General features: G+C 39.9%; 3 protein-coding genes across 4 annotated transcripts in view; all 3 read left to right on the top strand.

The window, feature by feature from the left end:
* The window catches only part of LOC117719859 (interferon-inducible GTPase 1-like), a 12,814-nt gene extending 2,974 nt beyond the window's left edge, over positions 1 to 9,840 (top strand). The window contains exons 2-3 of one of the 2 annotated variants that reach the window (XR_013103685.1): positions 5,103 to 7,234; positions 7,673 to 9,840. Coding sequence is in view for 1 of the 2 variants with exons in the window: in XM_076912611.1 (XP_076768726.1) it covers positions 5,124 to 6,383 (1,260 nt within the window). In the remaining variant the exon portion in view is untranslated. Of the gene's footprint in view, positions 1 to 5,102 lie in introns of both variants that reach the window. The other variant, XM_076912611.1, reaches the window with a different exon arrangement.
* Positions 9,841 to 33,280: 23,440 nt separating this feature from the next.
* On the top strand, positions 33,281 to 38,952 carry LOC117719501 (interferon-inducible GTPase 1-like). Its single transcript, XM_076912610.1, has 2 exons — positions 33,281 to 33,438; positions 35,620 to 38,952. The coding sequence occupies exon 2, from the start codon at positions 35,643 to 35,645 to the stop codon at positions 36,885 to 36,887; it is 1,245 nt and encodes a 414-aa protein (XP_076768725.1). The 5' UTR covers positions 33,281 to 33,438; positions 35,620 to 35,642; the 3' UTR covers positions 36,888 to 38,952.
* A 23,688-nt stretch (positions 38,953 to 62,640) lies between these two features.
* On the top strand, positions 62,641 to 71,889 carry LOC117719517 (interferon-inducible GTPase 1-like). Its single transcript, XM_076912609.1, has 2 exons — positions 62,641 to 62,863; positions 66,949 to 71,889. Exon 2 carries the CDS (start codon positions 66,969 to 66,971, stop codon positions 68,211 to 68,213), a length of 1,245 nt encoding a protein of 414 aa, XP_076768724.1. The 5' UTR covers positions 62,641 to 62,863; positions 66,949 to 66,968; the 3' UTR covers positions 68,214 to 71,889.
* The last annotated feature ends 200 nt before the right edge of the window (positions 71,890 to 72,089 follow it).

The following is a 72,089-nucleotide window of genomic DNA, read 5'->3' as shown; positions in this document are numbered from 1 at the left end:
GAAATGCCAGACATTCTTTAGGTTCCTGGGACCTGAGACCTGTGAATGTCCTTTCTTAACCTTGTACTGACTAGACTTTCTAAAACAGCAGGTAATTTCCTGAGTTTGGCTCCCAGCACAATATATTAAAGGAACCTCGTTGAGATAAACCAGACTAGATTTTTAGATTTGTTTCAGTGTAGTGAACTTTGACCTTGGGAATTTTTAAAACCCTTTAACTTAGTCATACCCATGAACTTTTTTTTACCTTTTGAAAGACCCCCACAAGGGGACCCTCACCCAAGTCTGGGCCTGCACACCCCAAGGACACACGAGAGACCTTCTTGATGCAATTGCAGAGGAGGTTTAATGACGAGGGCCCTCGGGCCGGAACATATCTCACGCAAGAGATAGAGGTTCTGACCCAGAACCCAGGAAACTTGGGATATTTATGGGTGGGGGTTGGGGAGAGTGGGAAAATTTGGCATGGTTACATATGATTGGATATTTCAAACATCAGCAACTTGCAGAACTGGCAGAACTTGCAGAACCTCAGACCTCCCAGAAAGGGAGGGAGAGAAAAGTAAACACCAGATAGTCCATTACTCACTTGGGCTTGTTTGAACTTGTCTGGGTACGCCCTTGCATGCCTTTATTTTTGGTCACCCTGCCCCTGCAGGAACTTAATATTTTATTATGACTATATTTAACAAATTGTTGGTGGTCTTTGCTGACCATGAATTTTTTGTTATTGTGTCAATACTGCTTTCAAATTTTATTTTCACACTTTTACAAAATATTTATGGCAGATTATACTTTGGGATTTTAGTTTGTTTCACCCCTCACCCTGGAGCCATCCTCTTAGAAAAAAACCAATTTACAAGATAAAATTCCTTTCCTTCAACATTTTCTTTAAAAATGTATCCACATACTTATGACCTTTTAAGAATGTTTTTTCCTACTTATTAGATTCTGTTTTTAATTTTAATATTGTAAAGCATAATGATATAAATAAACAACTAAGGTATTTGTTGCTCCAAAGACCTGGCAAGGTTGAAATGATTGCTTTATCATAGGGTCATAACTATAATTAGACAAATTTATGAGAACAGTTCCCATAAAGTTATTATCAAAAATGAGACTATGTCCCCTATTGCAACAGTCAGAGCTCTCTGGAAGGAAGCAGAAAACAAAACACAGAGATACTTTAAACCAGAAGCCATGCAGCTCTTATCCTCTGAGTACAAAACAGAATAGATGTGTGCATTTAAATTAGAAGTCAGATAAGTTTTAACTTGAAACATTTATAAATCTTAAGAAACATAAATAAATCTGTGGATGCCGGTTCTGGGCAGTATCTGTGTTCAGTTTTATTGGTTGTGCTATTGTCCTGGGGCAGGGCAGGCTCAGAGATAAGCCTCCATTGTCTCTGGGTAGGAATTTTATCTTATAGTCCTAGCTGCAATCTGTCCCAGGGAAGCAAAGAGCTTTATAACATTTAAGAGACAATTATTAACCCAAACAGACGACAGCCCAGGAAGAATACACATTAGCAATTCTGAAGGCAGCCTCAACTTTTACCAACAAATCTATGTTATTTCTCAAAGATTTATTTAACTTATGTGGACAAAAAGGCATTTAGGATAATCTACCAGTTATAATTTAGCTTAATGCCCACTACAAGGCAATTTGGTGCCACATAAGCAGTATATGAACATAAGTATACATGTAGACATGACACAACATACACATGCATGAAACATACATCAGACACCTTTTAAGAAAACCACAAGAATTATTTTGTTATGCCGGGCAGTGGTGGCACACGCCTTTAATCCCAGCACTTGGGAGACAGAGGCAAGTGGAATTCTGAGTTCGAGGCCAGCCTGGTCTACAGAGTGAGCTCCAGGACAGCCAGGGCTACACAGAGAAACCCTGGGGGCAGGGGGGAGGGGGGGAGAGAAAAAAAAGAAAGAAAGTAAATTTATCATGTCAGAATTTTTTAAATTCTTTTTCTCCTTTTACTCTAATGATTTTTTCCATATCTCTAAGTAAGCTTCAATCTTAAATCTGTTCTTTAAAGGTTCTAACTTTCAGATGAAAAAAATTAGAAAGCTTATATCATAGTATGTAGCCCTTACCATAAATGAATTAACTAACCGGGAAGTGGTGTGACTCTGAGGGTTTGTGGGAGGGAAAGACTAGTCAACATGCAAACTCTTTTCTTTACTCAGTTGAAGTTTGACTTTGGTGTTTACAGGACTCAGTTGCAAAATCACATATCTGGATGATCTGGAACATGAAAAGGAAACCATCCAATCAATAAGACAAAACAAAGTACACACACACAAATACGTTTACCTTTATGCAGATCTATAGGATGAGAAATTCTACCTCATTACCATCAGGAAAGATCCCAGGTCTGGGGTTCAAGAAGAACACTGGGGCAGATAAGGACTTGTGAATGCCATTGACAGGCAGACAGAAGCACAGCAGGGGCTCTGAGATCAAGTGGCAGAGTGGGAAATCCCTTCTTAGGGTCCCAGAGGGAGACAGGAGGTTCTGTGCCATGTGACTGATGAAAAGCCTGTAGCCTGTGCTTGCACTCAAGCAGTCTATGAGAGTGTGGAGAGCAAGACTTAAAGGTGATTTAGTCATGGAAACCTATCTTTCCTGAAACCATCACAATGCAACCTAAATGTGGTTACTTTATAAAATGATGTGGTCCTGACTAACACTTTAAAGTGCTAGAAGTTAAATCCAGAATTGCTTCCAAACTCCTCAGACCTCCTTTGAGGCTTTTATAGTCAAGTTTCCCTGACTAGACTCCCATTCCAGATAAAGCAGACTCCTGTTAGTCTCCCTGGAGCCTGTATGGACAAGAATGCCTCTCAGTTCTCCAGAGCTCAGGGTCAGGATGCAGTCTCAAACCTGTGGCTGAGCCTTTGCATGCTTCCTTGATCCATCTGGTTTTTCTCCCTCTATCACAGAACTATTAGGTGGTTCAAGGGTCCAGCAGCATTGGCAAGGATGGAACAACTTCTGAAGATTCCCAGAGGCAACAAAGCATTCTCAGGACCACCTGGCTGTGCACAGGTCCCTGAGATGCTTCCCTTCCCTGTTTTATTTCTGGCAGTGGAGAGGGGTCTTTCCCAAAACAGGGCTCTTTAATTTAATCAGCAATTTAAAGCTTTCATCTGGGTAACACCAATGTGTAATCTGATCCACTAAGTGGGCACAGAGCCAAAATAAACAAGCTAAATAGGACACCTTGGAAAAATACTTAGTACCTGAATCAGGCAAAGCTCTAACTCACTCCCCCAACAAAGGAAGCATAGGAATTTTGGATAGGAGGTCCATACATCTTCCTATAGAGAGAGGTGTGTGAGCTTTCAGGCAGGAGCATTTTAGGGTTACATTCCCTGAGCATGCTCCTTTTAAAGTGATGTACAGAACTGCCTCTCAGAATCCTCAGCTTTTACAGTAACATTTTAGCTGACAATAAAGAAAAGAATAGCTTGAAGGTGCTGAATATGAAGGCATCTGTACTAAAGGTGCCTGCCTTGTTTAGTCAGTAACAGGTTGACACTTGTTCTTGTCCTTTCTTAACATCCACACATGGAGGCCGACTTCACATGACTGCACAGCAGTCAGGATACACAAATCTTTTACAGGAATGCCAACAGCTTTATGTACTCTCCATCTCATGTTAACTTCTTGTGTCCAAATTCTGGGGTGTCATTTTTGTTTTTTAAAACAGGGTTTCTCTGCTTCTGTTGTTCTGACTGTCCTGGAACTCACTCTGTAGACTAGGCTACCCTCAAACTCACAGAGATCTGCCTACCTCTGCCTCTGAAGTGTTGGGATTAAAAGCACGCCATCACTGCCTGGCTTCTATTCAGATTTTGTATGAACCCTAGGAACAGGGTCTAGTGGCACCTGAGGATAGATAGTGCATACTTTACTGATGACATCTGCTTCCTGGTTGCCAGAACTCTGTTGGCCATGGAATGCTACCTAAAATACTACGCGCGGTTCTGACTGCTGTAGAACTCAGTTATACATGTGCTCCTACATCTGTTGTCCCCATAGTAGCTGATCCAGTACCTACCAGTCCTCCTTTCCCCACTGGGATATTCATAATGTCAGGCCTCTGGATACAACCCAAATATCAATACAGATTGTCAAATCCAAGTTTCAGAAGTCACTACTATCTAAATTAACTCAGGCTTGACTACTCTTTCTCCTGCCTCCTGCATATGTTGCCTTTGTTTATTTGTAATGCTTGTGCCATCTGTGAACCAAGCATCCGCTGGCATGGGTGATATCCCTTACAGTACTTTCTCTGGCTTGGCTGTTGTTATTCAGGGAAACTAGGTGTCTTTAAAGGAAACCAAATATATCATTGTGGCATTGGTGATTGGGCGGGCAGACACTACACCCCATATAAATATGCATTACATTTTGCAAAAATTGGTCCCATTCTACCTTAGAAAGAAGCTTGGCCATTGGCCTTAAATTCAATTCTATTTGGAAAGTGCTGTATATTACACATCAGGTAGGAATAAGAACTGTAAAGAAGTATCCTCCTTTAAAATATCATAAGAACGGAACAGTTCACAAAGGCCAAACAGCATAGATTATAAAGAATGATGGGTGCAGTTACAGACATGCAGCCCAAGGAGGGCAATGGAGAGCCCATGACCAGATACAGTGGAAGGGAGGGACCTCTGCTGCTGTGGTCTACATGTCCCAGAGGCACAGAAGAGGCTGAAAGGTCAAATGGACCTGTGAAGAGACAGTGGAGAATAAACCATTAAAGTCTCATGTGATGCTCTCAACTACCTGCAGAAAGAATGACCCTATTCTGTCACTCTTAAGTGAAATCTAGAGTAGCCAACCTCATAGAAATGGAAAGCAGAATGCTGGTCCCCCAGACTGTGGGAAGAGTAAAATTAAATAATGTTAGTCAAAGTCCCAACTGTGCAAAATGAACACAGAGGAGTTTGAATGAATAATTACAACCACTAAGGATGGTGAATGTAACAATGTGCTTGAAATTTGCTACAGTGAAGATCTTGAATTTCATATACACCCTTTTTGCTCTCCCTTCTTCCTTTCAGTGCCTTTATTTGCTTGAAGTCATGGGTCAGCTGTTCTCCTCTCCGAAGAATGAACAGAAGAACCAAGATTTGGCCTCCAGCTTTACTGAGTATTTTAAGAAGTTTAAGACAGGAAACAAAATCATTCCTCAGGAAATCATTGCTTCGATTGAATTAAGCATGACAAAAGGGAACATACAGGAGGCAAACTCTGCAATCAGTGATGCATTAAAAGAAATTGATAATAAGCCTCTCAACGTTGCCATCACCGGGGAGTCTGGATCAGGGAAGTCCAGCTTCATCAATGCCCTGAGAGGCATTGGGCATGAAGAGAAAGGTGCAGCTAAAATTGGGGTGGTGGAGACAACCATGGAGAGATATCCATACAAACACCCCAATATGCCCAATGTGGTTTTCTGGGACCTGCCTGGGATTGGAACCACAGAATTCCCAACAAGTACTTATCTGGAGAAAATGAAGTTCTATGAGTATGACTTCTTCATTATTATTTCAGCCACACGCTTTAAGAAAAATGATATAGACCTCGCCAAAGCAATCAGCATGATGAAGAAGGAATTCTACTTCGTGAGAACCAAGGTGGACTCTGACTTAAGAAATGAAGAGGAGTTCAAACCTCGAACTTTTGACAGAGAAAAAGTCCTGCAGGCCATCCGCCTTAACTGTGTGAAGCACTTTCAGGAGAATAACATTGCTGAGCCACCGATCTTCTTGATCTCTAACAGAAATTTTTGCGAATATGATTTCCCAAACCTGATGGACAAAGTGATAAGTGATCTCTCTGTATACAAGCGACACAATTTTATGCTCTCCTTACCCAATATTACAGATTCAGCCATTGAAAAGAAGCAACAATTTTTGAAGCAGAGGATTTGGCTCGAGGCCTTTGCAGCTGACCTACTGGGTATCATCCCTTCACTGACCTTCTTCTTGGAAAGTGATTTGAAGACTCTGGAGAAAAGCATGAAGTTCTATCGCACTGTGTTTGGAGTGGATGATGCATCTTTGCAGAGTTTGGCTAGGGACTGGCAAATGCCGGTGGATCAGGTGGAGGCCATGGTGAAATCTCCTAACGTGTTCAAACCTACAGATGAAGAAACAGTACATGAAAGGCTTACAAGATATTATCAGGAGTTCTGTTTGGCTAATGGGTATTTAGTTACTAAAAATCATTATCTTAGAGAAGTATTTTACCTGAAATTTTATTTCCTTGACATAGTGACTGAGGACTCTAAAACTCTTCTCAAAGAGATATGTTTAAGAAACAAGCTGATTTCTGATTAGGCTGAAGTCCTGTGTCTGTCAAAAAATCAGAATCAATGACAGAAAAATAGGACACTGATACAGTAAAACAATATACTGGGTTTATTCAGGCCATTCAGGTGTTATCCACATTAAGTGATTATATATCCACATTAGCAAGAGGATCACATATGTATAAATAAGCTGATAGCTAAAAACTATCTCCTCACTTTGAGTAAACTCTCAGATCAAGTAATTTTACTTATATGTAAATTTGTTTAATATAAATCGACATTCATATTCAGGGTTAGCATTGTGATGGTTAGTATTGTCAACTCAACAGACTCTAGAGTCACATGAAAGATGAGTCTGTAGGCTTGCATTTGGGAAATTGTTTTGCTTATGTTAACTGAGGTAGGAAGCTCTTCCCACTGTGGGTGGTACCATTCTCTAGGTGGCAATCACTGACTATATGTATAAAAAAGAGGAACTAAGCAGTAGCATGCTTCCAATTTTTCATAGCTCTCTGGTTGTTTTGTTTTGTTTTAACTGTGGATTTAGTGGCACTAGCTTACCTCAAGCTACTGCTGTGACTTCTTGATAATGACCTAAATAACTTTGAACTTGATACTGTAGACTCTCTTGATAAAGATATTAAAGGAAAAAGCATAACTGGGCTGGAGAGATGGCCCCATAGATAAAGTAGACCTTGCAAGTTTGAAGACCTGAGTTCAGACTCCTAGAACCCACATAAAGCCAGCTAAGCATCTATAATTCATGCACTTCTGTGGTGAGATGAGAAGCAGAAAGAGGAAAACTTTAGAAGATCATGGGGCCAACTATCCTGCCACATGCAGCAATGAATAAGAGGCCCGGACTCAAGCAAGTGGAAGGTAAAAGCCAACATGCAAGCTTGTTCTCTGATCTCTGCATACATGCCATGTCATGTTTATGCCTGCTATCACACATGGAAATGCACACACACACACACACATTTTAAAAATGCACACATACTTTTTTCATTTAAAAAAAGATAGATTTGGGGCAGTAGCTCAGTGATAATATTTGCCTCATATTCATGAGGCCTCAAGTTCAATCCCTAGCACTCCTAGCAGGTGGAAATGGGAGAATGGTGGGAGCACACCTTCATAGTAATGAGAGAAGGGGGGGATGCAGTAAGGGTTTGGGGGGAGAATCGGAGAGGGAATAACATTGAAAGGTAAATAAATAAAATATTCAATTATAAAAACAGATAATAGGTCTGGCAATTATAGTTGAACAGTTGAGACTTTTTGTCAACAATTATTACGGGGTTTTCTTATAATCCTCAGGGACAAGGTATTGTGGAAGAGGCCCATGGATCTTTAAAAAGATTGGTGAGACAAACAATGATGCTGACATGTGATCTTGCTAAGTGCCCTGACAAGGGTGACTGGGGAGCTGTATTGGACATATGTTCCTGACCAACCTTTGTTTGACTATATCCCAGATGGGACAAGCTGCCTTGCCTCAAGTTTTTAGACCTTATGGGATAGAGAATCGAAAAGAGAAACTATGTCTCTTGTATTCTTCTTAAAGGTGCCCAGCTATTAGGACTCAATCATGTACTGGTCTAGAAATCAATCCATTATGGGAAATAACGCTCTACTTTGGGAAGACTGGATCTGGACTTTGTCAGGAACATATTTGGAAGCTAGCTGTAGCTCCCTATAATGTTAGAATAGCAAGAGATAATGTTGGGCCAGGATCTGGATTTCAAACAAGGGTTAGTGCATGTTTTAAGGCTCTTTTCATTGTCAAGCTAAAATTGGTTTTGTCTCTTCTACAGCATTTATTGTAAGTTGCATTGACTGTATAATTTCCAATTATGTTAGTGTGTTGAAACCTGGCATGTCTGTTATGGGAGTCTATCAACCAGCTTTTGTCTCACTGCCCTGAGTATTAGAAACCTTGATTCTCTGAAAAAAGCTTGAAAGTGCTGGAAGAAGTGAGCTAGGCTTTAAACAGAAGCAATAGGGTAGAAGGCTTGATTATTGCTGGTATAACAGTTTTAATTTCATAAATTGCTTGCACCACTGCTTCTGCAATAGCATTGACACAATGAATTAAGACAACTATTTTTGTTAACCAGCTAGCAAAAAAAAATGTTACTAATGTATTCAGTATACAAAAAGATTTATATATTTATCTAGAACAACGAATGATGTTCTATTACTCATTCAAATGATCTGAAGGAGGTTCAGGGTTCAAGAGTTAGGAGCCATCCCAAGTGTAATGACAAATATTATTAGAGTAGTATTACTTTTGAAATTCACAATGATTGTCATTATACTTAGAAAAAAAGTTTAAAGACACCTGTAGGATATTTAGCATAATCCTAATGCCTCTCTGGGTGTGTTAACTTTGCATAGTGAGATTATGAATTTAAAGAATGCTGCTCTGTTGACCTTTGACGCTGCAGATAATACCAATAAAATTATCCATGGCCTGTGCTCAGTATTTCCATTTTGGAAAAACCTCTTGAATGGCATATATAGCTTGATCAGGATAGCCCTTCTTGTACTGGGAATACTTTTATTCCTGCCCATTGTGTTAAAGATTATCTTTAACAACATCAACATGTTGGCAGCCAAAGTACATGGCTTAAACCTGAAAATGGACCCCCATACAAAGCTATTAAATTAACAGGCTGGCAAGCCAAGGACGGGTAAGATTCTGCACAGAGCCTTACCAACTGAAGACAGAAGTGCATTGCCTTTTATAATGCGTATTCCATGACAGGTAAGGAAGGCATTCTTGTCAGAATGACCTAAGACAGGCTCAGTCTTATTAACAAATAAAAAAAGGAGAGAGGTGGAGAGCCTTTGGGTCTGCTTGGCAAGAAGCTGACATGGGTCAAGGACAAGGAAAGGGGTTGCTTAACAGGAATATGACATGGGCCAAGGACAAGGAAGTAGGCTTCAAGCAGAAATCTGACATTAGACTAGAACAAAGAAGCAATTTCAGGTAGGAGTCTAAATCATAGGCTACAGCAAAGAAGTAATCTCAGGCAGAAATCTAAATATTAGGCCAGAACAATGAAGTAATTTCAGACAGGAATCTAAATTTTAGGCTAGAACAAGGAAGTAGGCTTCAGACATGAAAATGATCTTGGGCTAGGATAGGGAAGTAGGCTCAGATACTTTGGTCATCCTGATAAGCCTTTAGAAACAGTGATCACAAGTTTTCACATAACTGTGTTTAATGCCTTGCTTTTTCTTTGACTATTTGTGTTTATTGTATTGCTTGTTCCTTGACTATTTGCATCTATTGTATTGCTAGTTCCTCAACCTAGAACTGACCTTATTACATGAATGTAATCAAAATTGTATAAAAGCATAAAGGAAGAGGGGGTATAGGATAGGGGATTCTAGGGAGGGAAAATGGGGAAAAGGATAACATCTGTACTGTAAATAAATAAAATATTCAATAAAAAAAAGAATAGAATTTTGTTCTCAAACTTCTAATGGCTGATGTCTGAGATCTGGGTACCAATATGGCCAAATCCTCAGTGAAAGCATCCTTCCTGGTAATGACTTCACTTTGTCTTCCACAGTATGTGTGTGCAGAGGATGATTCCCTGTCTCTTCTTCCTATGATCACATCATTTGGGCTCCATTTTCATGACCTAGTTCAAGCATAGATGCCTCCCAAAAACTTTCCTCCAAACATGATCCTACTGAAGGGTTGTGTTATTAACATAAGATTAACATATTAACATTAGGAAGGAAGAACAACCAGTCCCTAACAAGCTATGCAAATTATGCTGGTGGTTCAGTTGCTTTCTTATTAGAATCTATGCCACTCAGAAACAGCAATTACTCCAAAGTATTTTTGCCATAAATTGAGATACAGACTTGTCAAAAAGATAGCTAATGAAAATCACCAGACAGCTCTTGCTTCATTTGAAAAATAAAACCAAAAAAAACAAGCAGATGTTTGCTGATAATATTTAGAGAACACTGTATTATCATACTATAAACCAAGAAGCCTTGTGTTAGTTAACTTACTGTTACTTTAACAAATATCAGAGATAATCATCATACACAGAAAAAATGTGTTTCCATTTGGTTTATAGTTTCAGTGTGGTCTATGATTAGATAGCCCCATTGCTATGAACCTGCAGTAAAACTTCAGAGTAGAGAACACATAAAATCAGATCATGGGTGAGGAGCAGTCCCAATGTCCGCTCAACAGTGTACCCCTAATAACCACAAGTTTCCTAAATAGGCCCCATTACTTAAAGGCTCTACCATGTCCCAATCACACCATGCTGGAGACCAGTGGACCTTGCTTTGGGATCATTTTAAACCCAAATTTAGCATTCCCTTCCTTTCAGAAGAGGCAAACAGAAGGAGGGATCTTAGTAGGACTTGAATGCTAAATAATGATTCTGTAGTTACAGCACTCACAGTTTGAAGATGATGGAAGAACCACCATTGTGAAACCATGGTGAAATCTGAAAGATGGTAAAGCAAGCAAATGCACTCTCCCAAAAGAGAATCTGCCTAACACTTGACTTTAGAGACCCTTGATTCAGACCTTTTTTTCATATATTTTTTTACTTTACATCCCAATATCTGGCCCCTCTGCTCCTAGGCCTTCCCCTCACAGGGTTCCTCCCCTACCCTTCTTTTTTTCCCCTCTGAGAAGTAGGAAGGCCCCCTCCCCTGGTATCACCCCACTCTGGCACATCAAGTCACTTCAGGATTAGGAGCATCCTCTCTCACTGAGGCCAAACAAGGCAGCCCTGTTAGGGGAACAGGATCTACAGGCAGATAGGCAATGTGTTCAGGGACAGCCCCCACTCCAATTGTTGGGGGATACATATGAAGATCAAGTTGCACATCTGCTCCATATGTGCAAGGAGCCTAGGTTCAACCCATGATAGCTTTTTGGTTCATGGTTCAGTCCCTGGGAGCCCCAAGGATCCAGGTTAGTTGACTTGGTCTTCCTGTAGAGTCCCTATACCCTTCAAGACCCTTAATCCTCCCCTCACAAGTCTTCCATAAGGCTCATGGAGCTCCATTTAATATTTGATTGTGGGTCTCTGCATCTTTTTCCATTGGCTGCTGGGTAGAGCCTTTCAGAGGACAGTTATGCTGGCCCCCTGTCTGCAAGCATAACAGAGTATTATTAATAGTATCAGAGATGGGTTCTTGCCCATGGGATGGGTCTCTATTTGGACCAGTCATTTGTTAGCCATTTCCTCCATCTCTGTTCCATCTTTGTCCCTGCACATTTTGTAGACAGGACACATTTTGAGTTAAAGGTTTTGTGGGCGGGTTGGTATCCTTAACCCTCCACTGGGAGTCCTGCCTGGCTACAGGTGGTGGCCACTTCAGGTGCCATATAACCCAGTGCTAGAAATCTCAGCTAGAGCTACCCCCATAGACTCCCTGGGGCCTCCCCCAACCCCATCCCAGGTCTCTGGCACATCCTAGAGATGTCCCCACTTCCCACCACCTATTACTATTCTCTCTTCCCTGCTCTCCCTACACCTGATACTCCCACCCCATTCCCCTCCCCATCCCATCTCCCACTAAATTCCCTCCCTCCACCAACCTCCAATATCTACATTATTTCCCCTTCTGAAAAAGATTCAACCATCCTCCCTTGGGCCTTCCTTGTTACACGGCTTCTATGGATCTGTGGATTGTAGCATGTTTATCTTGTAGTTTATAGCTAATATCCACTTATAAGTGAGTATATGCCATATATATCTTTTGGGGTCTGGGTTAACTCACTTGGGATAATATTTTCTAGTTCTATCTTTTTGCCTGTAAAATTCATGATGTCCTTGTTTTTAATAGCTGAGTAGTAGTATCTTGTTGTGTAAGTCGATCACATTTTCTTTATTCATTCTTCAGATGAGAGACATATGGGTTGTTTCCAGTTTCTGGCTATTACAAATAAAACTGCTATGAACATAGTTAAGCAAGTGTCCTTGTGGGATGCTGAAGAATATTTTGGGTATATGCCCTGGAGTGGTACAGCTGTATCTTGAGGTAGAACTATTCCCAGTTTTGTGAGAAACCACCAAATTGATTTCCAAAGTGGTTGTATAAGTTTGCAGTCCCACCAGCAAAAGAGGAGTGTTCCTTTTACTCCACATTTTTGCCAGAACATGCTATCCCTTGAGTGTTTGATCTGAGTCATTCTGATGGGTGTAAGGTGGAATCTCAGAGTCATTCAAAACTGATTTTTTTCTTTACTATATTTCAGTAAAATTGACATTTTTATTGGGCCTCTTAAAACATTTACATTTTATAGATGTACTGATATGGTCATACTTATGTCTGCCAATTTGCTGGGGGTTTTTTCTTGCCTGTTCTTTTTTGGCATATTTTTAATTAAATATGGGGATACACTATTCTCAATTTCTGGCTTATTATTTCTTACTTATGTGTTTTCAAAAGAGTCCTCAGGTTTGCAATACACACTCATTGCTCACCATAGTCTGTGGATTAAAAAAATGCAAAACAAGTTAGATCTCTGCTTTCACATGTAGGCTCTGGGATAAGGTTCAGGATGTCAGGCAGAGAGGCAAGTGTTTTTTTCAACTGAGCTTTCCTCTCCTCCTTCCTGTCGTAACTACATCTCAGCATCCTTCCCATTTTTCTCTCTCTCAACATTTTTGCTACTGTAGTAATTTTTCTCTCAATAACTCTTATGGTTGAGATAATAATAACATAATAATAACATTTTGTTGTTGTTGTTGTTGTTGTTGTTGTTGTTGTTGTTGTTACATCCTTCAGATATCTCAGAAGCTGGGCTGGAGAAATGACTTAAGAGAGCTTGACACAAAACAATGAGGATCTGAGTGCAAAGAAAATGTGCAATAAGGTAAAACTGGCATGCCACCCTGGGGAGAGGGTAAAGACAGGGGCAATGCCAAGGCTTTCTGGCCTGCCACGAGTATAGCACCAGACTCAGTGAGAGACCCTCTCTCAAATGAATAAGATGGATCATGAACTAATAGGATACCTAGGATTTTCCTCTGACTTGTAGGCACCCACACTTAACAAACACACACATACACCATACACACATACACATAGGTACACAAGCACACAGGCACACACACCACACAGAACAGGGACCATCTCAAACTTACTTGTAGATTTTGGCTAAAAAGCAATGCCTTAAAACTACTACTTCATAGATACAGTTCTCCTTTTCAACTAATATGGGGAGAATCCATTACTTCTTAGACCACACGCCTGACAGATTTCCACTGTGCATTTTAACAATTGTGGCTAACATTTCTGTAATTTATATTGTTTCACCAAGTCTTTAAGATCCTCTATCTTCATCTGTATTATAACACTGCAACAGGCCCCCAGACCTTAGCACAACTGACATCAGATGATGGAAATGTCATTCATCCCATAAAAGTACAGACATGGACACTATTGAAAACAAACAGCTAATTCACCAAAATCCATAATGCTAGGAAAGTCCCTAAATGTACTAACCTTGTTTTTCTGGCTTCTGTGGTTCCACTTGTGTTAATTGTTGTTGTTAACTGAAGTATGTCGACTCAGGATGTGGGTTTTGTGCTTAAAAACTCACCCTGAGACCTGAACACCCAGTGCAGTTGCCAGCCAGCTAATAAAGACTTTCTATTGGCTTCAATCCACATAATCGTCTCTGGTGAATATCCCACAACAACATGAATGTCATCTATTTTTAAAAAGATTTCTAAGTTGATACACTAACATTGGCTCTTCTTGCATGCTTGGAGTTCCACCTCAACCTACCTTCAATCCAGAAACACTCGGGCAATGGCAGACTTTTCTATGGTTTGGATAATCTTTGGTTACTGAGGCAAGTTTAAGGGAATGTATGGGTACCAGGTTACCTAACTGAGTGAAGTCTTCCTTCCAAGTCTTCTACTTTTGAAGATAGTGAGGCTTTGGGGAGATGTCGAACTCCAGAACCAATGAGGCAATGAGTGAAGCATTGGGCTACAAATGGAGTTTTCAGCTCAGTCTTCTTTCATTGTCCCTTCTCTGAGGAACAACATTCACATCATGTTTCTCTGATATTCAGGTGATTGTGTTTTCAACACATGGCTTGTGCAGTCCAAAGCAGGCTGGGATCACTGCTGGAGGTTCTCCCCCTGTTCAGACCCAGAAATGCAAACATTACAATTTTTTCCCAAAAGATGGTGGAATTTGCCAAACACTGGTTCACTGGCTTCTGAGTCAGCTTCTGTCTGATCTGGACTGTTGGGTCTGTGTGATGAGTTCTCAAAAGTATCATGGGGGATGTTCGGGAGTCTTTACTCACTTACCACATCAGAGATACAGGATGTTCTAGCCTGGCTTCATGCTGACTTTCTGTTTCCCTTCCTTTAAATGACTATTTGTAGAAGGCCGGTCATCTGTGGTGGCTATTCTTGGTTGTCAACCTGATTGCATCTGGAATTAACTATAACCCAAGTAACTGAGTACACTTGTGAGGGATTTGGTTTTTAATTAATTAAAGCATTTGAAGTGTGAAGGCCAACTTTTAATTTGGATTTTATGAAGTGGAAAGATAATGGGCCATGCCTTCTGCTGCCAGCCTATATAAAGAACATGGAAGAAGAAAGTTTCCGCTCTTTCTCTTCTTACTCTCATTCCCACTGGCTAGACCATTTCTTCATTGCATTTAGAGCCTACTTCTTATGGATTCCAGTATATAAGAAAAACCAGCTGAGATTCTTGGACCTTCCACTGGAAGTCAGCCATTGTTGGACTAGCTAGACTACAGCCTGTAAGCCATTCTAATAATCCCATAGAGACATCCATGTCTGATGAATGCCATCAAAAGGACAAGTGATTTGGGTAAGGATATAACCCAATGCTTCGAACCTTGAAGACCCAGGCACCCTAGATTGATAAAAAACCCACTATGCTAGTCAATCCTGAACCTGAACTAAGGGAGGATAGAAAGGAAAGGAGCAGCAGCAAGAACTGGTAAAGACATAAAGAAGCACTGATTTACAAGTTACAAGGTATTCATTCTCCAACTGAACACAGAGAAATGGCATAGTGTAACAGCTTATTCATAGAGTTACTATCATCTGCCCCAGTGGTAATACAAAATAACAGCACTTCTAAAAGTAATTAGTTCAGAGGAAGGAGCACCATTTCCACTTTAAGTTACTGATGCTGTTCTAAAGAAACACCTGGGGAAACAGAAAAACATATACCTGTGGGGAATGGGTTTGCCATTCAGCAATATAATCTTTTTTAAAGAAAATGAGTTGGGTGGTCTAACCCACTGTAAAGGCAAAATGGTCAGCCTGTACTAACGTGGCTTGGAGCACCTCCATCCTGACAGTAACATAGTTCAGCTTGCCAAGGGTGAAGGGGAGGAGCTAGAGACTTCTTTCATAAGCAGTTGGAACTTTGACAGAGCTCTCTTGGGAGCTAGCATTCTCTCCTTCTCTCCTTCTTTCCCTTCCTCCCTCCCTTTTGCTCTTTTGATCTGGAAGACCCCATATGGAAGGAACTTCAGTAAGAGAGGGATTTTCTCTTTGGGCTTGCAGGAACAACCAAGAAGCAGCTGGCAGGAGACAGGTAGAATAGTATGCTAGGAAAGATCTCTAAGAAGCTCTCTTTGGTTTGAAAGAGCTCAAGAGGAAGGTGGACTAGCTTGGGAGAATGACACAGATAGAAAGAGTTTTCTAAAGAGCTAGCAGTTTATTTGTAGAATCAGGCTTGTAAATAGATACTTTGTATATAGTTACCTTGCAAAGCTAGCAGGTTTTTAGCTCAGTTTATGCTTCCCATGTCTTTTTTGCTATAAATATTAGATCATTAAAATATAGCAGGCCAATAAAATGACTCCTAGTGACATTCTGCTATACTCAAAGATTAGTGCCTTACTCAGCCAGCATCAGAGGACCTTCCTCCTGCAGCAGATTGGAACAAATACAGAGACCCACAAGTGGACTGGCAGAACATTCAGTCCTAAATCAACATCTCCATCAAACCTTCCAATCTGGGCTCAGAGAACTCTGTGGAAGAGGAGACAGGAAGATGATAAGATAAGAGCCAGTGGGGACAAAAGACACCGAGAAAACAGTGCCTTCAAGACTGGCACATATATGAACTTACAGAGACTGGCAGCATGCACAGGGCTTGAATAGATCTAAGCCAGATAGGGTCCCAGTACTGAGAAAGGGAGTGGACATAAGCCCCGTCCCTAACCCAGAAGCTGTCTTCAACTGCAGCTGCTCACAAATAAGATATTAATTTTCCTTTTCTCCAACAGAATCTCACTGGGTATGCATATATCACTTAAGAGAATGCCCAGCAGAAGATGGCCAACACAAAAATTAACTCAATGCTATTTGTGGAGTTTGTTGTTGTGGTGGTGGTGGTGGTTGGTTGTTTGATTGGTTGGTTGGTTGGTTGGTTGGTTGGTTGGTTGGTTGGTTGGTTTTTTATGTCTCATAATACTTTGACCATTTTTTAACCTTACTTGTTTTTGCTTATCTAATTGTGGTTTCCAGTTTTGTGTCTTTATGAGACTTCTATGTGTGTAAATGTATGTGTATGTGTGTGTATCTGTATGTATATTCTGTGCTTCTCCTTTGGTTCTTTTGCTCATTTGTTTGTTTTGTCCTGTTCTTTTTGCTGTTGCCTGTTTGTTTTCTAGTGAGAGAAAGAAAGGGTTTGGATTTGGATTTGGGTGCGTGGGGAAGCGGGGATGTGAGAGGAGTTGAGGCAGAGGAAACAGTGATCAGAATACATTGTATGAAAAAATAGATTTTCAATAAAGAAAACAAAATGAAAATGAAAAAATACTGATAAAGTAAAAAGAGAACAAAGAAACCTCATGGTGAAGAAAGAAAAATTGTATTTACTTTCAGACATGCATAAAGCTTTTATAGCTACAAATGCATTTTAACAAACAGTTGTGTATAAATGGGCATGAATGTTCAATTATCATGTGCTGTGATTTGGGGCACACATAAGTAGCATTTTACCATTTGGAGTTATGCTTCTCACACTAAAAACAAAGCCAGCCTTCAAAGGAGGAGTTTCACTCAGGTGGGTCTGCCAGAACTAACATTTAGTCTCAGATCTGCAAACACTGCAACAATCAACCACAAAAAGATCTGTTTACATAACGTAAGAAGGGTCAGCAGGAATGTTATGAAGGAGGAGGTGTGTGCATGTGAGAGTGTGCACGAGCGTGTGTCTGATGGGGATTCGGGGAATGTGAGATGTACAGATGCAGAAAGTATGGCATCTATTTCTCCAGGAATTGTTTCTATGATCCTGGGATTCTGAGAATAAAATGTGAAGAAGGATTTTATGCATCCTAGTGACTCGGTGCATATTTCACTTTGGAGGTTTAAGGAGGATGTCATGGTTAACATTGCATTTTCAGTTTAAACTCACTAGGATTGAGAGACCAAAGTCTAAAAAGCATCTAACATGTAAGCCCCTAGCTTGTACAGGCTGTACTCCAGCAGCCCACTTCCCTTTTTCCTAGACACTGAAGACTATTCTTGAATAGACCGGCCCTGTAAAATTTGCTGTTCTTGCAAGTGAGTGGGTTCTAAACTTAACTTCACTTTGTACTTTGGAAATCAAATTTGCTTTCTTGTCTCAAGTGATGAGTAGGACAACAAGTTATATATGTTAACATATATGTTATATATGTTAATATATATCTTATTAACTATTATAACTTATTAACATATATAAGTTATATATGTTGAAATAAGAGCCTGCCTACACACAGGCAGGATGCATGTAATATTGTGATTTTTGCCATTATAAGACCAGGGCTAGTATGACTCTCTGCTACATCTGGGGAGCTCTCTCGGGTGCAGACCTGGCCCTAATTCGTTAAAGTGGTAGTATTTAATAAAAAGCCTCTTCTTGTTAAATTTTGTAATTTAATAAGGTGGATTTAATCATGACGGATCTCTGAGTGACCCCTCATCCATAACAAAGAACAGGAGACTGACTAAAATAGAGCCAAATCAGAACTGAGGGCCAGAAGCAATGGCTGAGTGTGAATCTGCTCGGTCACATCAATATTTGATTGCCTGTAGCCACTGAATCAGACACTAGGGTTATAATAATGATTAATTCTGCATCTTCTATTCAAGCTGCGATACCATCGGAAGTTGTAGGCAAAGGAAAGGGCCACACTCTGGTTTTGTTCTCAGGAGAGCTGTGGGGGTTTTGCTGCTGTCATTGTTTTTGTTGTTAGTGTTTTTGTTTTTTCTGGATTTTGTTTGTTTGTTTGTTTGTTTGTACATTGCTGTAACAAAGTACCCAAAACTAGGCACGTTCCTTTTAAAAGGGAAGTTAATTTAGCTTGTAATACTAGTTGGCTGGCAAGTCCAACAGCATGACATCAACATATTGCAACATGATAACATGGAAAAGAAGCAGAAAAGGAAATAGCTGTACACAGAAGTGCCAGATTCATACTAACCTGTTTTCATGAGAAGTCACTTGATTCTGGAGAGTTACTTTAATCCTTGGCAATGGGTAGTGCTTCGTGAACTAATTACTTTCCTTGATGCCTACCTCTTAAAGAGACACATTTTTCAATACCATTTCATTGTGTAGCTGCCTGCGGCCATGAATCAACTGGGTTCCCCGGAAAGGGGGGCTGGGAATGAAAGGGGGACGGAGGGCGAGAAGAGATGAAGCCAAGACAAAGTTCTCTGATCAAGGCTCAAAGCTTTAATGTTCAGCTCTCAATTTAAAGGGGAAGACCCAACCCAAAACCCTTCCTGGTTTCAGCTGGAGATGGGTAGGATAATCCATAATCCGTTCTAGGTCACAGCCAGAGATATCTCAAGGCAAGCCCAGGGGCAGTTCTGCTTCTGTGTTCTGTGCAGCTAAGGTGGATAACGCCACCTAGATCCTATCACTTGGTCTGTTGTGGTAAGCAAGGTCTCTCAGGCCTGCTCAAGGCTGGGGGAAGGGCACACATTGAGTGACACTTCTCAGTGTATTTACCATTAGGTGATAGTCATAAACCACAAATGAACCACAGAAAGAACATTTGTAGGAACTACAAACTTTAGCGGTTTATGCTTAGTGCCTTTGTATAGAACCCTTATGGGGGGGAAAGAAGTTGATATAGTAGTAAGCTCCCTTCATGTGAAAGAACTATAGCTGTGGTAAGATACCATTTCCTATCTGTTACCCCATAAAAACTTAGGGTTTATAAGAAACAGAAACTCTTGTTACTGAAAACAACAAAATGGCATAGCTCTTATGCAGAATGTATAGCAGTCACTAGCAACACAGGTTTCTCTACTGCTATGTTACAAGGTATCCAACTTAACATCACCAACAGTTATTGTTTCAGTTTCTGTGATAGAAGAGTCTGAGTGGTTTAAATTTAGTCTCACATGAGGTTATACTAAGATGTAGGACACTGTGGCAGTAAGTTATAAAAATAACTCTTACATTTAAAGAGACCAGAACCTCTGTAGTTCTCACTGCCAAAGTTAATATTGTGTAATTCAACTTCAGATCCCGTAACTTTGGACTGTTATTCTTCCATGTACTTAGCCTGTTTCTTTAACCTGCCTTAAAAACAACAGTGTAACAATTAATCACCTGTTTACAACCTAAGCTACTGCATAACTTTAATTTTAAGTTATGTACTCTTTCTTGCCCCTGGCCTAGAGTAATACATGTGTGTCTGTATGTTACAATAATAAATACTGGATGTAGCAAATAGGTCAAAAGCAACCTTATAAAACTTTGAAGAGGACATATGGATGTAGCCTGATAAGCAATGATATTTGCAGTCCCGTTTGTTTTCTGGGTCTGTGGGGTCAGTTGGAGTCAGTGACTTAACACTTTGTAAAGTCTACTAAGATTTCTGTAAAGTATCCCCCATTCTTTCCCCACATGATGCTTCCTGTAATGTTCAACAAATGAAAGTACACGGCCTTTTGTTAGGGACACACACAGAGACACACGGGGACAGACAGACTCACAAGACAGCATTTACAGGAAGGCACAGATTTAGACTCATACAAAAGACAGAACACAACAGAAGACAGAGAGAGAGGAAAATAGAGAATTCAAATCTGGGCTTGCTTTCGGTTAAATGACTCCAAGGGGAAGAACTTTTAATGAGACACTGGCATGTTGTTGGGGCTTCTGAGTTTATCATTAATGCATTCAAACGAATGCAGTTTGCTGCTTTGTGTGAGGAATTGCTGTTAAGTGATGCAAGGTAGGAGGGCAATTATTTCAAGGCTCTATTAAAGAAGGATATGCTTCCAAACTCAAGAGACTGTTGATAATCCTTAGAATAACCACTTCACAGGCCTGTTACTCCTCCTTGTCCTCATGGCATGATAGGTGTCTTGGCTTGCTGGAGTCCAGCAACACATGAAGGTAAAGGCCTGAAGCAGGTGAATGCAGGAGCATCAAGAGAGGAGTCAGACACAGGACTGTTGTGGATGGGCCTGGTGCTCTTTGTATTTTGAGGTTAATTCTGCTCTCCTGGAAGAGGCTGTGGAAAGGGAGTGAGTCTCATACTCAGATGACTTCTTGTGAACCAATCCCATAATGAATAAAGGAGCCAATCACTGGGGGAGTAGGGGGGACTTCCTGGCTGGATGGGGGAAGAGAAAAGTGAGTGAGAGAGAGAGAGAGAGAGAGAGAGAGAGAGAGAGACCTTTTTGAATGGGATAGTGATAGGGCAAGATGTATCTACTAGTGTCTCCTGGTTTACAAGATTAGCATTCTACTTGTTGCACCCAGAGGTTGAGTTACCGTTGTTTTTGAACTAAGTTTGTGTCAAGTTTTTCTTCGCTCGGCTGCTTGCTTGGGTTCCAGGGAGAAAGGTGTGGCAGCAAAGCATGGGCTTACTTGATGTGCACCACAAAGGCCATGGGGGATTTGAAGCATGGGACTGGCGTAGTAGTGACCCACGAGTGGGAACTTAGTGAGCTGGGTGGAGAGATTTCTGAAGCCCTGGGCCAGAGAATCTGCTGAGAATTGAACACCCCGCTGGTGCCATGTGGCCCACAGTGCTGGGCAAAGTGCGGGAACTTGCTGTTTCTTTTTAATATTTCCCAAAACACAGGACATTTTAATTCATTTCCTTGAGAGATAGGACAGAGATGAAGCACATCTCAGTATGGCTTGACCTACTCTGACAACCTGTGTCTCTCTCAGGCTTTATTTAAACACAATATCATCTCTTTAAAAACTTTGATCATAGATTACGCAATTTCTTAGGGTACAGTCTTCCTTGATTACATAAGCATATGAAAGAAGCAAAGCAAACAAAGAGCAAATTTTATGAAAACTAGAAATTAACATTAGGATAAAATCAGTTTTCTTTTAACTCCATGTACTTTTCCTTAAAAAAATCGGTGTCAGAAAACCTTACCGTTACAGGAAAGTTAAACAGGATGTTTTATTTAATTTGACTAAGTTGATAAATCAGAAGTCATTTTCGATCTGCTTCCCGGAGTTAACCCTGTACCACAGCTCTCTGTATCTAAATCCTGCCCACAGAGAGCTGGTCTCCCGGAAGTGCTGTCACTGCTAAGTCCACAGGTGAGACCAACACTTTTGCTCCAAGAACTGGCCAAAGAGGGACTTGCCAGGAACACACAGAGCACAGGAACTGCAGAGCAGCCAGAAACAGGATCCGTCTGCTCTCCACCAGCCCTCCAGAAATAACCCTAGGACACAGCTATCCATGCCCAAATCCTGCCCAGAGAGAACTTGTCTCCCAGGAGTGCATACATACCTAAGATCACAGGCCCACGGGCTCACAGGTGGGACAGGTACCAGTCACAGACAGCAAGTCCAACTAACACCGGAGATATCCAGATGGAGAGACGCAAGCACAAGAACCTGAGCAACAGAAACCAAGGCTACTTAGCATCATCTGAACACAGTTCTCCCACGACAGCAAGTCCTGGATACTCCAACACACTGGAAAAACAAGATTCAGATTTAAAACCACATCTCATAATAATGATAGAGGACTTTAAGAAGGACATAAATAATTCCCTTAAAGAAATACAAAAGAGCACAGGTAAACACGCACAAGCTCTTAAAGAGGAAACACACACACACACAAACCTTAAAGAATTACAGGAAAACACAACCCAACAGGTATAGGAATTTAACAAAACCATCCAGGATCTAAACATGGAAATAGAAAGGAAGACAACCCTGGAAATAGAAAACCTAGGAAAGAGATCAGGGCTCATAGACCAACAGAATATAAGAGATAGAAGAGAGACTCAGGTGCAGAAGATACCATAGAAAACATTGACATAACTGTCAAAGAAAACACAAAATGCAAAAAACTCCTAACACAAAACATCCAGGAAATCCAGGACACAATGAGAAGACCAAACCTAAGGATAATAGGTATAGCAGAGAGCAAAGATTCTCAACTTAAAGGGCTAGTAAATATCTTCGACAAAAATTATAGAAGAATACTTCCCTAACCTAAAGAAAGAGATGCCCATGAACATACAAAAAAGCCTACAGAACTCCAAATAGACTGGACCAGAAAAAAATTTCTACCATCACATAATAATCAAAACACTAAATGCACAAAACAAAGAAAAAATATTATAAGGAGTAAGGGAGAAAGTTCAAGTAACATATAAAGGCAGACCTATAAGAATTACACCAGACTTCTCACCAGAGACTATAAAAGCCAGAAGATCCTGGACTGATATCATACAGACCCTAAGAGAACACAAATGCCAGCCCAGGCTACTATGCCCAGCAAAACTCTCAATTACCATAGATGAAGAAACCAAGATATTCCATGACAAAAACAAGTTTACACAATATCTTTCCACAATCCAACCCTACAAAGGATAATAGATAGAAAACTCCAACACAACAAGGGAAACTACACCTTAGAAAAAGCAAGAAAGTAATCTTCTTAACAAACCCAAAAGAAGATAGCCACACAAACAAAATTCCACGCCTAACAACAAAAATAACAGAAAGCAACAATTGCTATTCCTTAATATCTCTTAACATCAATGGACTCAATTCCCCAATAAAAAGACATAGACTAATAGACTGGATATGTAAACAGGACCCAACATTTTGCTACATAAAGAAAACTCACCTCAGTGACAAAGACAGACAGGACTTCAGGGCAAAAGACTGGAAAACAAATTTCCAAGCAAATGGTCCCAAAAAACAAGCTGGAGTAGCCATTCTTTTTTTTTTTTTTTTTTTTTTTTTGTTTGTTTGTTTTCTGAGACAGGGTTTCTCTGTGGAGTAGCCATTCTAATATCAAATAAAATCGACTTTCAACCAAAAGTTATCAAAAAAAAAAATGGAAGGACACTTCATACTCATCAAATGAAAAATCTACAAAGAAGAACTCTCTCTCTCTCTCTCTCTCTCTCTCTCTCTCTCTCTCTCTCTCTTGGTTTTGGTTTTTTTTCGAGACAAGGTTTCTCTGTATAGCCCTGGCTGTCCTGGAACTCACTCTGTAGACCAGGCTGGCCTCGAACTCAGAGATCTGCCTGCCTCTACAAAGAAGAACTCTCAATTCTGAACATCTTTGCTCCAAACCCAAAAGCACCCACATTCATAAAAGAAACTTTATACTAAAGCTCAAAGCACACATTGCATCTCACACAATAATAGTGAAGGACTTCAAGACCCCACTCTCATCAATGGACATATCATGGAAACAAACTAAACAAAGACAAAGTGAAACTAACAAGTTATGAACCAAATGAGTTTAACAGATATCTATAGAACATTTCATCCTAAAACAAAAGAATATACCTTCTTCTCAGCACCTCATGGTACCATCTCCAAAACTGACCATCTAATCAGTCACAAAACAGGCTTCAATAGGAGAATAAATTCCAGAAGATTGGAATAATTCCATGCACCCTATCAGATCACCACAAACTAAGGCTGGTCTTCAATAACGACAAAAACAACAGAAACCCCACATACACATGAAAGCTGAACATTGCTCTACTCAATGATAACTTGGTCAAGGAAGAAATAAAGAAGGAAATTAAAGACTTTTTAGAATTTAAGAAATTTTAAATTTAAAAATCTTTTTAAATTAATGAAAAGAAAGGTACAACATACCCAAACATATGACACAATGAATGTAGTGCTAAGAGGAAAAAATCATAGCTCTGAGTGCCTCCAAAAAAAAACTGGAGATAGCATTCACTAGGAACTTGACCACACACCTGAAAGCTCTAGAGCAAAAAAAAAAAAAAGCAAAAAGCAAAATACATCCAAGAGGAGTAGAAGACACGAAATCAAACTCAGGGCTGAAATCTACCAAATAGAAACAAAAAGAACTATACAAAGAATCAACAAAACCAGGAGCTGATTCTTTGATAAAAACAACAAGATAGATAAACCCTTAGCCAGACTAACCAAAGAGCACAGACACAGTATCCAAATTAACAAAAATCAAAAATGAGAAGGGAGACATAATAACAGAAACTTAGGAAATTTTAAAAATCATCAGATCCTACTTCAAAAGTCTACACTCAACAAAACTGGAAAACCTGGATGAAATGGACAATTTTCTAGACAGTTACCAGGTACCAAAGTTAAATCAAAATCAGTTAAACCACCTAAACAGTCCCATAACCCCTAAAGAAATAGAAGCAGTCATTAAAAGACTCCCAACCAGAAAAAAAAAAAAAAAAAAAAAAACAGGACCAGAAGGGTTAGGGCAGAATTCTATTAGACCTTCAAAGAAGACCTAATACCAATACTCTTCAAACTAGTCCACAAAATAGAAAAACAAGGAACATTAGCCAATTTGTTCTATGAAGAAAAAATTATGCTTATACCCAAACTACACAGAGACCCAAAAAAGAAAGAGAATGTCAGACCAATTTCTCTTTTGAATATCAATGCAAAAATATTCAATAAAATTCTCACAAACTGTATCCAAGAACATATCAAAATGATTATCTGTCATGATCAAGTAGGTTTTATCCCAGGGAGGCAGGAACGGTTCAATATATGGAAATCCATCAACGTAATCCACTATATAAATAAACTCAAGGAAAAAAAAACCCACATGATCATCTCAACAGATGCTGAAAAAGCATTTGACAAAATTCAACATCCCTTTATGGTAAAAGTCTTGGAAGGAACAAGAATTTAAGGCCCATACCTAAACATAGTAAAAACAATATACAGCAAACCAGTAGCCAACATCAAAAAAAAAAAAAAAAAAATAGAGAGGAACTTGAAGCAATCCCACTAAAATCAAGAATTAGACAAGGCTGCCCACTCTCTCCCTACCTATTCAATATAGTACTCAAAATCCTAGCCAGAGCAATTAGACAACAGAAGGAAGTCAAGGGATATAAACTGGAAAGGAAGTAGTCAAAATATCACCATTAGCAGATGATACAATCGTATACTTAAGTGACCCCAAAAAATTCCACCAGAGAACTCTTAAACCTGATAAACAACTTCAGGAAAGTGGTTGGATATAAAATTAACTCAAACAAATCAGTAGCCTTCCTCTATTCACAGGATAAAAAGGCTGAGAAAGAAATTAAGGAAACGACACTCTTCGAAATAGTCACAAATAATATACCTTGGTGCAACTCTAACAGAGCAAGTGAAAGATCTGGATGACAAGAACCTCAAGTCTCTGAAGAAAAAAAGTCAAAGATCTCAGAAGATGGAAAGATCTCCATGCTCATGAATTGGCAAGATTAATATAGTAAAAATGGTCATCTTGCCGAAAGCAATCTACAGATTTAATGCAACTGACATCAAAATTCCAAATCAATTCTTAGTTAGAAAGAGCAATATGAAAATTCAATAATAACAAAATAAAAAAACAAAACAAAAAAACAGGATAGCAAAAAATATTCTCAAAAATAAAAGAACTTCTGGGAGAAATCACCATTCCCGACCACAAGCTGTATTACAGAGCAATAGTGATAAAACCTTCATGGTATTTGTACATAAACAGGTAGATCAATGGAATAGAATAGAAGACCCAGAAATGAACCCACACACCTAAGGCCACTTGATCTTTTACAAAGAAGCTAAAACTATCCAGTGGAAAAAAGACGGCATTTTCAATAAATAGTGCTATTTCAACTGGCAGTTAGCTTGGAGAAGAATGCAAATTGACCCATTCTTATCTCCTTACACAAAGCTCAAGTCCAAGGGGATCAAGGATCTCCACATAAAACCAGATACACTGGAACTGATAGAAGAGAAAGTGGGGAAAGCCTCCAGCACGAGGGTACAGGGGAAATTTTCCTGAACACCAGTGACTTATGTGCTAAGATCAACAATCAACAAATGGGACCTCATAAAATTGCAAAGCTTCTGTAAGGCAAAGGACACTGTCAATAGGACAAAATGGCAACCAACAGATGGAAAAAAATCTTTAACAACCATATACCCAATAAAGGGCTAATATCCAATATATACAAAGAACTCAAGAAGTTAAGACTCCAGAGAACCAAATAGCCCTATTAAAAATGGGGTACAGAGCTAAACAAAGAATTCTCAACCAAGAAATATCGAATGGTTGAGAAGCACCTAAAGAAGTGCTCAACATCCTTAGTCATCAGGGAAATGCAAATCAAAACAACCCTGAGATTCCACCTCAGACCAGTCAGAATGGCCAAGATCAAAAACTCAGGTGATAGCAAATGCTGGCAAGGATGTGAAGAAAGAGGAACACTTCTTCATTGTTGGTGGGATTGCAAGCTGGTACAACCACTCTGGAAATCAGTCTGGCGGTTCCTCAGAAAATTGGACATAGCATTACCTGAGGACCCAGGTGTACCACTCCTGGGCATATGCCCAGAAGATGCTCCAACATATAACAAGAACACATGCTCCACTATGTTCATAGCAGCCTTATTTATAATAGCCAAAAACTGGAAAGAACCCAGATGTCCTTCAACAGAAGAATGGATACAGAAAATGTGGTACATTTACACAATGGCGTACTACTCAGCTACTAAAAACAATGACTTCATGAAATTCTCAGGCAAATGGATAGAACTAGAAAATATTATTCTGAGTGAGGTAACCTAGACACAAAAGAACACACATGGTATGTAGTCACTGATAAGTGGATATTATATCAAAAGCTCGCAATGCCCACAATACAACCCACAGGCCATATGGAGCATAGAAGGAAGGAAGACAGGGGTGTGGATGCTTCAGTCCTGCATAAAGGGTGAATAGGATGATCGTGGGAGGTGGAAGGAGAGGAGGATCTTGAAGGAAAAGAAGAGGGGGAGGGAAAAGGGGGACATGTTAAGGTACTGAAGGGGACAGAAGAGAGGTACAGAGGGTCAGGAAATCTAACATCCACTGGAGAGTCCCTGACACCAGGGAAATGTAAGGCTCCCAGGACCCAACGGGGATGACTTTAGCCTACATGCACAGAAAAGGGGGAAATAGAACCTGTAGAGACCACCTCCAGCAGATAGGCATGGTCCCCCAGTCAAGGGATGAGGCCACCCACCCATCTCAAAGTTTTTAACCCAGAAATGTTCCTGTTCAAAGGAAGAATAAATAAAATGGAACAGAGAGTGAAGGATGTGCCAACCAGGGACTGCCCCACCTCAGAATCCATAATGTCTGCAAATACCAAACCTGACACTGTTGCTGTGGTCAAGAGGTGCTTCCTAACAGGAACCTCATGTGGCAGTTCCTTGGGAGGTCCGGCCAGCAACTGATGAAGGCAGATGTGGATGTTTGGAGCTAACCATCAGATTGAGCTCAGGGAACCTGGTGGAGGAGCTGGCAGGAGGAGTCGGGGAACAGTGAGGAATTGTCACCCCATTGGAAGAACAACATAGGCTGGCCTGACCACCCAGAGCTCCCAGAGACTAGACCACCAACCAAAGAATGTATCTGGAGGGATCAATGGCTCCAGATACATATGTAGCAGAGGATGGCCTTGTCTGACAGCAATGGGAGGGGAGGCCCTTGGTCCTGTGGAGGTTTGAAGTCCCATCATAGGGGCATGTTGGAGCAGTAGGGCAGGAGTGGGTAGGTGAATTGGGGAGCACCCTCATAGAGGCAAAGGAAAGGTGGGAGATCACGGGTGAGATTGGGAGGCATTGTGGAAGGGTAACCAGGAAAGGGGATATCATTTGAGATGCAAACAAATGGAATGATTAATAAAAAAAAATTTTAAAAAAGAAGTTCAAAAAAGAAAGTTATTTTCTACTACCTGTTATATCAAGCTTATCCTGTGTTGTCTTATGAACCTGAATATTTAATCTTCCTATGGAAATTCAGCCTCTCAGTTCTTTGTTTAATTGTCCCATTTTCTCCTCTAATCTTATTTTATATTTGATATAAGACCACCATCTTTTCCTTTGACTTTTAAAGTATGGTGTGGCCCCTTTTGGCAGCACACAAGCATTGCTTAAACAGGGGCAATCTTCTTTCTTTTTCTACAGTATCAGAAAAAAGTCCTGATCTGACAAGCCTACTCAGAAAGCCAGGCAGTTCACTGAGCAAAAACGTTTCTCTGTCTTTCTCATAAACTCTTTTTTCAATATGATCCCTATATTTATTACAAGCCCTTAAAAGGTAGAAGAACCTCAGGATTCCTAAAATTGCTTGCTTTGCCTTCAGGAGGGTATCACTGACATGGGCATTGATTTGTCATTAATTGTATAATCAAAATCTTTTCCTGTCCATATTAGTTCTGGGTTTCTGAAGCTGGACATCCATAGAAAGACTGAAATGAAATCATAATGATTCAGTTATGGTTTGTCAGCTTCTAAAATTTTCATAAGTTTTTCTTCCATAATGTTTTTTCTTTCCTAAATCCTGTGTCTCGTGCTTATTAATTCTACTTAAGTAATGGGCTCTGCAGAAGACTCCGTTTCTTACATAGCTAATTCTCCCAGGGAACTACCATTAATTTTATTCTTATTAACACCAGCTTTAATAAGGATTGTTATGTTATCCCAGCTCTGGCCTCCAGTGAGGGGCCCTTAACAACAAGGAACTCAAATATTAAGTACATAAAAAACACAAGCACAAGTTGTGTAGCAAATTTTCACCAAGGGCAGTGACTGGTCAGTCCAGTTGCCTGAGCACTAGAACTTTGTCAAACAGGGTCTACAGGACACTTGGCATGGCCGTTGGCCCTCTCCTACTCAGTCTATGATATGGAAGCTGATTTCTACACAGACCAAGTGACTTGAGGAACACAGAGCACACACGGGACAGATTCCATGGCCTTTTATAGACTAAATTGGAAATAACCTGTTTCTTTTGTATTCTGTTTGCTAAAATCAAATCTAGCCTACAAGCAAAAGAACACTACTTCCTTTCTTTTTCACTTTTGGCTTTCAAATTTTAATTTCATTTTTTGAGTTTAGCAATTCCATAAGTCTTTGGCTCACGTTACTTATAAGCACACTTACACATGTTTTTCCTATAAATAAAAAAATGTAAAAAATAATTGACTGAAGCTACAAAAGCTGAATCTTGGGGCAAATAATAAAATTGTATTCATGAAAATATGTTTTATATGAAAAAGAGTATTATAATTAATGTTGATATAGAATTTAAGAGCCTTGTTAATATTTGAGCAATGTACTTGAATGTTATGGCAGTTACTAATGGTTTCCATACTTTCTTCCTCCTCAATGAGAGACTTCACAATTTCAATATATTGCTGAGTTTGAATGGAGTGACCCAACACTTCTCTAAGCCTGTGACCTCTCCTACTGTAGTTCCCATTGTGTCTTCCAGTCTTGCAAGGTGTTGTTCTGTTTTGCTTTGTTTTGTTTTGTTTTTAGTGAAAATAGATTGTATTGGACAAGGCAACCCAATAGGAAGAAAGAAAGAGGCAAAAGGGTAAGAGAAAGCCCCTGCTACCAGACACTGCCTGGATAGCCAGGACCCAGAGTCTGGAAAGCCCAGACACCAAGGATGAAAAACTTACTCCTAATAATATTCTGCTATACTCATAAATTGGTGCCTAGCCCAATTGTCATCAGAGAAGCTTCATCCAGCAACTGATGGAAACAGATGCAGGGACCCACAGCCAAGCTTTAGGCAGATCTCTGGGAACGTTCAGCATTCTTTTCCATCAGGGGAATGCAAATCAAAAGTACTCTGAAATTTCATCTTACCCAAGTCAGAGTAGCTAGAAACAAAACTACAAATAGCAACAAATACTGTTGTGAGTGTAGGAGAAGAACATGCAGTCCCCACTGGTGGGAGTGCCAACCAATGCAGTCACCAAGGTAATTTGTGGGGAAATTCCACAAATGGGAAAATGAATTTACCATTATCAATTCACCTGTACCACCCAGGAAAACATTCTCAAACTACTCTGTCTCCTACTACAGAGCTGCTTGCTCAGCCGTCATTCCTGCTTTGTTCACAATAGCCAAGAAATGAAGAGAATCTAGATGCCTATCAACTGACGAATGGATAATATGTGCCACTGTACAGAATGGAATATTACTAATCTGTGAATCAAAAGGAAACTATCAAATTCATGGAGAGATGCATGGAGCTGGAAGCATCATTCTGAGTGAGGGAACAGAGACGCAGAAAGATAACCATTTCGTGTTATCTATGAATGTTATCTATGGATGTGAGCCTTCATTCTTTAGATATGTGGGCTCCATTTGGAATACCCATGGAGGTTTTGAAATTACTATGGTACCATGGAGTGCGACTTTCACAAGAAGGGAGATAGGACACTCTGATAGAAAAAGTTAAAAGGGAATTACAGAAAAGGAAGATTTAAATTGGGTAGGAGGGGGAGGATTGATAGAAGAAGAGTTGGGGGCAGTAAAGTCTTTTCTAAATGGAGATCTACTACAGCAGAGGCTTCCAAAAATTTATACATACACACACACTCATACACATAAGCACACACTCACACACATGCACATACACACACTCATACACACACTACACACACTCATACTCACATGCACACTAACACACGCACCACACAAGCACACTCATGCACACACACACACATGCACAAACACACATATGGAGTGGAGTCGGACTTTCAATAGAGGGAAGATAAGATTTTAAAAAAGAATTATAGAAAAAGAAAGGTTAAATTGAGGTGGAAGGGAAGAATAGAGGAGGGGAAGAAAAGTAGGAAAGATAAATAACATCAGATTTTCAAAATGCCATATGCAGCCTATTAATTTAGAAACTTCCTAAAAATATAACCATATACATATTATTTTTTAAAAAGGATGGAGTTGCCCTCTACTAGGGCAACAATGCCCGTGCTAGACACCAGAGGTTAACTAATAAAGAGGAATTACTGAGTTGTTTTGGACCTGTTGGCCAGTGAGGTCATCCCTGGCCATTACAAGACACTGTCAGTGCTATTGGTTACCTTCCAGAACTTAATGGTAAAACCCTATTAGTGAAGGATATTCCCCATGCCTAAGTTACAGAACATGAAGAAATCAAGCTGTTACTGACCTACTGATACTGGCTATATCTGAACTGGTTAACTTTCATAGTGCTGGAAGCTTCTAGCCACACTACCAGAGATGAAAATGAAATATACATACCCAGATGTGAACTCTGTGAGCCTCAATAATGACTGGCCAGATAAGACATAACCACTGTTATGATTTGCATATGCTTGACCCAGGGAGTAACACTATTAGAGAGTGTAGCCTTGTTGGAGTAGGTGTGTCACTGTGGGTGTGGGCTTTAAGACCCTCATCCTAGCTGCCTGGAAATCAGTCTTCCATTCAGATGATGATGTAGAATTCTCAGCTCCGCCTGCATCATGCCTGCCTAGATGCATAGTCCCACCTTGATGATAATGGACTGAACCTTTGAACCTGTAAGTCAGCCCCAATTAAATGTTGTCCTTTATAGGAGTTGCCTTGGTCATGGTGTCTGTTCACAGCAGTAAAACCCTAACTAAGACAACCACCAATGTGATAGTGACAAGAATATCTTGGTAGCAACCAACTACTTTCTGATTGGATTTAATATTACTCCACAAAATGAAACCCATACTTGGCACTATATCTGGGCAAGAAACTAAGACTATACTGGTTATATACCCTAGGTGAGAATCTAATATTATTATTGTGAAAAATGGACATAATATTAAACCAGCTCATAATGATTTGCCATTAGTTCCATAGATTAAGGCATCACTAAACCCTTATGGAAGCTCACATATGCAGCAGATGATAATCAATACAGATAGCTATAACTGGCCAAGGTGCAGCAAATAAAACATCGATAAATGTCCAGCACTAAATGAAATAGACATATGTCTCCCTCCACAGGCACAGGAACAGCTGTGGAAGAGGGTGGAAGGTCAGTAAGAGCCAGAGTTAGTAGAAATACAAGAAAACATTGTATTTTGGACACTGCAGGAAAGCTACATGGATAAACTCACAGTGATTATGACAGCATGTCTAAGACCTGTCAAGCCTTAGCCATATCAAATATCAACAGGACAGGGGAATTGACAACAAGAATTAAGGAACATGGATCTACAATGGTAGGGAAATAAGGTTGTAGTCAACGGGGAGGAGACAGATTGTGTCTTGAGTGAGACTAAAATTAGCATCTGCACAAACCCCAGACAATGGGTTGCGTGACTTTAGCTTAGGCTGCATTTGTGGAGTCAGGGATCAAGAAAACTCAAGGGTTCAGTTCAAGCCTAGTTAGTAAACTGCTTCTTTATGCCCTATCAGTTTCCATGTCCCCCACTGTTATGTTAGGACTGTCCAGCTTTTTCTGCCAAGAAATCAAGTGTTTCTGGCATGAAAAACAACAGTTTGTTTTGTTTCACTTTCATCTTCTTGGAAATGCCGGAGATTCTAAAAAGCAACCAGATCTATGCTCCTCCATGATTGGCCAGCACACACTGAGAGGGGAGGGGCATAATCCAGAAGGATGTGTATGTCCTGCATAACTGAGTTGAACCTGCTGCCTTCCACAGATGAGGCAGGGGTGGGTTTCATGTGATGAACCTGGAGCACAGTGACGGGTGCTTCCTGCAGCTGAACTACAGTAAACAAATTCCCTGGACACAGGAGTTTCTGGTAAGTGGACAGAAGCATTCAGATCTAACTTTTAACACTCACCATCTCTTTTCTCTGAAGATCTGGTAGGTACAAAGGCATTCAGGGGCATGCCCAAACAATGGAAATCCCCAGCTTGGAAGCTAAAGGGGCTTTGGTCGAAGGTGAGCCAAATTGGCTGAGAATGGTTGTAGCCTATGATTCAAGTTGAGATAGACCTAAGGGAGTTGATCTGGATGTTGATTTTTGTAAAAACTTATCCAATTGATTTGTTTGCCTCTTAATGGATGTGTCAGGTATGGGAATATCCCTTAGATGTATATGAAGTTTGTTGTATCTCAGGTTCATCTTGCTTCTTAGTTAATTATTTAACTAGGTCAACTACTTAATTCTTAACCTTCCTGAGGACGTAGCCTGTGGAGAAAAGGTCTCTCTTGATGCTGCTTCTGCTGGAGTTGGTTCAGAAATAGTTTTCTTTATTACAAAGCATGAGTGCGTAGGATCATCTCTGTATCTGTGAGGAGCATGAGCTGTGTCAGGGTGAGATGACAGCTGTCATTAAGGCAGGCTTCCTTTTGTAACGCTGTCTATGACACAGCCTTCTTCTCTGCTGTGTTCGTTTTCCTTGGGAAGACCTTACAGATGCCTATTACTTTGGAGTCTGCATCACAAAGCCAGGAGCTAGATTTCTTTTGTAAGATAAAAAGTTTAAAAGAAAACAGTGAATCCAAATGGTGAATTGAGGACACTGTAACATTGTATTGAATAAATGGATGTTAACATGGACTTTAAGAATAAAGGTCTATATTATTACAAATTTATTTCTTACAATTGTGTGCCTTGGTCTTCAAGTGGGACTCCTAAGAGCAGGAGGACAGGTTGTCTCTGCCTTGGGGACCCTTTCTTCCTACTGGGTGGCCTCCTCTAGCCTCAATAGGAGAGGATGCATATAGTCTTACTGCAACTTGACATCCCAGGGCTGGTTGGTATCCAGGAGGGTCGTCACCTCTTCTGAGGAGAAATAGAAAGGTAGAAAGGGAAGGGAGGGACAACATCAGAAGAGGAGGGAGGGAAAACAGTGGTAAGGATGTAAAGTAAATAAATTAATCAATGCAAAATTATATATTTCTTATGGAGATGAGTTCAGTTCATGAAAAAGAGAGAAGGAAAGTAAATGTAGGCAAATTTAAATGATTTCAGTGAAATACAAATACTTGGACTCACTGAAATCTTCTGAAAACAAAACAGATTTATGTGATCATTAAATATTTTGCATTGATTAAACACTGATGTCAATTGCTCACTTTTATTTGTTTTTTTACTTTGAAAAACTAGAGGTATATTGATTAGTTCCCAAACATTTGAAGGCACACACTGAAGGGAGTGTGCACAGATGGAGAAGATTTTTGATTTCATATAGAATACTCCAGTCAGGTTAGATGTAACACAGTTGCTTGTGTTTTACACTTGCTGTTGCTAGCTTTGGGACACATGCAGATTTTTATATTATTTTTTCATATTTTGCTTAGTTTTGTTTTTCCATAATTGAGGGTTTCACTGAGAGCTAGTAGAAATTGGGTCTAGTTTCCTTTTTATTGCCATTGTAAACACCGTGAGCAAAAGCATTTTGAGAAGAAAACCATTTGTGGGTTTGCACATTGTGACAGCAGGCCATCCATCACAAAGCAAAGTCAGGGTGGAAATTCAAGCAGGAGCAGAAATAGGAACAATGAGAGAATGCTGCTTAATGGCTTGCTCCCTTGGTTTCATCATGCTTTCTTAAATTACCTAGGACTGCCTACACAGGGGAGGTACAGCACACAGTGGGCTGGGACCTTCCACATTAGTCCTCAATCAAAAAAAAAAAAAAAAGGTCCCATAGCCATACCTCCAGTCCAATATGGTAGAGGTAACTCCTCAAATGAGCTTTTCTCATAAAAAAGGATTCTCTAGTTTGCATCTTGTGGATTAAAAAAAAGGAAGAAAAGAAGAGCAGAAGGAAGGAAGGAAGGAAGGAAGGAAGGAAGGAAGGAAGGAAGGAAGGAAGGAAGATAGAGAGAGAGAAAGACAGGAGACAAGACAGACAGACATGGGGATTACTCAATAAGAAGGTAACTAAGGCTACAGCATAGGTAGAGACACATGGCTAGGGACAAAGGCATATTCAATCTCTTGCAACTTACTCTCCCTTCCTTCTTTCAGTGACTTTTTTAATCAACATCGAAATGGGTCAGCTCTTCTCTGATACATCTAAGAATGAAGACAAAGGAGATTTGGAGTCCAGCTTCAATGCATATTTTAAAAACTTTAAGACAGAAAACAAAATTATTTCTCAGGACACCATCCATTTAATAGAGTCATACCTGAGCAAAGGAAACATTCATGAGGCAAACTCTTTAATCAGTAATGAATTAAAATGTATTGATAATGCTCCAATAAATATTGCTGTGACAGGAGAGTCTGGAGGAGGGAAGTCCAGCTTCATCAATGCCCTGATAGGGATTGGACCTGAAGACGAAGGTGCAGCTGAAGTTGGGGTAATAGAGACAACTATGAAGAGAACACCTTACAAACATCCCAAAATTAAAACTTTGAACTTATGGGACCTGCCTGGAATTGGAACTCAGAAATTCCCACCAAAAGCTTACCTGGAGGAAGTGAAATTCAAAGAATATGATTTTTTCGTTATTGTTTCTGCCACACGTTTTACAAAACTTGAACTAGAGCTCGCCAAAGCAATTGGAATTATGAAAAAGAATTACTATTTTGTGAGAACCAAGGTGGACGTTGATTTAGAAAATGAAAAGAGATCCAAACCACGTACTTTTGACAGAGAAAAGACCTTGAAGCAGATCCGAAGTTATTCTGTGAATACCTTTAGTGACAATAACGTGGCTGTACCGCCAATTTTCTTGATCTCTAACTATGATTTACCTAACTATGATTTTCCAGTCCTGATGAATACCCTGATTAAGGATCTAAATGCTCAAAAGCGCCACAATCTTATGCTTTCCCTGCCTAGCATTACAGAGGCAGCCATTGACAGAAAGCACAAGGCCACACAGCAGTTTATCTGGCTGGAAGCCTTCAAGGCTGGAGTTTTGGCAACTTTCCCTATGGTGGGCATCCTCAGGGATAATGATGTAGAGAAGCTGACAGAGACTTTAAACCACTATCGAAAACTCTTTGGAGTGGATGATGAATCCCTGGAGATTGTGGCTAAGGATTTACAAGTACCTGTTGGAAAAGTAAAAGAAATAATTAAGTCTCCTCATTTGTTGAAGACTAAGAGAGGGGAAACATTAGGAGAAAAGCTTTTGAAATATTTAGAGAGATTTGCATCAGCTAATGGTGGGCTCCTTGCTACAGGTCTTTACTTCAGGAAAACTTTTTGTTTACAATTTTATTTCCTTGACACAGTGACTGAAGATGCCAAAGTTCTCCTTCGATGGACATATTCAAAAAACTAGTTCAAACTCAACTTATCAATAGCTTCTGACCCTGACAACATCAAGTGATCAATACCAGGAAGTCACTAGGGAAATTCTCCCTCTGATATCTTTTCTGTACAGGCAATCCACTACCACTATGAAAAAATTGAAGAATAAAGATCATATGTCTTAATATATCAGAACTTGACAATCCCCATTCCTTCTTCAATTCTTTAATTTTCCCCCATATCCTTTTCTCTTTCATCTACACATACATACTTAAATACAATCGCACATGTACATATACACACATATGCACACACAAAAACATACCAGCAAACATGCAAATGCATACACACAAAGGATACAATATGTGTTTTGTAGCCATTTTCTCCTAATCAAAACATCCTTATAAACATTCAGGAAGTTGGGGTCTCTATGCTCAGTACATAAAACACTTGGCACGTTTGGTGGTTTTAATATGTATGGCCCCATAGACTCATTTATTTGAATGCTTGACCCACAGGGAGAGGCACTATTAGAAGGTATAGTCTTGTTACAATAGGTGTTGCCATTTTGGGGGAAGTAAGTGCATTTGAGATCTCAGGTGTTTAACCTATAGCCAGTTTTGTACACAGTCTCCTTCTGCTGCCAGCAAATCAAGATGTAGACCTCTCGGCTCCTCCAGACCCATATCTGCCTGCACACTGACATGCTTCCCACCATGAGGAAAATGGAATAATCTTCTGAACTGTGAGCTATCCCCAGTTAAATACTTTTCTTTATAAGAGTTGCCTTGGTCATGGTGTCTCTTCACAGCAATAGAAACCCAAAGACAGAAATTATTACCAGGGACCTGGGTATTGCCTGACAATCCTTTCATTTGGAGGAATTTGGACTTTGGGACTTTGTGTTGGGAAAGCAGTAGAAGGCTCTAAGCGCTATTTAATGGGCCATACTAGTAAGGGCATGGAAGACATTGTGGTTGGGTGTGATTTAATATTTTCTGTGAGTGTGCAAGGGGAGGACCTCAGAGCCTATAGCCTGGTATGATTCCTTCCTGGGTGGTAGCCCACTCTATTGGGCAATTTTCTTGCAGATCAGCATGAAGATGAACATTTATGAGATAATATTATATAGATTAATGATTTTACAGAATTCGTGGTTTGATTTAAAGAGTTTAAGGAAGTTAGAGTACTTGATAGAGAGTGTAAGGAGATGATTTGAGTTGTTTTGCCAGAAATATATGAAAAAGTAAGAAACAAGAATACAATATGTCCTTTCCCCTGTAGAATAGTAAACAAAGGCTGCATAGGTGAGAAAAGGAGCACAGTGAGCTTTCATGGCTTACAAGTACATAATTGTACTCGAGAGAAAAATAGGCTTGGGACAAGTTAATGGTTGAAGAAAACATTTCATTCTAGGTTGGGTCTGAGTTCCTGGATCTTGTGATCTAGGGATGTGGCCCCAGGCACAGGTTTCAATGTGCATCATGAAAATGCTGGGTTATAAATAAAGATTAACTAATTCTATTGCGGGTATGAGAACAAAGAACAGATGGTTAGCCAGTTTAGCTGAATGTGACTTCAAAAACAAGAAGAAAGAAAGATGATAATCTGTTTCTTGGTAAATACAAACTATTAGCTAAGCACAGGAAAAACATGCTACTATGGACTGTCTTGCTTAACTTTGTTCATTAATGTCAAAAGAAGTATGGCTTTGGGGTTATATTGAACTTATGGAGAGAAAATTAGATTGCAAATCTTTAGTTATGCATGAGTTTTAAGAAGAATTCATAATCAATAATCCTGTTGTAACTTCGCTTTGTGTGATGATTTTACCTGTTTTTTAAGAATATGTTGCGGTGGAGATTGATTTTAAAGAATATGTTATTTGTGGGTACATGGTAATCTTCTTTACTTAAAGAAATTTGTCTTAGATTGTATAAAATAGCTAAAAACAATAAAGTTATTGAAGAGCCGGGCGGTGGTGGCGCACGCCTTTAATCCCAGCACTTGGAAGGCAGAGGCAGGCGGATTTCTGAGTTCGAGGCCAACCTTGTCTACAGAGTGAGTTCCAGGACAGCCCGGGCTATACAGAGAAACCCTGTCTTGAAAAACCAATAATAATAATAATAATAATAATAATAATAATAATAATAATAAATAAAGTTATTGAAGTCAACTCATTGGTGTTTGCTTTGCCCACCAATATGTATGTGTATATACACATTTGTGTGAAGTTTGTCGGAGCCTATTCATTGGAACTTTGCTCTATCCATCTGTAAAATGCATGTATGCATTTATATGTCAATTTAGTTGGAGCTTTGCTCCATCCACCCAGTGTGTGCATGTGTATGTATGTGCGAGTATGTAGGTACATATGTATATATATATGTGAAGCCAGATGTGTGGCACGGGTGTCCCTGCATAGAGGTCCAGAGAAGCCATTGTATAAATAGAATTTCCCTCCTCAACTTAGGAAAGGCACTGAGGCAAGTGGTATGACAGAAGTGTCCCTGTATGGAGGCCCAGAGAGGCCCTTGTGGAAAGCTGTGACAGTGAAGTCTGGATTGCCTTAAAGACTCCAGGATGTTAGAGATGCCAGAGCTGTGGGATGAGGGAAGCTGCTAACAGAGACTAGAACCAGTCCAGGAGAAACAGATATGGTGCAGTTCACAAAGCTGAAAGAAGTCGAAGATCCAAAGAAAAGCAGAGGTTGAAGATTGCCCACCTGGGATATTGTCTTGCTTTAGTCCAGTGTTTCCTTACTATCTTGCCTTTCCTCAATTTAGAATGGGAATATATGTGATCAGTTTTTTTTAATATTGATTTTATAGTAGATTACACTGGGGTGCCAAAGCTTGTTTTTGACAGCCAAGCTCGAGCAGTGAAGGAAATCTTTGAACATAGAAAACTGGTGAAGATGTAATAGAAAAAGGGAGCTCTGTCCACCCTTTGGGAGATTGCATGCATCTCAGAAGACACTTTGAATTCTAAACTTTTAATTGCTCAGAAATTGCACTGGACTTTAGACTTTTAAACATTGTGGATACTGGGATAGACTATGGAAACTTTTGAAGTTGGACGAAATGTATTTTGCATTGTATTATGACTACAAGCACATGGGGGCCAGGGAGTAGGATGTGGTGGTTTGATAGCTATGGCCCCCTTAGGATCATGTGACAGAATGCTTGGCCTATAGGGAGTGGCATTATTAGGTGGTGTGGCTAGTTGGAATAAGTGTGGCCTTGTTGGAAGAAATGTATCACTTGTTGGAAGAAATGATCATCCCTGCCTCACCCTTTGCATCTGGGTGGGTCATCCCGTGTCCTGAGGCAATCAGAACACTTCTTCAGGTGAGGCTCCCTACCAAATGATTCTAATCTGCAGCCAGTAGTAATTAAAATCAACCACAATCTTCCTTAAGATCTTCCTTCCCTTTCTACAATGACCCCTTTCTAGTTTCCTCGTTTCTCTGGTTATTCCAAGTGAATGACTCAAATCTACAGATTCAATCTCATTTGATGAGAAAGAACATGTGGTGTTTGTCTTTCTGGATCTGGGACACACCAATCATTGTGTTTACCAGATCTGTCCATTTACCTGAAGTTTTCGTGATTTTCTTATCCTTCACAGATGAGTAGAATTCTACCGTGTGTACGTGTCGTGTTTTCGTTGCCCACTCACCAGTTGATGGATATTTAGACTGCTTCCATTTCCTGGCTATGGGGAGTAGAGTAGGAACAGACATGAACAAGAAAGTGTCTCTACAGTAAGATACAGAGTCCTTTGGGTATATGCCTAGGATTGATATAGCTGCATATATAGTGGATTGATTTATAATTGTTGTTTTTTTTTTTTTTGATTTGAGAAACATTCACACTGATTTCCAGAATGGCTGTATTGGTTTTCACTTCCCCCAACCATGAATAAGAATTTCCATTAACCCACATCCTGGCTAGAGTTAGTTATTATATGTTTTCTTTTTCTCTTTTTCCCCTTTTTTTGAAAATAGATTTTATTTTTCTCATATTTTATATTCTGATTATTGGTTTGCCTTGGTCTACTCCTCAAAATTCCTTCTCACTCATGGACCATACAGATACAATCCCTTTCTATCTCTCACTAGAAAACAGCTACTTTCAATCGATAACAATATAATTAATATATGTTATATAATACATCATATAACATGTAACATATAGTATATCATATAACATCATCCATCATATAGCATATAACACAGTAAAACAATATGTAATGTGTAATATACAATATATAATTACTATATAATATAATATGACAAACACTAACACATTAGAATTGAACATTCTGAAATGTACTCTCTATACAGTCCCATGGAATTTTCAGGAATTTAAGTGTAACCTTGAAGTCTTTGATTAATGTGGAATTTATTTTTATACAGCAAGAGAAATAAGAATCAAGTTTCATTCGTCTACATATCAAGTATCCAGGTTTTCCACTCACTGTTTTTGAAAGATGTTCTATTTTCTCTAGTATAAATCTTTGACAACTATGTCAATATTCAAGTTATTGTAAATATATGGCTTTATACCACCTGGGTTCCTGATCTTAGTCCATTGATCAATGTGTGTGTGTGTGTGTGTGTGTGTGTGTGTGTGTGTGTGTGTGTGTGATAGAAACGTGATGTTTTTACTACTAAAACTTGAAATCAGTGTTATGATTTCTTTTCTACTGTTGTGGAAAAACACTACTGCCAAGGCAAATCATAAAAGAAAACATTTAATGGGTGGTTGCTCAGAGTTGAAAATAGTGAATCCACTAGAAAGGGTTAAAAAACAATTGTAGAATAGGAAGATTAAAACTGGGTAGAAGAAGGAGGGTATGGTATAAGGAGAGGGGTTTTTTGAGGGGATAAATAACACTAAAGTGTTTTCAAAATGGAAATCTACCACTGCAGAGGCTTTCAAAAATACATACACACACTTGTACACATAGAAAAGTACACATACATACATACATACACACACACACACACACACACACACATATACATACATTAATATGGAGTTGGGCTCTACTTTGGAATTGTTGAACAGTGGGGTCCCTGACCATTACAAGTTACTGTCAGTGCTCTTGGTTGCCTCCCAGAAATGAAGGTAAGACCCAAGAAGTGAAAACAACACATTCTTAAGTTATAGAATATGGAAAATCAAGCAGACCCTGAGACAGAAGCTTCAGCCCTGGTGGGTAGTTTTCAGAGTGCTGGAAAGTTGTATCTACACTACCAAAGAATAAAAATAACCATTAATCATACCAACCTGTGAATTCTGTGATCTACAATAATAACTTGACAGGTAAAATATACCCACCAGTGTAATAGTAGCAAGAATGTCATTCAATATTGATACTCTCATGGGCATTGTGCCTGTATAACACACTTAGGAATACAAGGCCAAGACCCAGTCCTTCTTTAACTTTTTTAACTGATTTGGGACGGTTAACCTATGAATTAAGGGACTATAGCAAATTCATGGCTTTGAGTTTATTGTTAGGAGGTTTCCCATATTTTATTTAGAAATAGCTGAGAGGAGTTAACAGACAACAGTCCAGGTTACCTTACATGGATAGTTGGTTTTCAAAACATCAGAAGTCCATAGAAATGATGTTACAAATATTTATATATTAATGTCCATTCTGATTAGAGACCTGTCTGCTCCTGACAGCTTCCTGTCTTGGATTCTAAGAAGAAATTGAGCATCTTTGGAGTTACTCCAGTTGTGTGGTGACAGCCACTAGGCAAGAATTGCCTCTTTCCATCTACAGACAAATTACTGTCCAGAAAAGGACACACATGCAGAATAGTCGACTGATTATATCTGCCTAGACAGAGTAATCAGCCCTTAATAATCCTGCATCACTAAGGTCTGTCAGATGATTCTGGGCCAGAAGGCTGAAGATTTGATTCTCCAACGTTCGGTAGTATAGGGGCTTTTCAGGTATTCAGTGGTCTCTATAAATTGGCTAAGTTTTAAAAGCTATGTTTAGTGCTTCCCATAACTTCAGTTAACTCAGTCATTCCATTCTGGATTTCTGACTGGGTTGAAAACCTACAGTCTCATAGCCAATCCTGGCTATTTACTTTGAGAGAAAAGATCTGAGTAGATGGTTTTCAGCTGACATTCATTCTAAAGCCAAAAAAAAAGCCAAGATCAAAAGTAAGTGTTTTAGTTAAAAGAGATGACAGAGGTTCTGGTTAGTCAACAAAATGATGGACTGGGTATTAGGACTATCTTGTACCTCACTGGTACAATTAGGAATAAGTATGCTCTAATTGTATTTTGAGAGAAAAGTTTTACTTTAACAGGAAGAGTGATATGTAGGAGGAGCTAAGTGGGAAGGAATACTGAGAGGAAGAGATGGAGTAAGGAGAGAAGATGAAGGAGAGGAGAAGCTAGGTGATGAGAGAGAGAAAGAGAGAGGGGGCATGGAGGCAGATGTTCACATGTCTCCACCAGTCAAGATAGTTTTTATATCTATGTTGGGTATTGGGTTACGCTTCTGATTGAGCATTACCAAACTTATAAATCCTTTGATTAACATTTTAAAAAATCGTATAAAAGCAAAAGGGAAAGGGGGGGCATGGGACAGGGGTTTTCTAGGGAGGGGAAATGGGGAAAGGGGATGGCATCTGAAATGTAAATAAAATATAAAATAAAATTGAAAAGGTAAAAAAAAGAATGTCATTCAGGTAACCAATTGCTACCTGATTAAATTTCATAGTTTCTCCACATCTGCAAAAAATCTTAAAGCTAGAATAGTCATAGACCCTATGTGAGAATGGCTATTATTATCCTATCGAACGGATATAATATTTGGCCAGCTCCTAATGATTTATCATTATACCCATAGATTATGGCATCTCTCAACCTTTCTTATGCATGCTCATATTTGTATTAAACAATAACCAATACATAGACCCACAACTGGCCAAAATACAGAGAATAAGACACTGAGAATATCCAGCAATAAATATAATATAACATAAATATTAATATAACATATACATAAACATCATATACATATATGTACACATATACATATATTTCTACTTACAAAGGCAGAGGAATGGTTGTGGAAGAGTTAGTAAAAAGGCTGTAAGAGCCAGAGTCAGTGGATGAAGCTGTGTCTTCTGGACACAGCAAGGCAGCTGGACAAGTTAACTCCAGTGATTGTAGCAGCATGTGTAAACCTGTCAATCCCCAAGCCAGACCAAATCCCTGCATTGACCAGAGAGCTGACAATGACAAGAATTAAGGAACATGAATCTCCAATTGTAAGGAAATATAGGTTGCATCTGAGCTGAAACTAAAATTGGTATCTGCAATATATGTGTTGTGTGACATTAGTTCAAGCTGCATTTGTGGAGACAGGGATCAGGAAAAACATGTTTCAAGGATTGGGTTCCAGCCTAGTTAGTGAACTGTTTCTCTGTGTACCCCTCAGATTCCAACAACACACCCCACACACACATACACACACACTATTATGTTAGGACTGAGTAGCTTTTTCTGCCAACAACTGAAGGGATGATCGAATGAAAATCTACTGTAAGTTTCATTTTCACTTTCCTCTTCTTGGAAATGCAGGAGATTCTGAAAGCAACTATATCTATGCTCCTCCATGATTGGCCAACACACACTGAGAGAAGAGGGACAGAAGCCAGAAAGGTGTGTAAGTCCTGTGGAACTCACCTGAGCCACAGAGGAAGCAGGAGTAGGTTTCATGTGAAGAGATTAGAGCACACACAGGAAGGTGCTTCCTGAAACAGAACTACAGTGTGGGAATCCACTGGACACAGGAGTTTCTGGTACTTGGGCAGGAGTGTTCAGATCTAATTCTAACCCTCACTATCTGTTTTCTCTAAAGGACAGATGGGAAACAAGACATTTAGAAACATACTCAGACAGTGGGTATCCTCAGCTTGGAAGATAGAGGGGCTTTGGTGGGAGCTGGAAAGGACTGGCTTATGGATGGTCTTTGCTTACATCATTCAAGCTGAGGTAGACCTATGGGAATGATCTAGATGTTGTTTTTGGTAAACTTACCCAATTGATTTGCTTGCTTCTAAGTCCTCTCCCTAAAATGGCTGTAATGAATGTTTCATGGAGCAGATCTTTGCAGTATGTATGAGTTTTTTATATCTCAGACTCATCTTGCTTTCTAGTTCAAGGTCAATTATTCCATTCCTAACATTCCTGAGGACTGTGGTCTGTGGAGAAGAGGTCTCTCAGCACGGTGCTTCTGCTGGAGCTGGCTGTGGAAACTATGTTCACTGTGGTTTTCTTTATTGCAAAGCATGAGTGCTAAGGGCCTTCTCCGAATCTGTAAGGAACATGTGCTGTGTCAGGGTGAGATGGCTGCTGTCATGTAGGCAGGCTTTCTTTTGTAATGCTGGCTTTATCGCCACCTTCTGGTCTCCTGTGTTCAGTTTCAGTGGGAAGAACTTGCAGACAGCTATTGCACTAAAGTCTGTGTCACAAAACCAGGAGCTAAAACTGAATGACAGGGGAAAACTGAAGAGATGAGAACAGCTGTGTGCCTTCAGGGACATTCTGTCTATGTTCTGTAAGTGACTGTCCCTATCAACAGTACATCTGGCTATGGTGCTCATTTATTTAATCTGGCTATGCCGTTCATTTATTTAATCTTGTTATCATGTTGTCTCTTCAGGACACTGTCTTTACTCAGGTCTTCCCTGCCTCACTGTTCTCTCCAGCTCTGAAGCTCACACATCACTCTGAGCCCAGCTTGCTATGGTTGCCCATCTCATGGGTCCTCAGCAATGAGCGGCTCAGGCAGCAACAGGGAAGATGGTCTGCTGGGTGTTTCATCTCTTCCTATCCTCTGTCATCCCCGCATCTACCAGTCTGTAGTGACTGGTATGAAAAGAAAGTCCCAAGACTTTAGAAGTTTCTGCATTTGTCCCAGGATTGACCCTCAACATACAGCCAGACACACTAGGTAGAATCCTTCAAGTGTCTCTGTTTTCCTTTGGTTTGTGTAGAACACTTGGCATAATTGTTAAAGGGCCACTCAAGCAGGTCTTACAGAGCTCTCAAAGCAATTTCCTCCTCAATTGTCTCCATGTCCTGCACAACTGGCCCCAGGACTGCACCTGCCAAGGGCCCAATCAAGGGATCATTCACTCCAAAAGCCAGAGTTTTACATCTCGGCATTTCTGTCTGCTGAGACTTAGGAAAGTGAGTAGGGAGTCAGAATTATTGGTGGATAATGGAGGATTTCTGTCTTGAACATCACTGGGAGTTAAACAAAATCTGTTGTCTCTATGTAGTAAGTACGATCTGCTGGGGCTTTCCAGCTGTGCCATACAAAATGTCTCCAGGGATTCCTAAAAGTCTGTGGAGAGAAAATATCACCCTGAGAGAAAACTACCAACATGGACACATGTGCTCCCGTTAAGCATGCTCTTCACCACTACTCCTATGGAGATGCATTCTGCCTACAGTATGGACATGTCTTTAGGAACCATTTGCAGAGCAGAATGCATATTCAATCTTGAATTTAATGCCGATACATACTTCACATTGCCTATTACAATGTTTTGTTTTTCCTTCTCTGATGCATATGTATTGTGAAGATATCTGAGAGCTTGATATTGGTAAAACTAAGAAGGAAGTTATAGAAGCTTTCGCTGGGGTGTGATAACATGGGGACGACAGAAACAAAGTATTAGTTCATGGGGTTCATGAAGTCTGCAGAGGGCTTGAATCTCACCTTTTATTTCTTTCAACTGTTGAGCAAACATTGAGATCCAGTTATGAGTCTATGGGTGACAGCCCCCCCCACTTTGGAATGTATAGACCTGTGTCTGTAGTCAGGTTGAAGAGAGTTCTGTAGCTCTAACTTCCAAGAATTTGTACCGGGAAGGTCAGCGTGAACCATCCCTGAAGCTTGACTCAGAGGATCACCTGATACAGGGGCATGAAACCAGAAAGGTGTCCCAGGGGCAGCTCAGCCTAAGCTGAGCTAACTTTCTGGGAAAACAGAAAAAGACTGACTTTCAGGAAGCTAGGAGGAGGGTCTTTTCTGCAATGAATGGGTCCTAAACATAGGACGAGACCTCCAAAGCCCACCCCCACAGTGACACACTTCCTCCAAAAAGACCATAGGTCCTAACAGAACCACTGCTTATGGGCCAAGCATATTCAAACCAAAATACAAACACACCCAGTGTGTGAGCTGCTACAGGAATCAGAATGGAGAGCCAGAAGTGTTTTGAGACCCATCAGAGTGTATAAATCATAGTATGATTGGTTACAGTGTTTTTTGTTTTTTTCTTTTTTTATTGGATATTTTATTTACACTTCAGATGTCATCCCCTTTCCCCCATTTCCTCCCTCCCCCCCTTAGAAAGCCCCTATCCCATGCTCCCTTTTCCTTTTTGCATTTATATACTTTTTTAAAATGTTAATCATAGGCTTTATAAGTTTGGTAATGCTCAATCAGAAGCGTAACCCACTACCCAACCTAGATATATCAATTATATTTGACTGGTGGAGACACATGAACATCTGCCTCCCTGTCTCCCCCACTTTCTCTCTCTTTCTCTCTCTCATCACCTAGCTTCTCCTCTCCTTCTTCTCCTCCTCTCCTTACTCCTCTTCCTCTAAGTACTCCTCCCACCTTAGCTCCTCCTACATATCACCCTTCCTGTTAAAATAAAACTTTTCTCTCAAAATACAATTAGAGCATAATTATGCCAATTTGTACCAGTGAGGTATAAGATAGTCCTAATACCCAGTCCATCATTTTGTTGACTAACCAGAACCTCTGTCATCTATCCTAACTAATACACTTACTTCTGAACCTGGCTTTTTCCTTGACTTTAGAATGAATGTCAGCTGAAAACCATCTACTCAAATCTTTTCTCTCAAGGTAAATAGCCAGGATTGGCTATGAGACTATAAGTTTTTAACCCCGTCAAAGATCCAGAATGACTGAGTTAACTATAATTGTGGAAAGCACAAAGCATAGCTTCTAAACCTTAGCCAATTTATAGAGACCTCTGAACACCTGGACAGTCCCTATACTACAAAACATTGGAGTATCTGTTCTTCTGCCTTCTGGCCCAGGATCATCTGACAGACCTTAGTGATGCAGAATTATTAAGGGCTGATTACTCTGTCTGGGCAGATATAATCAGTCGACTATCCTGCAAGTGTGTCCTTTTCTGGACAGTAATTTGTCTGTAGATGGAAAGAGGCAATTCTTGCCTAGTGACTGTCTCACCACAACGGGAGTAACTCCAAAGATGCTCAATTTCTTCTTAGAATCCAAGACAGGAAGCTGTCAGGAGCAGACAGGTCTCCAATCAAAGTGAACATTAATATAGAAATGTTTGTAACGTTAATTCTGTGGACTTCTGACGTTTTGAAAACCAACTATCCATGTAAGGTAACCTGGACTGTTGTCTGTTAACTCCTCTCAGCTATTTCTAAATAAAATATGGAAAACACCCTAACAATAAACTCAAAGCCATGAATTTGCTATAGTCCCTTAACTCACAGGCTAACCATCTCAAATCAGTTAAAAAAGTTAAAGAAGGACTGGGTCTAAGCCTTGTATTCCTAAATGTGTTATACTGGTACAATGCCTATCAGAGTAACAATATTCATCTCATTCTTATATCAATAAGAAGCTCGTACCAATGAAAACCTTAAATTTGAAATGAAAGTAAATTTTGTACCATTTAAGAAATTATAACTTTATCTTAATAACAATTATACAGATTTCTACCAATAGGTTATGGCTATGCAATAAATCCTAGCTAATCCTCCCTTTTCCAATAAAACCACTACTTTTCCCTAGAAAGACAGCCCAATATTAACCACCTCAGTCCCCAAGCCCAGGGAATAAGGGTGCCAACTTTTCATTAACTTCTTCAAGCTGATTATGGGCGTTGAGGTATTAGAAGAGGGGTGGGAGGAAGAGTAAATTGATAAGCCTCTGACGCTGTGTCTTCACTGCATCCAGCTGGAATTCCAGGACATCAGAGGTTCAAGCAGGTCTGCTCAGTATGCTTGATGAGTAGATACACCAAAGGCTGTGTATTCTGCAATATACAATTCTCAAAACAAATTTTAGTATCAAGAAATTTTTTTGTTTGAATTCTGGAGTCTAGTCTTCTGGGAGCCTGCCTCTGTCTTGTCTAATCCATATAATTCTGGGAGTTTCTATAAGGTTGTGCTCCCACCATTCTCCCATTCCTGCCTCCCTGCTCTCAAATTCCCCAACACTAGGGAATCCAAACTTTCAGGCACTCAGGCCCTCCACTTTCACTGAGGCCTGGCAAGACCACCCTCAACTACCTGTACAGGTGGAGCCATGAGTCCCTCCGTTTGTGTTCTCGGGCTTGAGGTTTTAGAATGGCTATTCCCACTTATTTCTTAGGACCATTTGCTTGAAAAAATTGTTTTCCAGCCTTTTACTCTAAGATAAAGTCTGTCTTTGTCAGTGAGGTGGGTTTCCTGTATACAGCAAAATGCTGGGTCCTGTTTATGAATCCAGTCCATTAGCCTATGTCTTTTAACTGGGGAATTTGGTCAAGATGTTCAGAGATATTAAGGAACAGTAATTGTTGCTTCCTGTTATTTTTGTTATTAGAAGTGGAATTATCTTTGTGTGGCTATCTTCTTTTGAATTTGTTGGAAGAGGATTACTTTCTTGCTCTTTCTAGAGTATTAATTTCCCTCCTTGTATTGGAGCTTTCTTGCTATTATCCTTCATAATGCTAGGTTTGTGGAAAGATATTGTGTAAATTTGGTTTTGTCATGGAATATCTTGGTTTCTCCATCTATGGTAATTGAGAGTTTTGCTGGGTATAGTAGCCTGGACTGGCATTTGTGTTCTCTTAGGGTCTGTATGACATCTGTCCATCATCTTCTGGCTTTTATAGTATCTGGTGAGAAGTCTGGAGGAATTCTGTTTGGTCTGCCTTTATATGTTACTTGGCCTTTTTCCTTTACTGCATTTAATATTTTTTCTTTGTTTTGTGCATTTGGTGTTTTGATTATTATGTGACGGGAGGTATTTCTTTTCTGGTCTAGTCTATTTGGCATTCTATAGGCTTCTTGTATGTTTATGGGCATCTCGTTCTTTAGATTAGGGAAGTTTTCTTCTATAGTTTTGTTGAAGATATTTACTGGCCCTTTAAGTTGTAAATCTTCACTCTCATCTATACCTAGTATCCTTAGGTTTGGTCTCCTCATTGTGTCCTGGATTTCCTGGATGTTTTGTGTTAAGAACTTTCTGCATTTTTCATTTTCTTTGACAGTTGTGTCAATATTTTCTATGGTACCTTCTGCAACTGAGATTCTCTCTTCTATCTCTTATATTCTGTTGGTGATGCTTGCATCTATGACTCCTGATCTTTTTTCTAGGTTTTCTATCTCCAGGGTAGTCTCCCTTTGAGATTTCTTTATTGTTTCTATTTCAATTTTTAGATCCTGGATGGTTTTGTTCAATTCCTTCACCTGTTTGGTTGTTTTCTCTTGTAATTCTTTAAAGGATTTTTGTGTTTCCTCTTTAAGGGCTGCTACCTGTTTACCTATGTTCTCCTCAAATTCTTTGAGAGTGTTATTTATGTCCTTCTTAAAGTCCTCTATCATCATCATTAGAAGGGATTTTAAATCTGAATCTTGCTTTCCTGGTGATATGGGGAATTCAAGACTTTCTAGTGTGAGAGAGAGAACTAGGTTCTAATGACGCCAAGTATGCTAGATTGCTGATGCTTATGTTCTTGCACTTGCCTTTTGCCATCTGGATCTTCTTAGGGCTACCTGCACTCATTGTCTCTGACTGGAGCCTGTCTTTCCTATTATCTTGGTTGTATCAGAATTGTGTTGGGTGGGTGTTACTACTGGGGTTAGAGCTGGGACCCAAGATCTGCTCAGTGCTCAGGCTCAGACAGGAAGGAATCAGTGCTCCAGGCCAGGAGTGACTTCATGGGTCCTAGTGGATCCCAGTTACTCTCTGTTTGGGGCAGGTGTTGTTGTCTCCTTACCTAAGATACTGTCCAGGTTAGAGCTCCTGAGAGGCCCTCTTCCTCTGGGTTTGTGAGATTGGGACCAGAGCTTCTGTCTGGGATCTGCTCAGTGCTCAGGCCCAGCATTTGTTTTGTTTTTCATTTCACATATTTAGGGTGCTTTTTCTTCAATTGTTTGTTAAAAATCCTGTTTCATACCATCCATTGCCTTATTTCATTTAGCTGTTTTTATTTTTTTAACACATTTGTAATCATTTTTTATTTAATTTGGGGTTTTGTGGTGTTTTGTTTTGTTTGGGGTATTTTGGGTTTTGTTTTTTGTTTTGTTTTTTGAGTTCTCATCCTGGGACTTCATCCAACTCATTGTCACAAAATGACACTGTTGTAGCAATAATATTTTGAAGGTGTAAAGAATTTTTTGTTTGTTTCTTTTTTCACTACATGACACTTGTGAATGTGGAGTCACTTCCTTTCTTGGCTTCATTTTTATCATCTATGTTCTTTCAGTTGAAGGATCTATATGGTCCAGGTGTGACATAGATGTGTTCTTGTTCAGTGTGTACAGTAGAAAATAACTCCTCATACCTAGTTCTGGGTGCCTTCAGTGAGCTCTAAATGATTCCCTGAGTAGGATATTAACTGAGAGAGCAACCACAGCTATCTGAAACTACAACTATGTACTAGTCATCCAGCCAATCATAACAGACTCATACCAGGCCACTTAGACTTCAATGGTAGTTGGAGGGTAAACTAAAAAGTGTATGGAGTCTATTGGAACTGTAGTTCATAAGGGTAGGAGAAGGAGGGACATGGAACAGATAGAAAAAGATCAAATGTTAAGTGAATTTTGCAACGATAGCATGGGTAAAGATAGACTTTGAAAGGTTGGGGTGGTAAAGGTTGACTTTGAAAGATAGGGTATGAAAGATGGACTTTGAAGATAGGGTAGGTATGTGACTTAGTTTTCCCTGTTTATGTGACAAACATTGTGACTGTGCTGGTTTCTATATGAAAGCTCTTCATAGGCTCCTGTATTTGAATGATTAGTCCTCAGTTGTTGGAAATGTGTGGGAAGGATTCAGATATGTGGCCTTGTTGGAAAAGGTATGTTATTGAGAACAGGCTTTAAATTTCAAATTCCACATCATTCCCAATTAGCTCTCTCTGCCTCTTGTATATGGATCAGGATATAAACCTTTAGCTACTGCTCCAGCACAATGCCTCCCTGCTACCATGCTCCCAACCATGATGTCTTACACACACCCTTTGAAACTGTAAGTTCCAAATGAATTCTATTTCCATAAGTTGCCTTGGTCCTGCTGTCTTATCACAGCAAATAGAAAAATAAGATAATGACTGAAAGCAGTTGGAGAACCAAAGAATTCATCTTATCTTACACCTCCCAGATCACAGTCCATCACTGAGGAAACATAGGACAAAACTCAAGGCTGTCACCTGAAAAAGAAATCATTAAGGAAGGCTGTTTACTGGCCTGCTCTCTGACTCATGCTAAATTGGCCTTTTCATGTATCCCAGGATCACCGATCTATAGATATTGTTACTGGCAGTGGACAGAGCCCTCCCCCCCCATCAATCATCAATCAGGAAACTCTCTCAGGGCTGAAGAACAGATATTAAGAGCACTGGGTGGTCTTCCAGAGGACATGAGTTTGATTTTCAGGACCCACATGGTGGCTCACAGCTGTCTATAAGGCTAGTCCCGGGGGATCAAATACTCTTTTCTGGCTTCTAAAGACAACATGTAGTACATAGATACAGACAAAACAGCCATACACTTTGAATTAATTACTTATTTTCTTTAATCATTCACAGACATGGCTACTTGGGTTTTATCAGGAGCCATAATGGGATAAGCTAATAATTAGCAGATGATCATCCTGAAATGCTTGCCTTGAATTATTATATAATCTGCAACACGTGTGCCCCATTAGCAAGGCTGTGGCAAACCTATTTTAGGAAAGATTTCTGCTATTAATATGCTTTTCCTATTATTATTATTATTATTATTATTATTATTATTATTAAACATATGTAACAATTACTAAGCAATAGCACACCCCTTTGGAGCAAATCTCTGCAGATCCACGAAGGTGTACTGTCTTGTAGTGATACTATATAGACAAATAGATGACTTCTTAAGTCTTAATGATGATCCTATGAGAATTCCTAAAATTATATCAATGATTATTAAGCTCTTCTATAATGGGACTGCTATTAGGTCCCTCATGCATAGTCAAACCTGCAATGAAAACTCTGCTAGTCTCCTGAGTGTTATCATTTAATTGCCCCAAAATAGTAACCAGACTTTTTCCTGTTCAGAGCACATTCCAAGAAGTCATAAAACAATTAACCAAAGGTCACTAAAAGGGGATTCACAATTTATTATAGGTACCAGGACAGAAGAGAAAATATTGCCTGTGTTTATCTACACAAAACTTCACTAATTTCTTAAGTTATACTTTCAAACTTTCAGCAAACCTGTGGAGCTAGACAGGTGATGAATGTCTAGTTATATAATTGCTCCTAATGGATATGCATGTAAACATTCTCTGTTGTAAACTTCTATTTCAATTTATGATTTGAATTTTGGTGTGACCATGTACTCTGAAATATGTATAACTTCTGAGGACAAAGAGATGAGAGTTAGTTAGAATAGTTAGTTAGATAGTTGGAAGAGTTAGAATAGTTTGATATAAAATAGAGTTGAATAGAGAGTTAGAATAGAAGATAGAATAGAGATAGAATATTTTTTCCTTTTCCCAAATAGAATAGAAGTTTTCCTTTTTCCCCTAGCTTAGGACCTTTCTGCTTTTCCCCTTAGATAGCTTTCATAGGAAGCTTTTTACACTTAGTAATAAACTATATATAATAACTTTTTGGGGTGTCTTTTCTTCCTTCGACCTCAGACTAGCAGACTTAAGTTAGAGCCCAGCAGTTCCTGCTGAGAGTGCAAAGGCTATTTGCCTTATCCTCTGCTATTAGGCTACAGGTGTTAATCACCCTAGCCTGCAGTCTCTTACCCTCAGAAGTTTTCAGAATAGTACAGGGCTGTTTACTTAACCCTTTGCTGATTTTAGGGCTGAGGTGCAAGTGCCAGAAATGGCAGTTTCTGGCCACAGGATTCCAGGTCAGCTACAGTAGCATAGTAAGTGAACTTTTCTAGCATAGATAAGTAAACTTTTATTACAACAACCCTAAAAATCTTGTAAGGCCCAAGGCCTTACCCCGAATCTCATAAGACCTAAGTCTTACCCCACCAATGCATCTTTCACTCCCATCTCCCCCCAGGGCTCCCTCAAGAAGAACCAGACAAGGAGAAGAAACAAGAAGCTGCTTCTCCCCTCTCACCCATGCCAGGGATGACCTCTGGCAGGGTTTGTTGAATATTGACAGTTATTCGCATTAGGAAGAAACAAGGGGGGGGGGGGTCTTAGAATCCTTACCTGAACATCCATCCACTTCTCCCAGTCAGGTGTACATAGTTTTATCCCAGTTATATATGATCTCATGGTCGTAAGGAGAGATTGAAGTACACAGACTGGGATAGATTAGGGAAAGAGGCCCCTATCTTGCAACCATGGGGAAGTCATTACTCATGCTGGGTGCAGACTGCCCAGTGCAGCTGCTTTAGCGTCACCAAGTCTCTGCCTATAGCCCCTCACCCACGCTCTATGAATCAGCCTAATATACTCACAGTTTCTCTCAGAGTAAACATTGGAGAAATCAAACTTTAATTTGTCATTGGGACCTTATAAAGAGGTGAGGAATGAGCCTGACTCCATTTTAAAGGCAGAAGTTATCAAGCCTTATTGTTAAAAATAACTTTCTGTCTTTGGTAGTTATGGAATTGACCTCTTGCCTCATGCCCTTCTCAGGGTCCAATATTTCCCCTACTAACAAAAGTTCACCCATATCAAATAGTCTATGTGTGACCACCTCCCATGATCTCTGAGGTACATGCTGGACTATGATCAAATTGCCCCACTACAATCTCTAAGTCCTTTAAAGGAATAAAATTAACCTTGCATAAGATTTTTCCCTTGGGTCCAGGCTGTTCAATCGGTTGTGTACCACCTGCTTGAACACCCATTCCAGCCCAGAAATGCTGTATTGGTCCACTGCTTCAAAACCAACAGGCTTGAACCTAGGTAGAAAGGACTCATATCATGATTCTCCTGATGGCTATTTCTGTTAAGGTTGCAGGTTTTCCTGCCTGTTGGAATCTGCACCATGATTGCCCATGCAATTTTATTGTTTGTTTGTGACCTAGGCAAAAATATTAGCCAGAATTAATCAAAAAGTAAGAGAAGTGAGAACAATTGTTCTACAAAATAGAACTACTATAAACTACCTTTTACTTAAACATAATCTTGTTTGTCAGTAATTTACTGTAATGTTGTTTAATATCTCTGATTTTTCTCATACTATTGACAAACAAACTGATGATCTATGTGAAGAAACAGATGAAAACCCCTCAAACAAATTTTGACAGGTCAATATGATTCAAATGGGTTTTGCCCTTCATTGACCCTCAAATATTATTTCTACAGGCTATCATAATCAGGCCCTGTATGCTCTAATATACACGTAATTACAAACGTGTTTGTCCTTTAGATTTAAAAAATGCAGAATTATTGTTATTCTTTTCTAGAACAATTGCTAGAATCAGGGAAGCTGTGAAGTAGAATCTTCTGGACATAGCAGGGTGTTGTGGCCCGAGCTGCTCTAGCCCACATTTGGGAGCCAAAATGTTTCAGACTGTTCTGTCAGTGTTGGAACCCGAACTGCCAAAAGCTTTGGGGACTAACTTGTTAGCCCGCCCTGCCCCAAGCAGCTCCAGTCTTCGGGTTGGGGTTCAGCAAGAGAGAGAGTGAGGATGGACATGAGGAATGGAGACCAGACAGAGTGTGATTCAATCCCATTTATTCTTCAGTCTCTCTTCTTAGTCTAAGTCCCAAGTCTTGAGTTCCTAGTCTCTAGCTCCTAGTGCCTAATGCCTCCAAGTTCCAAGTGACTTCTTCCAAGTGCCTGCTACCTAATGCCTAATTCCTACTCCAAGTTGTACTCCAAGTTGTTCTCTCTAATGTCTAATTCTTACTAACTCCAAGTGGTACTCTAAGTTGTACTCCAAGTTCTTCTCTGAAGTGTCAGATTCTCTGTTACTCTCTTCTGTCTGCCTTTCGCCTTTGGTATGTCTCACTTCGAAGCCACGCCTCTAAGTCACGCCTTTAATCATGCCCTTAGGTCTTGTCTCTAAATCTGATCTCTAAGTCACACCCTTAAGTCACACACCTTTAAGTCTCACACACCCAAGGGAAGATCCTGGGTATCTAAGACAAGATGTTATCAGAGTGTGCTCAGCTGCTATAGGCTAATGTAATCAAGTCTCTTATCGGGGTATATGACTCAAGATGGCTGCAAGGATGATAGCCGCCTTCTGTCAGCTCCCCACAGCAGGGCTGCTGCATTCTTGAGCTCACATCAGCAGTAGTTGCTGGGAGAAGCCCCACTAAACCAAGCCAGTCAATACTCCAGCAGAGAGAGGGAAAGGATTCGTGTAGCCACACCCATAGGTGAGAAGCCTTAGATGCTGAGGAAACACTCCAGCACAGAGAGGAAAAGGGCTCGTATAGCCACACCCATAGATGAGGAGCCACAAGCAGTCATTGGATGCTGAGGGAGGGAGAGTCAGCTTTCTTCAGTGGGATGGGCCATGGTGGTTGCCCATGTTCCAGTGAACAGCATCTTCACCAATGGTCATACGGGCAGCACTAGTATGTCCTAGTGGGCTATTTGTCTCCCCAACATGACTGCGCAGACATAAACTGATATAAAAAAAATGACCAATGAGCATGCCAAACTAGACAAGGAAAAGCCCTTAAGGACCTAATCCTACACAAAAAAATTATAGCCCATTGAGAAAACCTGAGGACAAGAAAAGTGGTCTTCCCTAGGAAAGAGCACACCAAGTGGTGATTAAGTAACAAATGATAAGAACTGAAAACATATATGCAAGTAACACAAAACAAACTGAACAGGTTATGTTCAGAATAATAATAAAAGAAGAGGTCATGATTTGAAGAAGAGTTCAGAGGAGTATCCAGGAGGATACAAAGGGAAAAGGAAGGGAGAAATATAGTAATTAAATTATAATTTCCCCCCAAAAAAAGAAAGACCTGCACTCAAGTATTTATATCTACACATAGACAAAGACATGTAATTCTAAAATAAGAAAATAAGGTTTCTTTAAAAGGTGTGGAGAGAAGTCTCAACAATTAAGAGCACATACTTCTCTTCCAGGAGCCCTGAGTTCAAGTCCCAGAACCCACATTGGGTAGCTTACAACTCTCCACAGCTCTGGCTCCAGAGGTTTCCAAACTCACTTCCCTCACCAGGCACCTGCACTTGCTTCCCCTCACCTCCCTCCAAACAGGCACATGGTGCATAAAGCACTTGCCATGCAGATATAAAGACCAGAGCTCAATTTCCAGAACCCACATAAATGTTGAGTGTGCCTTGCAGCCTACTCAACTTATACTTACATACTCAGAAGGCAGAGACCATGGAGTCCTGGAGCAAGCTGACTAGATCAAGTGTGTATATCTTCAAGAGCTTGGTACAAATGATGCATCTTCCTGGATGAAAAATATAGAAAGTAATTGTGGAAGAGGCCCAACATAAGCCTGACTGCCCACACACCTGTGAACAGGCAAACCATGCACATAGACCCATGTTAAATATGAAATAAAATAGGACTCAGAAAGTAAATAAAATCACAACAGTTAGAAAGTACAGAAACTTAAAAGATTCATAATCCTCTTCTCAAAGTTATATAAACAGTAAACATTCTGGGGCAGCAGAAAATTTACACTATCTGAGGTGCTTTCAAGTTCTGCAGGGGGCATCAGGGCTGCAGCTGTGGTGATTCATTGCCATACTGGGGTGGACTTTTCAGTAATGAGGCTGCCTCTGAATGATCAATGCTCCTGTAAGTAACCCTCACCTTAATGAAATCACTCACTCATGAAGCTAGACTAGGAAGACTTCTTTTCTTTGTCCTGTCATGGTATCAGCTGATAAGTAGACGTAAGTTTGTGTCTCCGCAGGCACAATCTTTCAACACTTTCAACACAATTGCTCCCTTGAACAGGGACCAGAAGAACCAGAATGAGTTGAGCAGGACTGGTTGTCTAGATTTTACAATGGGTGTTGGTATATGGAAGTGAAGCTGTCCATGTGATCAGCAAACCCCACCGCCCCCCCCCCATACAACAACTAGACATAACTGAGTAGAAGCTAGACAGAGAGGGTAGAACATGATGAGTTGTTGGGACAAAGACTCCTGTGCATTGTCTATAGTGGGTGTGCATGCAGCTCAGCTGAGGGAGGAGTATGTTTTAGGATGGTAGGCGCAGTGTTAAGATGGAGAGTTGGGTGAATAATGCATGCGGGTGAGGGTATTGGTTGCCCAGTTTCAAACAGTGAGCCCATGTCCATCATGGCCATGAGCATGGCAGCAGGCAGACAAGCATAGCTCTGGAGCTGTAGATGAGAGTTGGGCACTGTACAACCCTCTCCATATCCATCCGCAGAGCATTGTTTAACATGTCCATTTCACCAATAAGCTGAAGATGGACTCCTAAAATTATAAAGTGGGGTTTGAAACCAGGAAGGCACAGTGACTCATAGCTATAATCCTTGAGGAAGCTGAGGCAGGAGGATCACTATGAACTTAAGACCAGCCTAGACTACATAGTCAGTTCCAGACCATCCCAGGATACAGAGTAAGACAACATCTTTTGATATTGTCTCAAAAATATCTTTTGAAAAAGACACCATTGCTCAAGTAAAGGGGTAGCATTCAGAATGGAAAAAAAGTCTTTCCCAGCTATGTACAACACAGAGGGTTAGTATCAGGAATCTATGAAGAACAATGACACATCAATAAATCAAGTAACTCAACATTAAATTGGAACATAGACCTAAACACAGGGCTCAAAAAAGATGAAATATAAATGGCTAAGAGACATTTTTAAATGATCAATATGCTTTTTCTTTATTATTAATCATTGTATTCATTTACATTTCAAATGATATACCCCTTCCCAGTTACCCCTCAGCCAACCCTCCATCCCATTGTTCCTATCCCCCTCCCATTGCCTCTATGAGGGTGCTCCTCCACCCATTCACCCACACTTAACTCAGCCCTCTAACATCCACCTACACTGGACCCTCAAGCCTCCCTCCCCAAACCCCATTGATGTCAGATAAAGCCAGCCTCTTTTGTATATGTATCCGGAGTCCTGGCTCTCTCCATGTGTACTCTTTGGTTGGTAGTTTAGTCCCTGGGAGCTCTGAGTGGTTCAGTTAGTTGATATTGTTCTTCTTTTGAGGTTGCAATCCCCTTCAGCTCATTCAGTCCTTCCCCTAGTTCTTCCATTGGGGTCCCTGGGCTCAGATAGATGGTTGGCTGCATCTGTATTGGTCAGGTGCTAAAAGAGCCTCTCAAGGGACAGCCATACCAGGCTCCTGTCAGCAAGTACTTCTTGGCATCAGCAATAGTGTGAGAGATTGGTGTCTGCAGATAGGGTGGATCTCTGGGTAGGGCGGTCTCTGGATGGCCTTTTCCTCAATCTCTGTTCCATTTTTTGTCCCTATCTTTCCTTTGGACAGGAACATTTCTGGGTTAACAATTTTAAGATTCATGGGGGGCCCTATTCTTCAACTGGAAGCCATGCCAATCTACTAGAGATGTTCTCTAAAGGTTGTATCTCCCCTTTGTTGGCTATTTTTGCTAAATGCTACTTCACCATTGGCTCCTGGGGGCATCTCGTTTCCCTGTAGTCTGGGACTTTCTAGTGGCTACCCCAGTTCCCCATCCTCCTCTGCTCCATGTTTCTATTCAATTTCCTGATCCTCTGTACGACTCTTCTGTTCCTTCCCAATACCTGTTCCTGCCCCCCCCCCCCACTTTTCCCTCCTGCTTCTCTCTGTCACTGTCCATCCTTCTCTGTGATTATTTTGTTCCCCATTCTATGTAGGACTTTGTAGATCTACATTTTGGTCTACCTTCTTCTTATGCTGCATATGGTCTGTGAGTTGCATCATGGGTATTCTGACTTTTGGGCTTAAATCCACTTATCAGGGGATAGTATAAGTGTTCTTTTGTGTCTGGATTACTTCACTCATTTGCCTTCGAATTTCAAGAAGTCATTGTTTTAATTGCTGAGTAGTACCCCATTGTATAAATGTACCACAATTTCTGTATTTATTCATGTGTGTTGAGGGACATCTAGGTTGTTTACAGCATCTGGCTATTATAAATAAAGCTACTATAAACATAGTGGAGCATGTGTCCTGGTTATAGGTTGGAGCGTCTTTTGGGTATGTGCTCAGGAATGGTATAGCTGAGTCTCTAGGTAGAACTATTTCCAATTTTCTCAGGAACCACCAGATTGATTTTCAAAGTGGTTTTGCCAGCTTGCAGTCCCACCAGCAATGGAGGAGTGTTCCCCTTTCTCCACATCCTCACCAGCATCTGCTGTCACCTGAGTTTTTGATCTTAGCCTTTCTGACTGGTGTGAGTTAATATCTCAGAATAGTTTTGATTTGCATTTCCCTGAAGACTAAGGATGCTGAACATTTCTTTAAGTGCTTCTCAGCCATTTGACATTCCTCAGTTGAGAAACCTTTGTTTAGCTCTGTACTCCATTTTTTAAAATAATTTATTCATTTATTTTTACTTCACATGCGTTGGTGCTTTGCCTGCATGTATGTCTGAGTGTGAGGATGTCAAATCTTGGAGTTACAGACAATTGTGAGCTGCCATGTGGTTGCTGGGATTTGAACTCAGGACCTCTGGAAGAGCAGTCAGTGCTCTTAACTGCTGAGCCATCTCTCCAGCCCCCTCCATTTTTTTTAATGTAGGTATTTGGTTCTCTGGAGTCTATCTTGTTGAGTTCTTTCTATATCTTGGATATTAGCCCTCTGTCAGATGTAGGGTTGGTAAAGATCTTTTCCCAATCTGTGGGTTGCCATTTTGTCCCATTGACAGGGTCCTTTGCCTTACAGAAGCTTTTCAATTTTATGAGGCCCCATTTGTCAATTGTTAATCTTAGAGCATGAGCTATTAGTGTTCTGTTCAGAAAATTTTCCCCTGTGCCAATGTGTTTGAGGTTTTTTTCCACCTTCCCTTTTATTAGATTCAGCTTATCTGGTTTTAAGTGGAGTTCCTTGATCCAAATGGACCTGAAGTTTGTACAAGGAGATAAAAATGGATCAATTTGCGTTTTTCTACATGTGGACTGCCAGTTGAACCAGAACCAGTTTGCTGTCTACCTATTACTGTAGAGGCTTCCTAAAATAAATCTATATAAATCTATGAATGGAGTCAAGATAGAGCTGCCCTCCACTTAGGCAGCAATGTCCTGTTAAGACACCACAGGACAACAAGAAACCTGGTCCCAGGAACTAGTTCAATTTTTAGAGTTGCTATAAAGAGTGGTCCCTGACCATTATAAGCCATTGTCCCTGCTCTTCATTAGCTTCCAAAACTTGCAACTTCCAATTAGTGAAGATAACACGGACACATACTTGAGTTTTAAAACATGGCAAAAATCAAGCTGATACGGATCCAGAGGCTTCATCTCTGCTAGCTAGCATTCATAGTGTTGGAAGGTAAGGTCTATAGTACCAGAGGAGAAAAGGAATATTAACCAGTCCCAGATGTGAGCTACAATGATGACTGACCGGAAAAGACATACCTACTTAGGTCTTTAGCTAGCACCAATAAAGCTAAAGACACATAAAGTGTAATAGCCGCAAGAATGTCATCTAAGTAACCAACTGATTCCTGGTTGGGTTTATTAGCTTCTCCATAACATGAAACATGTATCTGGCCAAGAACTAAACAGTAGACAAATCATTTACCTTAAGTGAGAATGACTATTTTACTGTTAAATGGATACAATATTAAGCCACCTCCTAATGATGTATCATTATAAGCATAGATTAAGGCAGCACTCAATTTTTACCATGGATGCTATTATTTTCAGAAGATGATAAGCAACACAGATACCCACAATGGCCATGATGCAGAGAATAAGACACTGAGGAATGTCTAGCCCTTGATGTAACATAAATGCTTCTACCTCAAAGGCACAGGTGTGATTGTAGAACAGGGATAAAAGCCTGTAAGAACCAGAGTTGGCACATCACTACAAGGAAAGAAACAGTGTCTTCTGGACACTGCAGGACAGCTCCACATATGAACAGTGATTGAGACAGCACATGTGATACCTGTCTAACCCAAGCCAGACCAAATCCCAGCAGGACAGGGGAAGTCAGGAATTGAAAGGTACATGAATTTCCTTGCAAGGAAATAAGGTTGTAGTCAGAGGGAAGAGATGTGTTGTGTCTTGGTTAAGACTAACTTTGATTGGCATCTGTACAGAAGCCCAGACAATGTGTTGTGGGACTTCAGTTCAGGCTGCATTTGTGGAGTCAGGCATCAGGAAAAATGATCTTTCAAGGGTGTGTTGTAGCCTACTTAGTAAGCTGCTTCTCTGTGTTCCGCCTCAGTTTCCAAGACCCACGTTCAACATACTTTATCATATTAGACTTTCTAAGTTTTTTCTGCCAAGAAATGAAAGGTTAATAGGTTGAAAGACTGCTGGTAGTTTGATATTTTACTTTCAGCTTCTTGGAAATGCAGGTGTTTCTGAAAAACAATCTTATCCACATTCTTCTATGATTGGCCAGCACACACCTAGAGAGGAGGAGGAGAAGTCAGAAGCATATAGAAGTCCTGCCCAACCACCTTGCACCTGCCTTTTTCCTCAGAGGAAACACAAATAGGCTTCTCATAAAGAGACTGGAGCAGAATTGAGTGCAACCTGCAGCTGAACTATAGTGTGTGGATCCAGGAGACACAGGAGTTTCCGGTAAGTGGGCAGGAGCATTCAGATCTAACTTCTAACCTTCACCATCTCTTTTCTCTAAAAAGCTAATAAGTAACAAGACATTTAGGAAGATTCTCAGACACTGGGGATCCTCAGTTAGGAAGCTAAGGGGCATTGTTGGGAGGTGGGCAGGACTGGCTTCAGGATGGTCTTTGCTCACATCATTCAAGATGAGGGACCTTGAAGAAATGATCTGTATGTTGGTTTCTGTAAAACTTAACCACTTGATTTGCTTGCCTCTTATTCATGTCCTTTAAGTGGCTGCAATGAATGTCAGGAAATGCAATATCTCTGTAGTGTGTATGAGGTTCATCGTGTCTTGTGCTCAAATTGCTTTCTAGTTCAGTGTCAAATATTTAATTCCTAACATCCTCAAGGACACTGACCTGTGGATAAAAGGTCTCTTTGCATGCTGCTTCTGCTGCAGCAAACTGTGGAAATCTGTACACCAAGAATCATGGTCACTGTGGGTTTTTTTTTTTTTTATTACTAAGCATTAGTGTTAAGGGTCTTCTATTGCATCTGTGAGGAACATGAGCTGTGTCAGGGTGAGATGACAGCTGTTGTTTAGGCAGGCTTCCTTTTGTAACGCTGGCTGTACACAGCCTTCTTGTCTGCTGTGTTCATCTTCCTTGGGAAGACCTTGCAGATGCCTATTACTTTGGAGTCTGCATCACAAAACCAGGAGCAAGAATAGAAAGACTGGGATGGGGAAACTGAAGAGTTGAGAACAGCTCATGTTCTTTCCTAAACCCTGCCTAACTGAAATAAAACCTACGGAAAGGTAGTAAAATAAATAACCAGATGGCTACTGAGAGAGAACATCAAGGAAAGAACATCCTACTCACTAAGTACAAAGTCCTGAGATGAGAAGAAGCCCGAGAAAACAGGGTGGCTGGAATTCTTACACCAGCAGCTCCAAAGGTATAATAATTAACCTCAAAGGTTATGTTGTATGTAGCATGTACACCTGTACACCTAATGAAGTTTCCCTGCATGTAATAGACTTCATTATAGTGCCTCTTAGAATTGATTTGACATCACAGGTCTTCAGTGTCAATAGGATAACTCTGGATATTTGATAATCCATGTTTTTGAAAGAATAGTCACAGGAAATACAGAAATGCCAAGGACATAATCAAATCTGGGACTGAGGAGGTCCAGCAGAAGATAATGTAAGAGGAATGATCACTTGTGAGTGGATTTGGAAATAGAACCTAAATCTCCATACTGATTTGATTTGGGTGAGACAGAAAGAGTAGGCCCTAGGGAAACAGAGGTGTGCTGTTTCCTTAAGGGATGGCAAGGTCAATTATCTGCCCTGGGAGGTCTTGTTGGCAGGTTTGTGGAGAATAAAGGACAGAAATATGAACTCTGAACTAATTACCCAACAACCAAACTCAGCTCCTTAGGCCTGACAGCAAGATTGCTGGAATTGGTATTTATTCTTTTGAGACAGTCTCAGGTAGCCAGGCTAGCCTATAACTCACTATATTTCAAAGATGATTTTGAAATTCCAACCCTTTTACCTCTTCTTACTTAGTACCTGAATTATAGGGACCCACAACCACATGCATTTAATGAGGTGTTGGGGATTGAACCCTAGGCCTCATGCATGCTGGGAAAACCCTCTAACAACTGACCTATATCAGATTGCCTTTTTCCTTTTTTTTTTTTTTTTTTTTTTAGTATAATGTTTGTAATTTTTTAATTGTGGCAAAAGTAGTATAACACAGAAGTCACCATTTTACGTTATTATATGTATAATTCAGTAATGCTACACTTGCTCATATTGTTTGTACAGATCATTTGCATAGTGCAAAACAGAAACTCTAAACTGATTTAAAAACTCCTTCTTTCTGCCCATAGTCACTCCCTGGTAGCCAACATTCTATTCCCTGTCTCTGTGGATCTGGTTACTTTAAATACTTCAGGTAAATGGAATCTGTAATATCTGTCTTCTGGTGACTGGCTTGTTTTTCTTTTTTAACTCTATAATGATTCTTTGTGAATTCCACATCATGCACTCCAATCCACTCATCTCCCCGTTCCCTCTCATGCAATAAAAACTTGGGCTTTTGCAATACCCTCCCCAATAAAAATGAAAGGTCAAAATGTTTTTAAATTAAGAAAACAATGAAACAAACAAGAAAAAACCTCATCACGGAAGCTGTGTTGTGTCACAGTGTGTCACAAAGCATACTCTTGTCCATACATCTTTACATGAGACTTACTTGCATTGAGACATTAGTCTGGCTTGAGGTCTCTAACTTCTGCAGCCCCATCAATATGGGATCCTTACTGAGACTCCTGTTGTTTCCTGTGTTATGGAGATCCTGTGGCTTCTGATCTGCAGAAAGCTCCCCATCACACAATGGGTAGCCCGCTGGGGTCTTCTGTCCAAGTGCATATCCATGGTGAAAGGCAGGCTAAATTTCTTTCATAAGATAAAAAGTTTAAAAGAAAACAGTGAATCTAAATGGTGACTTGAGGACACTGTAACATTGTATTGAGTAAATGGATGTTAACATGGACTTTAAGAATAAAAGTTTATATTATTACAAATTTATTTCTTAAAATTGTGTGCCTTGGTCTTCAAGTGGGACTCCTAAGATCAGAAGTACAGGCTTTCTCTGCCTTAGGGACCCTTTCTTCCTACTGGGTGGCCTCTTCTAGCCTCAATAGGAGAGGATGCATGTAGTCTTACTGCAACTTGATATCCCAGGGCTGGTTGGTATCCAGGTGGGTCCTCACCTCTTCTGAGGAGAAATAGAAAGGGAGAAAGGGAAGGGAGGGATGACATCAGAAGAGGAGGGAGGGGAAACAGTGGTAAGGATGTAAAGTAAATAAATTAGTCAATGCAAAATTATATATTTCTCATGGAGATGAGTTCAGTTCATGAAAAAGACAGAAGGAAAGTAAATGTGGCAAATTTTAAAAGGTTTAAGTGAAATACAAATAGTTGGACTCATTGAAATCCTTTGATAACAAAAACAATAACAGACAAAACAGATTTATGTGATCATTAAATATTTAACATTGATTAAATACTGATGTCAATTATCATTCGTTCTTACTTGGTCTTCAGTTTGAGAAGCCAGAAGTAAGTTGATTAGGTCCCCACACATTTGAAGGCACTCACTGAAGGAAGTGTGCACAGATGAAGAAGACTTTTGATTTCATATAGAATACTCCAATCAGGTTAGATGGAACAGTTGCTTGTGTTTTTATATTTGCTGATGCTAGCTTTGAGACACATGCAGATTTTTATATTATTTTTCCTTATTTTGCTTAGTTTTATTTTTTTTCCATAATTAGGGATTTAACTGAGAACTAGTAGAAATTGGTTCTAGTTTCCTTTTTATTGCCATTATAAACACCATGAGCAAAAGCATTCTGAAAAGGAAACTGTTTATGTGTTTACACATTGTGATAACAAGCCATCCATCACAAAGCAAAGTCAGGGTGGAAATTCAAGCAAGAACAGAAGGAGGAACAATGAGAGAATGCTGCTTAATGGCTTGCTCCCTTGGTTTCATCATGCTTTCTTAAATTACCTAGGATTTCCTACACAGGGGAGGTACAGCACACAGTGGGCTGGGGCCTTCCACATTAGTCCTCAATCAAAAAAACATGTTCCATAGCCATACCTCCAGTCCAATCTGATGGAGGTTACTCCTCAAAGGAACTTTTCTCATCCAAAAGGACTCTCTAGTATGTATCTCGTTGATTAAAAAGAAAGGGAGGTAGGAAGGAAGGAAGGAAGGAAGGAAGGAAGGAAGGAAGGAAGGAAGGAAGGAAGAAAGGAAAGAAGGAAAGAAGAAAGAAAGGAAAGAAGGAAGAAAGAGAAGAAGGGAGGGAGGGAGGAACAGAGGGAGGGAGGGAGGGAGGAAGGAAGGGAGAGAGGGAGGAAGGGAGGGAGGGAGGGGTAGAGAGACAGAGACAGAGACTATAAGACAGACAGACATAGAGATTACTCAATAAGAAGGTAACTAAGGCTACAGCATAGGTAAAAACACAAAGGGAACTTCAATCTCTTGCAACTTACTCTCCCTTCCTTCTTTCAGTGACTTTTTAAATCATTGACATGGGTCAGCTCTTCTCTAATACATCTAAGAATGAAGACAAAGGAGATTTGGTATCCAGCTTTGATACATATTTTAAAAACCTTAAAATGGAAAACAAAATTATTTCTCAAGAAACCATCGATTTAATAGAGTCATATCTGAACAAAGGAAACATTCATGAGACAAACTCTTTAATCAGTGATGCATTAAAGAATATTGATAATGCCCCAATAAATATTGCTGTGACAGGAGAGTCTGGAGGAGGGAAGTCCAGCTTCATCAATGCCCTGATAGGGATTGGACCTGAAGACGAAGGTGCAGCTGAAGTTGGGGTAATAGAGACAACTATGAAGAGAACACCTTACAAACATCCCAAAATTAAAACTTTGACCGTATGGGACCTGCCTGGAATTGGAACTCAGAAATTCCCACCAAAAGCTTATCTGGAGGAAGTGAAATTCAAAGAATATGATTTTTTCGTTATTGTTTCTGCCACACGTTTTACAAAACTTGAACTAGACCTTGCCCAAGCAATCGGAATTATGAAAAAGAATTACTATTTTGTGAGAACCAAGGTGGACGTTGATTTAGAAAATGAAAAGAAATCCAAACCACGTACTTTTGACAGAGAAAAGACCTTGAAGCAGATCCGAAGTTATTCTGTGAATACCTTTAGTGACAATAACGTGGCTGTACCGCCAATTTTCTTGATCTCTAACTATGATTTACCTAACTATGATTTTCCAGTCCTGACTAACACTCTGCTTAAGGATCTAAATGCTCAAAAGCGCCACAATCTTATGCTTTCCCTGCCTAGCATTACAGAGGCAGCCATTGACAGAAAGCACAAGGCCACACAGCAGTTTATCTGGCTGGAAGCCTTCAAGGCTGGAGTTTTGGCAACTTTCCCTATGGTAGGCATCTTCAGGGATAATGATGTAGAGAAGCTGACAGAGACTTTAAACCACTATCGAAAACTCTTTGGAGTGGATGATGAATCCCTGGAGATTATGGCTAAGGATTTACAAGTACCTGTTGGAAAAGTAAAAGAAATAATTAAGTCTCCTCATTTGTTGAAGACTAACACAGAGGAAACATTAGGAGAAAGGCTTTTGAAATATTTAGAGAGATTTGCATCAGCTAATGGTGGGCTCCTTGCTACAGGTCTTTACTTCAGGAAAACTTTTTGTTTACAATTTTATTTCCTTGACACAGTGGCTGAAGATGCCAAAGTTCTCCTTCGATGGACATATTCAAAAAACTAGTTCAAACTCAACTTATCAATAGCTTCTGACCCTGACAACATCAAGTGGTCAATACCAGGAAGTCACTAAGGAAATTCTCCCTCTGATATCTTTTCTTTACAGCCAATCCACTACCACCATGGGAAAATTGAAGGATAAAGACCATATGTCTTAATATATCAGAACTTGACAATCCCCAATTCTTCTTCAATTCTTTAATTTCCCCATATTCTTTTCTCTTTCAACTACACATACACACTTAAATACAAACATACATGTACATATACACACATATGCACACACAAAAACATACCAGCAAACATGCAAATGCATACACACAAAGGATACAATATGTGTTTTGTAGCCATTTTCTCCTAATCAAAACATCCTTATAAACATTCAGGAAGCTGGGGTCTCTATGCTCAGTACATAAAACACTTGGCACGTTTGGTGGTTTTAATATGTATGGCCCAATAGACACATTTGTTTGAATGCTTGACCCATAGGGAGAGGCACTATTAGAAGGTATAGTCTTGTTACAATAGGTGTTGCCATTTTGGGAGGTCTCAGATGTTTAACCTATACCCAGTTTTGTACACAGTCTCCTTCTGCTGCCAGCAAATCAAGATATAGACCTCTTGGCTTCTCCAGACCCATATCTGCCTGCACAATGACATGTTTCCCACCATGATGAAAATGGAATAATCCTCTGAACTGTGAGCCATCCTCAATTAAATACTTTCCTTTATAAGAGTTGCCTTGCTCATGGTGTCTCTTCACAGCAATAGAAACCCAAAGACAAAAATTGTTACCAGGGACCTGGGTATTGCTGTGATAGGTCTAACAATCCTTTCATTTGGAAGAATTTGGACATTGGGACTTTGTGTTGGGAAAGCAGTAGAAGGCTCTAAGACATATTTAATGGACCATACTAGTAAGGGCATGGAAGACATTGTGGTTGGGTGTGACTTAATATTTGAGTCCTAGATTAAGAGCTTTCAGAAGAGAAACATTTTAGTATGTTGCCTAGACATCATCCTTGTGTTATTTCGGTGAAGAATGTGGGTGGTGTTTGCCCTTGCCCAAAGACTCAGCCTAATCTAAGTCAAAAGATTTAGATTAATTGCATTGGCAAAGGAAATCTCAAAACAGCCTAACATAGACACTGTCCTGTGGTTCATTCTTTTTAAAGATGAAACAGTGCAAACTTAGAAAGGGAAAAATAATGTAGGATTTAAGGATTAAAGGAGCACCATGAAGTAAAAAGGAGCTAAATCCTGTGTTCAAGGAGATAAACAGATTAAAATATTAAATAGAATTAAGGGAGTGGTAACATCAGGGCAAGATCTTACCCAGATAAGCTTCCATTTTATAAAAAGGAATTAAAGAAAAGCTTAGCCAAAACCCAGAGGAGGCTGAATTCCCAGGAGCTCTAACAAGCCCAGGAGTGTAGCATCTTTCTGCTGAGTGTCTATGGCACTCTACAACTAGGCATACTTATATATAAATGAAGGGGAAGGACCCACTTACTGGCATAAGTCATGGTCCTGCTCATGTATTAAATGGGGAAGAGGGCATATTTGTGTTTTTTCTGCAGGATGCTGAAGGAGCATGGTGGCTGCCAGAGCGATAGGTGAGACATGCCAATGCCAGGACAAAGAATGAGCCTGACCTGTGAACTTGCTGAGGGCCCTGACAATGATGACTGGGAAGCTGTATTGGACATATGTTTCTGATCCACCATTGCTTACCTATACCACTAAAGGGACAAATTGCCTTGCCTCAAGTTTTTAGAACTTGTGGAACGGAGAATCAAAAAGAGAAATTATAATGACTCTTTTACTATTCTTAAATGTGACCAGATATTCAGACTCAACCATGGACTAGTCTAGAAATCAATCCAATATTGGAAATAACAATCTTCATTTGGAAGTTGGGTTCTGGACATTTTCAGAGATATATGGAAGTTAGCTGCAATTCTCCTTGATGTTATGTTAGCAAGAGATAAAGGTAGAGCAGGATCTGTATTTCAAACAGGTGCTAGCACATGTGTTAAAGCTCTTTTAATTGTCAAATTAAAATTACTTTTGTTTCTTCCACATTATTTAATGTAAGTTGCATTGATTGTACACATTCTAATTGTGTTTGTGTTTTGAAATCTGGCATGTCAGCTACTGAGGTCTATCAACCAGCTTTTGTTTTAGTGCCCTGAGTATCACAGAACCTTGGTATTCTAAAATTAGCTTGCAAGTATGAAAAGAAATGAGTCAGGCTTTAAGCAGAAGCAAGAGGGTAATGGGCTTGATTATTGCTGGTATAACAGCTTTAATTATTACATTAATTACTAACACCACTGCTTCTCTAATTGCTTTGATACAAGAAGTTAAGACAGCTACTTTTGTTAATCATTTATCAAATAATGTTACTAATGTATTGAATATACAAGAAGATTTAGATAGGCATTTGGAAGAACGGATTGACATTCTTTATCTTATTCAAATTATTGGAAGGAGGTTCAGAATTTAAGAGTAAGGGGCCATCTCGAGTGCCATGCCAAATACCACTGGATTCATGTTAGTTCTGAAATTTACAGTGGTAGTCATTATACTTAGAAAAAGTTTAAAGACACTTGCAGTGTATTTGGCATAATTCTAACACCTCTCTGGATGTTTTAACTTTACATAGGGAGCTTATGAATTTCAAGAATGCTGCTCTGCTGAGCGTTGATGCAGTAGGTACTGCTGATAAAATTACCCATGGCCTGAGGTCAGTATTTCTATTTTGGTCAAACATCAAGAATGGCATATATAGCTTGATCATGCTAGCCCTTATGTCCTGGGAATACTTTTATTCTTGCCCATCATGTTAAAGCTTGTTTTTAACATCAACATGTTGGCAACCATAGTACATGGCTTGAACCTGAAAATGAACCCCCAGACACAGTTATTAAATTAACAGGCTGGCAAGCCAAGAATGGGTAAGATTCTGCACAGAACCTTACCAACCTAACACATAAGTGCATTGCTTTTGATAATGCATATTCCATGACAGGGAAGGAAGGAATTCTTGTCAGAATGACCTAAGAAAAGTTTAATCTTGTTAATAAAATAAAAAAGGGGGAGAGGCAGAGAGCCTTTGGGGCTGCTTGGCAAGAATCTGACATTGGCCAAGGACAAGGAAATGGGCTGCTTGGCAGGAATATGACATTGGCCAAGGACAAGGAAGTAGGTTTCAGGCAGGAATCTAACATTAGGCTAAAACAAAAAAGTAATTTCAGACAGGAATCTAAATCTTAGGCTAAAACAAAGAAGTAATTTCAGGCAGGAATCTAAATTTTAGGCTAGAATGAGGAAGTAGGCTTCAGATATGAAAATGACATTGGGCTAGCACAAGGAAGTTGGCTCAGATATTTTGGTCATCCTGATAAGCCCTTAGAAACACTGATCACAGTAGTATTCATGGAATTTTGTTTATTGCTTTGCTTGTTCTTTAACTATTTGTGTTTATTGTCTTTTTTGTTTCTTGACCATTTGCATCTATTAGATTGCTAGTTCTGCAACCCAGAACGGACCTGAATACTTACATGTAATTCAAATGGTATAAAAGTCAAAAGGATGAGTGGGGATGGGTTAGGGGTTTCTAGGGAGGAGAAGTGGCGAAAGAAGATGACATCTGAAATGTAAATAAATAAAATATCCAATACAAATAAGAAAGAAGAAAGAAAAAAGAAAGAGAGAGAGAGAGAGAGAGAGAGAGAGAGAGCGAGAGAGAGAGGGAGGGAGGGAGGGAGGGAGGGAGGAAGGAAGGAAGGAAGGAAGGAAGGAAGGAAGGAAGAAAGGAAGAAAAGCTTAGGTTCAGCTTTTATTCCCAGCACTCAGGTGACACAGGCATGCATAT

Source organism: Arvicanthis niloticus, chromosome 14 (assembly GCF_011762505.2).
Source record: "Arvicanthis niloticus isolate mArvNil1 chromosome 14, mArvNil1.pat.X, whole genome shotgun sequence".
NCBI lineage: Eukaryota > Metazoa > Chordata > Mammalia > Rodentia > Muridae > Arvicanthis > Arvicanthis niloticus.
This window is presented reverse-complemented; position numbering and strand designations above follow the sequence as displayed.

What these genes read in the sequence shown, in the direction of transcription:
- LOC117719501 (XM_076912610.1), top strand. Translation starts at nt 35,643, where the DNA reads ATGGGTCAGCTCTTCTCTGATACATCTAAGAATGAAGACAAAGGAGAT.
- LOC117719517 (XM_076912609.1), top strand. Translation starts at nt 66,969, where the DNA reads ATGGGTCAGCTCTTCTCTAATACATCTAAGAATGAAGACAAAGGAGAT.